This window comes from Staurois parvus, unplaced genomic scaffold (genome assembly GCF_062004578.1).
Source record: "Staurois parvus isolate SC_StPar_1 unplaced genomic scaffold, SC_StPar_1.0 ptg001255l, whole genome shotgun sequence".
Lineage (NCBI taxonomy): Eukaryota > Metazoa > Chordata > Amphibia > Anura > Ranidae > Staurois > Staurois parvus.
The window spans coordinates 334,185-406,273 of NW_028319051.1; the positions used below are offsets into that span (position 1 = coordinate 334,185).

Sequence of the window (72,089 nt, forward strand, 5' to 3'; positions counted from 1 at the left end):
TGTATAATACAATATCCTGCCTAGAAGCCCATTAGCCCTACGTTCACACCTAACATGATTTCCTATGGGACATGTTCACACCTGTGCGTTTTCACCCGGAGTGCTTTTTTTGGGAATGGGTCAGGGACTTTTTTGAATACAAAAAGTTGCGTTTTTGTTTCTATAGACTTCAATGGAAAACGCTGCAGAATAGCATTTATTGCTTTTTTGCTGCGTTTGTGATGTGTTTTGCGTTTTAAATCTGCCTAGCAACAAGCAAAAAAATGTTAAAAAACGCGGCAAAAACGCAATACAGAAACAGCTCTAACACAACCTGCATAGGTGTGAACCTAGCCTAACGCAGTAGTAAACCCAAAAGCAAACATTTATGATATTATAGCTTATCAATTCTTAGTTACATAGTTAGTCTGGCTGAAAACAGACAAAAGTACATCCAGGTCAACCGTCAAAAAACAAACAAAAAAAAAACACAAGTTATAATCCTACACCTACAGTTGATCCAGAGGAAGGCAAAAAACCCAGCAAAGCATGATGCAATTTCCTCCTGCAGGCGAAAAAAGTCCTTCTTGATTCCTCGAGAGGCAATCGGATATTCCCTGGATCACCTTTACCTATAAATAAGTGATATGATGTGAAGGCTGCATTAGTTTTCTTATTTTGGCTTTCTTTCTTCCATTTTCATTTGGTGATCCACCCAGCAAGTGTATTGTTTTTCAAAAGCACAAGCTCCCAGCAGAATGTATCAGTTTACATGGATGAGACAAACCATTTCATAATGGAAGAGGTGCTTAAAATGATCAGCTTTTATGTAAAGTGGTTGTAAACCCTCACACATACCCAGTGATACACAACAAATGAAACAAATCCTTCTACATAAGCTGTACCTGTTTATCTGCAGTCTTCTCTTCTCTACATCAATTCAAAGTCTAGAATTTATACAGCTTGTCTGAGATGTCAGAAAAAAAGGGGCGGAGAACTGAAGTTACATTCTGCAGAGCTCAGCGGGTAAAGCTGATTTGTGAAAAGACACACACGCCCCCTTCACACAGCTTACAGGAACAGAACTGAGGCTGTCAATCTCCTAGAGGTCCCTCCCCGTCACCATTTTTCTCTTGGTGTCAGGAAAACTTGTCAGAAGTGGCTCATGCTCATAGCAGAGGAATGAAGCAACAGACAGAAATAGCACTTAGTGATCTGGATGAAGACAAGTACAAAGAGGGATATGCTCAGTTTATATTTGTTTATGTCTGAGGTTTGCAACCACTTTAAATATTATATTATGTAAAACCTTTATCGCTAAAGGAAAAATCTGTTTGCAGTAACAGATTATAAAGTAACAGCTGGAGTTTGTCTGTAGTTTGTTAGTGTATTTAAATCCGTGAACACATTTAACACTCCGCTCCCACAGACTGACAATGCTGCTGTCTTGTGTTCCTCCTGTGCTCATTCCTCCAGAGTCGTGTCTCACTAATACCGGAAGTGTGTTACTGGACAGATCACCCGGTGAAAACAGAGAGAAAAAAATCTAAAGAAAAAGACGACAAATGCCGCCCCCACATCTAAGGATTGGTAAGCTGCAATATATGACATTTTTGGTTTTGGGTTTAATAAAGCTTTAAATGGTGAAGTCTAGCAGTGACATTTACTGCAAAGGTACAATGGTCCAGCTAGGCGCAATGTAACCCCCGGTTCACATATATGTGGCCGTGCGTGCTGTGTTTTGCGTGGGCACCAGAGCCCATTCATTTGAATGGACCCCCGTGCCCCGTGACACACTTCTTCTGAAAACGCAGCTCACGTGGGAACCTCGGTTCCCAGTACGGTTGTGATTTCCAGTGCAGGCGGCATGCCGTTAGAATTAATGGCACCCGCCCGCGGGTCCGAATTCCTCTGTACAGGTGGTGCGGCTGCACGGATTTTCATGCGGATCCGCAGCCGCACCACCCGCACATATGTACACCTATTATTATTATTATACAGGATTTATATGGCGCCAAAAGTTTGCTCAGCGCTTTACAATATAACGGGAGACAATACATCTACAATACAGTTCAATACAAGAGGGATAGGAGGGCCCTGATCCTGGGAGCTTACAATCTAGCCTAAGTATGCATATCTTATACTACAGGGGCCGCTGGGGAAGCTGTCTGTGCTACTACAGACGAGATCCTCCAGGTGGTCCCTAGTGCACACGGACCACAGGGGGTCACTCACTTGGCACCACCTCCATTCACAGATTGTGTGTATTTTCTTCAGTGAATACAAGGCAGAGAGGAGGGGCGTAATGTCACGATCTCCACCTCATCCAGTCAGAGTGTGCCTTGTATTTACTGTGAAAGATGCAAGGTGTTATGGGAACGGTGCAGAGGGAGCAAACCCGTGTGTTCAGGCACAGGACCTGGAAAATCGAGGATATCTATGTAGTAGCACCAACTTCTACAGTGATTGTCAGCTTCACCAGCTGTGCCTCAGGTATGAGATAAGTATGTTAACATTGTGCCAAGCTGGACCAACCTAACTGTGCACAGTGCTTGCTTTTTTAACCCCTTCCCGCTGGCGCCTCCCAGCCCTTTAAGAGTTTCAGAAGCCAGGAGGCGGGGCAGGGTTTAGGGACATGTGACCGCCATGACGCGCCGTCACGGCAGTCACATGATCGGGAAAGGTCCCGATCAAAACAGGAGATCGGGACCTTTCCGTGAGTACCGGACATGTGTGCTGGGAGAGCGTAGGGCGCGTGCTCTCGGCACATATGTCCTTTTTTATTAGAATGCCGCTCGGCGTCTAGGCCCAGATGCCGGGAGGCTGCAGATTTGCGTTCGGCCGACTTGAAGAGGTTAAAAAACAATATTACACTTGATCATTTCATTCTACAATGGGCATAGAAAAGAATCACCCCTTTAAAATAATCACATTTTGTTGCTTTGCAGTCTGAAATGAAGACAGTTTTTTTTTTATCCAGCTGTATGCAACTTATAACATCCAAGTGAAAGATATAACACCAATCTGTCAGAAAAAAAAAATTCAAAAACAAAATCACTGAGTTGGAAAAGGATCACACCCCCCCCCCCCCCCTCCTAAAATGACTTGTAAACACAATCAGGTGTAGCTAATCAGCTTCTCAATGGCACACAAAGCCTTTGACTTTCAGCTGGTATCAGCTGTGGTCATTTTGATTAGCTCAGCATGAAAAGAGCTTTCCTGGGGCATTTCAGTCCCAGGTAGTGCAACTGAAGCAAACAAATCAGCTATGGGTGCAAGGCACTGTCAAAAGATCTTGGGGATACAGTTGTGGACAGGCACAAGTCAGGAGATGGATACAAAATCATTTGAAAGGCTTTAACAATGCCTTGAAGCACTATGAAGATTATTAATATGAAGGGGAAGGTATTTGGTACAACACGGACCCTCCCTGGATCAGGATGAAAGAGCCAGGAGGAAACTGGTCAGAGAGGCTACCAAGGGGCCTACAGCAGCTCTGAAGTAGTTGCAAGAATTGATGACAAAGAGTGGTCATTGTGTGCAGGTGACAACAATATCACAAATCCTCCACAAATGTGGCTTGTACGTGAGGGTTGCAAGAAAAAATCCACTCCTCAGGAAAGGCCACATGCAGTCACCACTGAGTTTTGCCAAAACTCACCTTGAAGATTCTGAGGCTGCATGGAAGAAGGTGTTCTGGTCAGATGACACTAAAATGGAATGATTTGGCCTCAACACTAAACTATATGTTTGGTGGAAATCCAAAACAGCTCACCATCCAAATCCCACCAATCCTACAGTACAGCATGGAGGTGGTCATATCCTGTTATGGGGGGTTCTCTGCAGCAGGGACTGGAGCACTTCTCAAGATAGAAAGAAAAATGTTTGGAGCAAAATACCTACAAATTCTTGAGGAAAATCTGCTGCTCTCTGCTAGAACGTTGTCAATGGGAAGAAGGTTCACCTTCCAATGTGACAATGACCCAAAGCACACAGCAAAAATGACCATACAGTGGTTGAGGGAGAAAATGGTGAACGCCCTTGCATGGACTAGTCAGAGCCCAGACCTAAACCCCAATGAAAATCTGTGAAATGACTTGAAGACTGCAGCCCACAATTGGTCACCATTACATTTAATTGTACTTGAGCAGTTCTGCAAAGAAGAGCGAGCAAATATTGCAAAGTCTAGATGTGCAAAGTTATTAGAGACATATCCCAACAGACTAAGCCTGGGTTCACATACGTGTAGCTCTGTATATCGCATGTGATTCGTACAGAAACCGCACTGCATTCCTGTGCAAATCACATGCGATTTGTGTGCGGTGCAATCGGAGCCATACATTTTGTATGGCTCTATTCACACCGCACCCGCACCAAAAACGCGCAGGACCCTTTTTTGGGTCCACACTAGAATCGGATTGCATGGGTATTCACACCTATGCGATCCGATTCTTCACATCGCACTGCGTTATGCAGACCGCTTTCGGGGTGTTGTTAACATAACATACAAACCCGCAGCGGTTCGCATGAACGGGGTGCGGTTCTGATGCGGTGCGGAATTCGCACTGAAAATGCTGTGAATTCCGCACTGCATCAGTGAGAACCAGGGCTCTAGGCTGGTTCAACAAAATACTGACACAAGGAGTGATCCTTTTTCCAACTCGGTGATTCTGTTTTTGAATTTTTTTTAAATTTGTTTCTGACATGTTGATGTGATATCTTTCACTTGGATGTTATAAGTTGCACAGTAAATACAGCTGGATAAAACAAAAAACTGTGTCTGTCATCATTCAGGGTGCAAAGCAACAAAATGTGAGGATCTTAAAGGGGGGGGGATTCTTTTGGATACCCACTCTATGTGCACCAGCATGTTGCTATGCGCAAAAATGCTACATGTCATACTGAAGCAATAGAGGCAGATTCCTTGTCTATGTGATGAGACCAATCCAGCCCAACGAGGCAGATGTGAACGAGCTCAAGAGCAGATACGCTGGATACCTGTTATTACCTGGATTGGCCAGGACAGGCTGGTCTGTGCTCCACTCTGATTTAGTGTCCATTTACACGGGCATTCCTTTTTTTTCCTTCAGTTCAGTCACGTGTGGCCCTTTTTCCAAGAAAAAACAGATGAGTGTACATCTGTTTTTTCATCCGTTTACATCCGTTTTTTCATCCATTTACATCCCTTTATCATCTGTTTACATTGGTTTACATCCGTTTTTCATTAGTTTACATCCGTTTTTTCATCCATTTACATCCCTTTATCATCTGTTTACATTGGTTTTCATCTGTTTTTCATCCGTGTAGATCTGTTTACATTTGTTTTTCATCCATCTACATCCGTTTTTGGTCCGCTGACATCCATTTTTTGTCTGTTCTGGGTTTTTTTGTAGAAGAAAATTGGGTTTACTTCTGTTGAAAAAAAACAGATGTTAACGGATGCGGACATTAACGGATGTGAAAAGACGTTTACATCTGCAAGTCCATAGAAATACACGGGGGTCCGTTTTTCATCCGTTTAGATCTGTTTACATTAATTTTTCATCCATCTACATCCGTTTTTGGTCTGCTGACATCCATCTTTTGTCTGTTCTGGATTTTTGTGGAAGAAAAATAGGGTTTTCTACTGTTGAAAAAAACAGATGTTAACGGATGCTGACATTAACGGATGTGAAAAGATATTCATCCGTTTACATCTGCAAGTCCATAGAAATACATGGGGGTCCGTTTTTCATCTGTTTAGATCTGTTTACATTAATTTTTCATCCGTCTACATCCGTTTTTGGTCCGCTGACATCCATCTTTTGTCTGTTCCAGTTTTTTTTGTGGAAGAAAAATAGGGTTTTCTTCTGTTGAAAAAAGCTACTTGGTGCTGCACTAATTCAACTGATAAATGCGCGGTCATGCAATGCTGCACCCAAACGAAATTTACGTTCTTTTTTTCACACAAATAGAGCTTTCTTTTGGTGTAATTTGATCACCTGTGCGCTTTTTATTTTTCACGCTATAAACAAAAAAAGGCCAACAATTTTGAAGAAAAACAATATTTTTTACTTTCAGCTATAAAAAATATATAGTAAACTCAAAGTTGGTTATAAATTTAGGCCAAAATGTATTCTGCTCCATGTTTTTGGTAAAAAAAATCCCAATAAGTGTATATTGATTGCTTTGTGTGGAAGTTATAGCGTCTACAAACTATGGTATAGATACTGCAATTTACGCCATTTTTCTGCTATACAGCGCTGCGCTAGTTTAACGGACAATTGCGCGGTCATGCAATACGGTACATAAATGAAATTTACATCCTTTTTTCCCCACAAATTGAGCTTTCTTTCAGTGGTATTTGATCGCCTGTGCAGTTTTTAATTTTTGCGCTATAAAAAAAAAAGGCTGACAATTTTGAGGGAAAAAAAACAATATTTTGTGCTTTTTGCTATAAAACATGTCCAGTAAAAAAAAATGCAAAAATCAAATTAAGTAATAAATTTCTGACAAAATGCATTCTGCGACATGTCTGCTAAAAAAAAAACCCAATACGTGTAAATTAATTGGTTTACATGAAAGTTATAGCGTTTACAAATGGCGGGAAAGATACTGGGATTTTTAGTTTTTTTTTTATAATAATAATGGCGGCGATCAGGGACTTATGGCGGCGATCAGCGACTTATGGCGGGACTGCAGGACTGCGGCAGACATTCTGACATTGGGGGGTACTGACTTGGGGTCACTGACATCCCCAAAAACACTAATACAGTGATCAGTGCAAAAAAAAAAACACTGACACTGTACTAATGGCAATGGGGAGGAAGGGGTTAACTTTATTTTGCAGGGAAGGGTTATAGGAGTGAGGGGAGTGTTTTACTAGGGGGCGGGGGTGTGTACTGGGCGGGACAAGGCTGATCGAGAAAGAGAAACTCTTCTTTCTCGATCAGCTCGTCCTCGAGCTGACAGGGAAGTGACAGACAGCACAGCTACTGCAGCTGTGCTGTCTGTCACTGTTTGCCGCCGATCGCCGGGAGATAGCCGCTAAGGAGCGGCTGTGACCCGGCGACTGACATCTGAGGCGGTGATTGGTGGGACAGATAGGGTGGCGGCGCGCCTCGTGCGCGCCCCGTATTTGTTTACAAAACACGCGTTTTAAAACGTGGTTTTGCCTGCCAGTGCTGCCCTGCTGCCGTATATCTACAGTGGCTGGGCGGCAAGCAGTTAATGGATGCGGACATTAACGGATGTAAAAAGATGTTCATCCGTTTACATCTGTAAGTCCATAGAAATACATGGGGGTCTGTTTTACATCCGTAAACGAACAGATGAAAAATGGACATACGGAATGCCCGTGTGAAAGAGGCCTTAGTTTGACTTTGTAATGGAGCCCTGACCTGCTGCTGTTTTGCTGAGACTGCTATGACCAGTAAGGCAGGCCATAGACAGACGAATCTTCAGCCGATAAATGAAAAATCGGTCATCCCTGTTGCAGATGCTGCCACCCATGTCCACGAAAAACGTCCCTTTTATGCAGATTTTCCAGCATGACCGATAAAAATAAATGAGGAGATCCGCGAAAAACAGCCGACAGGCTGGCCCCACTAACGGCGTGATTATCGGCCGATTTTTCACGCGGACAAAAATTCGGCCGATAAATGACCCGACTATGGCCTGCATAAGGTTGCATTCACACCTTAACCCTGGGTTCACATATGTGCAGTGTGGTACATCGCATGTGATTCGCACATGAACCGCACCGCATTCCTCTGCAAATCGCATGCGATTTGTGTGCGGTGCGATTGGAGCCATACATTTTTTTGGGTCCGCACTAGAATCAGATCACATGGGTATTCTCACCTATGCGATCCGATTCTACACATCACACCACGTTTTGCGGACCGCTTTTGGGGTGTTGCTAACATACACACTCGCATCGGTTCACATGAACGGGGTGCGATTTTGATGCGGTGCGGAATTTGCACAGAAACCGCTGCGAATTCCGCACCACATCAGTGTGAACCAGGGCTTAGTGTTCCAGGAACGCGGGCACAGACACACGTTTCTGCCCTTGTTCCAGAAACACACAAAAAACACATCAAAACGAACATCACGCTTTCGGTGCCATTATTTCTTATTGGCACCCCAGACATGAGTAGAAGTCCTTAATTTTTTTAAAACACTGAAAAAAGCGCATCGCAAAACACGCTGGGCTCAGTGCCAAAGACATGAGCTACTTTGGCACACATAGGGAAGCCCATTCAAGGGAATGGGGTGCCCTATGCTGTCATACCAAAGCGCGGCAAAAAAACAACCAGCTGCGTCACAGCCTAAGAGCGTTCTCACTGCAAGGCAGTGGTAGCTGGTGGCCTTGAAGTCAAAGTGAAAGCCAGTGAAACTATATCAGAGGGGGGCATATAAAAAGACTTTCGTGCTAACAGTAGTAATAACAGGCATCATGGTCAATTTCTGTAGCAAGCATGCATCCAGTGTGCACAGCCTGGACTTCTGCCCCTTATTTATGTTCCACATCTGTAAAATATTGGGTTGGATTTAATAAAGGCAAATAGACTGAGAACCTTGAAGGTGCAGCTGCTCCAGAGCTTAGTAAATGAGGATAAAGTGTTACTAAACCCACAACAATAAAATCAGTCTGTAGATGCAGTAAAGCATGCTTGTTATACTCACTGTGGAACCTAAGGGGTTAATCCTCTGCATTGTGTAAAAAAGCATTTGATTGTTCATGTCTTATCTCCTGATAAGACAGACTGAACCCTAGCCATCCTGCACACGCTCAATTTAGTGTGTATTGCTAGAGAGGTTGTTTTTTTTACTTAGGAGAGTGCATGTGATCAGCACAGGGCCAGTCTGCACCGTCCTCACAGAGGTCAGGGGTTCTGCATCCTCCTAGAGCTGAAAGAAAACTCCTACAGGCTTTAATTAGTGTTCTGCTAAACACTGATAGAAGTCACAAGACTGCTCTAAGTGCTGATGAGAAAAGGTATTTGGCAGTTTATATATACTAAAATAATTGTACTTCCATGCTCTGTGTACTGTGGGAGACCAGCTATAGTGAATGCAGGGTCCTGGGAGACCGGATATAGTGAATGCAAGGTCCGGGGAGACCGGATATAGTGAATGCAGGGTCCGGGGAGACTAGATATAGTGAATGCAGGGTCCGGGGAGACCGGATATAGTGAATGCAGGGTCCGGGGAGACCAGATATAGTGAATGCAGGGTCCGGGGAGACCGGATATAGTGAATGCAGGGTCCGGGGAGAGCAGATATAGTGAATGCAGGGTCTGGGGAAATCGGATATAGTGAATGCAGGTTCCGGGGAGACCGGATATAGTGAATGCAGGCTCTGGGAAGACCGGATATAGTGAATGCAGGGTCTGGGAAGACCGGATATAGTGAATGCAGGGTCCGGGAAGACCGGATATAGTGAATGCAGGGTCCGGAGAGAGCAGATATAGTGAATGCACGGTCCAGGGAGATCGGATATAGTGAATGCAGGGTCCGGGGAGACCGGATATAGTGAATGCAGGGTCCGGGGAGACCAGATATAGTGAATGCAGGGTCCTGGGAGACCGGATATAGTGAATGCAGGGTCCTGGGAGACCAGATATAGCGAATGCAGGGTTCGGGGAGACCAGATATAGCGAATGCAGGGTCCGGGGTTTAGTAACACCCTAAGCTTTGCTGACTTCCAACATCCAAGCATGTGCAAGTAAAATTGCTGTTTTTTTTTAAATTTCCTTACACGTGATTGGGTATTCTTTGAAAAGTGAAGCTTTAACTCAGTTACTAAGCTTTGCACTTGCAAAGTGTCTATCTATCTTTAGTACATCCAGCCCATGTTGTCACCATAATGTGGCTGGTTGTGTTGTGTGGTTGAGCTCTTGTATTCCTCGGGTCATGTCATTGATAAGATTGAATTTCACTTATCACTTGACCTATCATGGCTTGTACACCCAGCATTGTCTGCAGTGGAAGTGTTGCTTGATGCCAAGTAACAGCCAGCACTTGTCCCAGGACACACAGCGCCCCCTGCTGTACATAGAAGATCTTTGTTTCTGACTTTCAGGCCCTTTTCACACCTGAGCGAATAATAGCTGGGAGCTCCAAAACACTTGAGGAGAAAAAAATCAATTATTCTCAGTGGAGATGGTTCACATCTCCACTCCAAGTCACCTGAAGCCAAATGCCTGAAGCTCAAACAAGTTCTGGAGCTTTTTATTGTTGCTCAAACTGGGCAGAGTTGCGTGTTTTTGAGCGTTTTTAATTCTATATAAATAAATGGAAATGCACAATTCACGCGTTTTGTCGCATTTTTGCGTGATTTTCTGCTCAAATGGACAAAATAAAAAATAAAATAGTAATAGTATATGAATAAATAAATGGAAAATAAATACACAAATAAAAATCATCATAAATTAATATGTAATAAATAAGTACCTGTAATCAATAATAAAATAAATACCGTATTTTTCGCTCCATAAGACGCACTTTTTTCCCCTCAAAAAATGGGGGAAAATATCAGTGCGTCTTATGGAGCGAATATGGAGCGGCCGGTCCGGTATTCCCGCAGCCACCGTGTCAGAATACCGGGCCGGCCACTCGGCTCTTCTCTGCAGCAGAGCCTTACCTGTTCCTTGGTCCAGCGTTGTACAGTGTTCTCTCCCGGCACCAACATCTTTAGTTTGGGCACCCGGCTGTCACAGCCGGGTGCCCACTGCGCATGCGCAAGAAGCACTGCGCTTTGCGAATGGTCCGGCAGTCTTCTGGGACCTGCCATGTGTCCCAGAAGACGGGGAGGGAGGACAACTCCGCGGGAGCGGGTACCTGTCAAATTCGGGTACCCGCTCCCCCTCCCTCCCCAAAGGTCCGCAGTCTCTGATCATCTCCTGTGCTATGTCCACAGTCTCTGGTCATCCCTTGTACTGTGTCCGCAGTCTCTGGTCATCTCCTGTACTGTATCCACAGTCTCTGGTCATCCCCTGTACTATGTCCGCAGTCTCTGGTCATCTCCTGTACTGTGTCCGCAGTCTCTGGTCTTCTCCTGTAGTATGTCCGCAGTCTCTGGTCATCCCCTGTACTGTGTCCGCAGTCTCTGGTCATCTTTACTGTGTCCACAGTCTCTGGTCATCTCCTGTACCGTGTCCGCAGTCTCTGGTCATGTCCTGTACCGTGTCCGCAGTCTCTGGTCATCTCCTGTACTGTGTCCGCAGTCTCTGGTCATCTCCTGTACCGTGTCCGCAGTCTCTGGTCATCTCCTGTACCGTGTACGCAGTCTCTGGTCATCTCCTGTACCGTGTTTGCAGTCTCTGGTCATCTCCTGTACCGGGTCCGCAGTCTCTGGTCATCTCCTGTACCGTTTTCGCAGTCTCTGGTCATCTCCTGTACCGTGTCCGCAGTCTCTGGTCATCTTCTGTACTGTGTCCGCAGTCTCTGGTCATCTCTTGTACTGTGTCCGCAGTCTCTGGTCATCCTCTGTACTGTGTCCGCAGTCTCTGGTCATCCCCTGTACTGTGTCCGCAGTCTCTGGTCATCCCTTGTACTATGTCCGCAGTCTCTGGTCATCTCCTGTACTGTGTCTGCAGTCTCTGGTCATCTCCTGTACTGTGTCTACAGTCTCTGGTCATCCCCTGTACTGTGTCCGCAGTCTCTGGTCATCTCCTGTACTGTGTCCGCAGTCTCTGGTCATCTCCTGTACCGTGTCCGCAGTCTCTGGTCATCTCCTGTACCGTGTCCGCAGTCTCTGGTCATCTCCTGTACCGTGTCCGCAGTCTCTGGTCATCTCCTGTACCGTGTCCGCAGTCTCTGGTCATCCCCTCTACCGTGTCCGCAGTCTCTGGTCATCCCCTGTACCGTGTCCGCAGTCTCTGGTCATCTCCTGTACCGTGTCCGCAGTCTCTGGTCATCCCCTGTACCGTGTCCGCAGTCTCTGGTCATCCCCTGTACCGTGTCCGCAGTCTCTGTTCATCCCCTGTACTGTGTCCGCAGTCTCTGTTCATCCCCTGTACTGTGTCCGCAGTCTCTGGTCATCCCCTGTACTGTGTCCGCAGTCTCTGGTCATCCCCTGTACTGTGTCCGCAGTCTCTGGTCATCCCCTGTACTGTGTCCTAATAATAATAATAATAAAAAATAGCAAACACCCAAACCTAAACAAATAGTAATAATTATTATTATTATTAATATTATTTTATTTATTTTGTGCTAGGGTTTTTTTTTACATTTTTTCTTTATTATTAATTTTTTTTAAGGGTTGGGGGGGGTTAAGGTTAGGGGTTTATTGTTTATTATTTATGATTTATTTATCATTACATATTATTCATTTATTGTATTTATTATTTATGATTATTTTTATTTATTTTTGTATTTATAGTGAGGAAAATAATTATTTGATCCCTGCAGATTTTGTAAGTTTGCCCACTTACAAAGAAATGAAGGGTCTATAATTGTTATCATAGGTGTATTTTAAATGATAGAGAAAGAATATCAACCAAAAATCCAGAAAAAAAACAAATAATACAAATGTTATAAATTGAGTTGCAGTTCAGTGAGTAAAATAAGTATTTGATCCCCTACCAACCACTGTATTTTACATTTATTTATTTATAATTAATATTATTAGCAGTAGTAGTAGTATTAATGCTCTAACCCTAACAAAAAATAAATAATAATAAAAAGACAATAAATACAATATTAACCCTTAACCTAAACCCTAACCCCTAATCCTAACCTAACTTACTAGGTGTAATCCTAGACTTCCATCTGTCCTTCCAGCCCCAGATCCAATCGCTGACAAAATCATGCAGACTTCACCTCCGCAACATCTCCAAGATACGCCCGTTCCTAACCATGGAAACCACTAAGCAACTTATTCACTCCCTTGTTATATCTCGCCTTGACTATTGTAACTCCCTCCTCATTGGCCTACCTCATCGCAGGCTATCCCCTCTTCAGTCTATCATGAATGCTGCTGCCAGACTCATCCACCTTACTAACCATTCTGTATCTGCCACCCCTCTCTGCCAATCCCTCCACTGGCCTCCATTCAGTGTCCTCCACCCCTCTCTGCCAATCCCTCCACTGGCCTCCATTCAGTGTCCTCCACCCCTCTCTGCCAATCCCTCCACTGGCTCCCAGTTGCCCAACGGATAAAATTAAACACACTAACAATGACATATAAAGCCATCCACAACTCTGCCCCAACTTACATAACCGATCTTGTCTCTAAATATCACCCAAACCGTACTCTCCGCTCCTCGCAAGACCTCCTACTCTCTAGCTCCCTTATCTCCTCCTCCCATGCTCGTCTCCAGGACTTCTCCAGGGCGTCCCCCATCCTCTGGAACTCCCTACCCCAATCTATCAGACTATCGCCTACTCTACTTACTTTTAGGCGATCACATCTCTTCAGGGAAGCCTATCCCGCCCTCTGTTAATACTGGATTCCTCTATTCTTCCAACCACTCCATCCCCCACAGTTATTACCTATTGTACCATTAACCCCTCCCTCCTAGATTGTAAGCTCCAAGGATCAGGCCCTCAAATCAGTCTTGTATTGAACTGTATTGTTGCTGTATTGTCTCCCACTTTAATGTAAAGCACTGAGCAAACCGTTGGCGCTATATAAATCCTATATAATAATAATAACTTTAACTTCTAACTCTTTACCCTAACGGAAAAAAAACAAATAAATGAATAGTAATTAAAAAAGAAATAAAAGCAAATGGAAAATCGAAAAAAAAAATGAAAAACTCAGCAACAAATGATGCAAGAGATGATATTTTTGTCTATTGGCTAATAAAATAACACCAAAGTTTAAATATGCCTGAAAAACGCTGTATGAAAATGCATATATACACAAAACAAGTGCAACAAAACGCGCAAAGAACGCTCAAGTGTGAATGCAGCCTAAAACAAAACTTCACCCATAAAGACTTTACCTTTCCTTCTTCCTCCCTCTTAAAGAATTGGGTGGGGAGGAAGGAATCTAATGGCCCCGCCTCCTCCCCCTAGACTTCAGGACAGGCCCCGAGGACCCACACACTCCATCCTAGTGAGAAAAAACACGCACAAAAGTGAAAAGTGCAAAACAGTGGGGAGAATAAATAAATAAATAAGTGGCCATGCAATTGTGCACTGGCTAGGCCCTAAGGCCCGTAGCAAAAAAATTGCCCGGGACTTAGCCAAAAGTCCTAGCGCTAAAAGGCGCAGTGCAGAAAAAGTGTTTAGAACAGTGACCATGTGCACTTTTCACACTTGGGATCCCACCCCCATTACTAAGAGCACCCCTGAGGTGACCACTCACAGGGGGCACTGCTCCACGGACTCTCTGCCTCCAAGGCCCCTGGCCAGACGAGGTAGACCCACTCAAATCAGGAGGAACTGGGCTTCTTCAGTTTTCCTGGGGGAATTACTCCCGGCCCCAACAGCCTGTGGGCACCTCGATTTCTCTTCCAGCCAGTACTAACCTTCAGAGCCCCCATGATACCAGCAGGGGTACTATACATAGTAAAATATTTGTGCAGCACTAAAATATAAATAATCCTAATATGTATAAACCATATATCTCATGCATAAAATTACAGTCCTGAATAAATATATAAAAAGCTCAAGGTGACTTCAGTATTCCCAAATTCATCAATCTGTAAAATTTGTTGAGAGGCAGGATATGGATAAAATGCACACTCACCAGATGCGCAAAGGTATTGCGCAGTGTATAAATAAATGGATGTCTGCCAGGGAATCCCTCTCAGGATGAAATTGGAGTCAGCCCAGGATGAATGGATATCATCAGGGTGGAAATTCAACTGGAGGTCCTCTTTAAGGACATGGGTGCAGCCACTTCAGTATATTGGGATAGTTACCAGGGGGAGCTCTGGGGGATTTAAGTGTTCACTTCTCTGCTGCTACTTCCACCAACGTCTCCACTCTACTTCCTCCCCCAGCGGAGGACCCCCTACTGGACACTGATAAGAATAGATACCAGAGGCGGACTGACAACTCATGGGGCCCCCGGGCAATAGGGGATCATGGGACCCCTGTGTCCTAGCCCACACTCAAACCACACCCAAAAAGGCGTATGAAAGGTACCAGGGAAATCTCATGGGGCCCGCTACTGACCCCAGGCCCTCGGGCAGTGCCAGAGTGCCCGAATAGTCAGTCCGCCCCTGATAGATACTACACGTGATCTTAGCCAAAAGGCCAAGAAGCGGTAAGTAGAAATGAGCTAAATGATGCTGGACGTTCTCCAGCCAGGAATTGAAGCGAAGCTGTATTTGAATTGCTGCAGCTTCTAATGCACATTGTGAGAAGCTCACAGTGTGCAGTGAAATCCGAGTACGCAATGTCAGTACAGGAGAGGAGCCGGTACAACTGTGCAAGACTGAAGGACAGGCTGGAGATCAGCTGTAAAGAAAAAAAAATGTTGTAGTTGGGCTTTAACATATTTGTCATTTACTTGAAGTCCATCTAACAGTACATGTCCATCTAGGACTCCCCGGTCCTCAAGGTGACGACGTTGCAGTGATTTCACTGCAGAACACACAGCGGTGTCAACCTGCTACAGGAAGTGGATGATAAACAGAACTTCTAGCAGCACCAACAGGTCATCTGCCAGTACTGCAGCTTTCGAGATTTTAATATTTCATAAATTAAACCACATTTTGGTATCTCATTATCTGTCGTCGTCGTAGATTTACATTCTGTTCCCGATGTATTTTTGTTTGCTGAAACCGTTGATATGACAGAAGCATCTGAAAATAACTGAGAGGCAGCAGATTGTCGTGCCGTGTGGGAGAATCTGTTCTGCAGGATTCCATTTCAGGGTCTGGGGTGCAGGTTTGTGTTGGCAGTTTTTTGCATCTCATTGGCATTTTGTTCCAGGAAGATGAAATCTGATGGAGAATGGGGAGACTTCACAAGAAGACAAGACGAGAAATGAGCTGCTAATTATCGCTCACCCTTTACCTACCCGCAGAAATCTGCGTTTCTACATTTTATTTCCTAGGAAAAATGCTAAAATAAAACATTATATAATTATACATTTCCATAAAGGAGGGGTGGCGGTATCCAAACAAGGGGCTAGCTTAGACTTCAGATTTTAGGGGGGCCAGATTGTGACCAGTGGCAGTAGAAATGCCCCAACATTAGTGGGGATAGACAATGCCTCAGGCTTGGTGGTCAGTGGGAGTAAAAAAAAAATGACATAGCGCCTGTGGTCAGCAGGAGGAGGAATAGCACTCCATCATTGGTGTCAGTGGGAGGAATAGTGCCCCATCATTGGTGTCAGTGAGAGGAATAGTGCCCCATCATTGGTGTCAGTGGGAGGAATAGTGCCCCACCACTGGTGTCAGTGGGAGGAATAGTGCCCCATCATTGGTATCAGTGGGAGGAATAGTGCCCCATCATTGGTGTCAGTGGGAGGAATAGTGCCCCATCATTGGTGTCAGTAGCAGGAATAGTGCCCCATCATTGGTGTCAGTGGGAGGAATAGTGCCCCATCGTGGTGTCAGTGGGAGGAATAGTGCCCCATCATTGGTATCAGTGGGAGGAATAGTGCCCATCATTAGTGTCAGTGGGAGGAATAGTCCCCAACATTGGTGTCAGTGGGAGGAATAGTGCCCCATCATTGGTGTCAGTGGGAGGAATAGTGCCCCAACATTGGTGTCAGTGGGAGGAATAGTGCCCCAACATTGGTGTCAGTGGGAGGAATAGTGCCCCATCATTGGTGTCAGTTTAAGGAAGAGTGTTTGATCATTGGCCTAAGGGGGAAGGACAGTGCTCCATTATTGTGGTCAATGGGAGGAATAGTGCCCCATCATAGGTGTCAATGAATGGGAGGAATTATGCCCCATCATTGGTTTTAGTGGGAGGAATAGTGCCCCAACCTTGGTGTCACTGTAAGGAAGAATGTCCTATTATTGGTCTGAGGAGGAAGGACAGTACTCCATTATTGGTGTCAATGGGAGGAATAGTGCCCCATCATTGGTATCAGTGGGAGGAATAGTGCCCCATCATTGGTATCAGTGGGAGGAATAGTTTCCCATCAATGGTGTCAGTGGGAGGAATAGTGCCCCAACATTGGTGTCAGTGTAAGGAAGAGTGTCCTATGTATCACTGGGGAAGGACAGTGCTCCATTATTGGTGTGAGTGGGAGGAATAGTGTCCCATCATTGATGTCAATGGAAGGAATAGTGCCCCATCATTGGTGTTAATAGAAGGAATAGTGCCCCATCATTGGTGTCAGTGGAAGGAATAGTGCCCCATCATTGGTGTCAGTGGAAGGAATAGTGCCCCATCATTGGTATCAGTGGGAGGAATAGTGCCCCATCATTGGTATCAGTGGGAGGAATAGTGCCCCATCATTGGTGTCAGTGGAAGGAATAGTGCCCCATCATTGGTATCAGTGGGAGGAATAGTGCCCCATCATTGGTATCAGTGGGAGGAATAGTGCCCCATCATTGGTGTCAGTGGAAGGAATAGTGCCCCATCATTGGTATCAGTGGGAGGAATAGTGCCCCATCATTGGTATCAGTGGGAGGAATAGTGCCCCATCATTGGTATCAGTGGGAGGAATAGTGTCCCATCATTGGTATCAGTGGGAGGAATAGTGCCCCATCATTGGTGTCAGTTGGAGGAATAGTGCCCCATCATTGGTGTCAGAGGGAGAAATAGTGTCCAATCATTGATTTCAGTGGGTGGAAGGAATTATGTTCCATCATTGGTGTCAGTGGGAGGAATAGTACTTCATCGTTGGTGTCAGTGGGAGGAATAGTACTTCATCGTTGGTGTCAGTGGGAGGAATAGTGTCGCATCAATGGTGTCAGTGGGTGGGAGGAATTATGCCCCATCATTGATGTTAGTGGGAGGAATAGTGCCCCATCATTAGTGTCAGTGAGAGGAATAGTACCCCATAGTTGGTGTCAGTGGGAGGAATAGTGCCAAAACATTTTTTTGGAAAGTGTTCTTTCCCACTTATGTAATTTTTGTTCATTGTTTGAACTGCCTCAGGTTACTATTGATCTGTAGTATGCAGATATCTAGTAGAGGTTTTGGGCCACTACAACTTGAATACCTTTGTGATTTTGTATCCTCTGACTTCCACTCCTGTTTAGTGCTAGTTAGTTCACTCATAGCTAGACCTTCCCTGCTTCTTCTATATTCCCTCAGGTTCTGATACAGCCCTTTTGTTATCATTTAGCAACTTATATAAAGAGAAGTGCAGACTCCTGTAGTGTTGGCTCTGAGGAAGAGATGTGTCCTCGATACGTGTTAGCCAGTTGGTCATCCAGGGTTCCATCTTATGGACTCAGATGTTGTTTGGATCATACATCTTGTTCAGTTTGACATGCCTGTGTTTTTATGTCTATTGTGAGTATGATACTTACTTTGTTTCTTCAATAAATATTTTAAACGATAATGCACTAGGTCGGTGCGCCCTTTTTCTGTTTCTCCATTTGCTTCCCTCAGTCAGTGTTAGTTTTTCTTGGTAAAGTCACTGTCCTCCTTTAACACTTCAAAAGACTTGAAAAACATCCTCTGTACTGCAATTAGATGAGGTAAATTTGCACTATAATTCGCGTCTGTGTCTTAATGAAGAGTTAAGTTGCCTGTGGATGGTACCAAGTCAGCAGATGACCATTTTCAATGCTTAAAGCAGCATTTGAAAAAGAACTGATTGGTTAAAACCCCTGTAAACTCTCCATTGCTACACCTGTCCTGTTTACCAGGGAATGTTTTTTTTATTGCGCTCAATGTATTAAGCTAAAAACACTCAGGTTTTACTACTTTAACTAAGCCAGCTCTGGGAGGACATCATATGATGTCCTCCCAGAACACACCCTCCCGCGCGCCCCCAGGGGCGCGCCCCCGGTCATCTCCGTGATCACGTGATGTGATCACACAGCTGATCACGTGATGTGGTAAAAGGCCAATCACAGCAGCCTTTTACCACGTGATCAGCCGTATCCAATGACACAGCAGATCACCGGGTAAATGCAGTTCCCAGTTATCGGCTGCACTTTCCGCACGTTGTCACAGCCTGAGGAAAGTACTGCCGATAACCGGCAATTGTCAGAGGACGGATCGGCACTGATGATCAGTGCCCAACAGTGCTACCCACCAGTGCTGCCCATCTATGCCCAGCAGTGCTGCCCACCTGTGCCCAGCAGTGCCATCCACCTATGCCCAGCAGTGCCACCCATCAATGCCGCCCATCAGTGCCCAGCAGTGCCGCCAGTCAGTGTCCAGCAGTGCCGCCAGTCAGTGCCACACAGCAGTGCCGCCTATCAGTTCCCATCATTGTTGCATATCAGTGCCAGCTCATCAGTGTCTCCTGTCAGTGCCCATCAGTGCCTCCTATCAGTGCCCATCATTGTTGCATATCAGTGCCACCTATCAGTACCACCTCATCAGTGCCGCCTTTCAGTGCCCATCAGTGCCTCCTATCAGTGCCCATCATTGTTGCATATCAGTACCACCTCATCAGTGCCGCCTATCAGTTCCCATCAGTGCCTCCTATCAGTGCCCATCATTGTTGCATATCAGTGCCAGCTCATCAGTGCCACCTATCAGTACCACCTCATCAGTGCCGCCTATCAGTGCCCATCAGTGCCCATCATTGTTGCATATCAGTGCCACCTATCAGTACCACCTCATCAGTGCCGCCTATCAGTGCCCATCAGTGCCCATCATTGTTGCATATCAGTACCACCTCATCAGTGCCGCCTATCAGTTCCCATCAGTGCCTCCTATCAGTGCCCATCATTGTTGCATATCAGTGCCAGCTCATCAGTGCCACCTATCAGTACCACCTCATCAGTGCCGCCTATCAGTGCCCATCAGTGCCCATCATTGTTGCATATCAGTGCCACCTATCAGTACCACCTCATCAGTGCCGCCTATCAGTGCCCATCAGTGCCCATCATTGTTGCATATCAGTACCACCTCATCAGTGCCGCCTATCAGTTCCCATCAGTGCCTCCTATCAGTGCCCATCATTGTTGCATATCAGTGCCAGCTCATCAGTGCCACCTATCAGTACCACCTCATCAGTGCCGCCTATCAGTGCCCATCAGTGCCCATCATTGTTGCATATCAGTGCCAGCTCATCAGTGCCACCTATCAGTACCACCTCATCAGTGCCACCTATCAGTACCACCTCATCAGTGCTGCCTATCAGTGCCCATAAGTGCTGCCTTTCAGTGCCCATCAGTGCAGCCTCATCAACGCACATCAGTGAAGGAGAAAACTTACCTGTTTGCAAAATTTTTTTTTTCAAAATTTTTGCTTTTTTTTGTTTATAGCGCAAACAATAAAACACCCACAGGCGATGAAATACCACCAAAAGAAATCTTTATTTGGTTAAGCAGCATGACAGCGTGAACCCAGCCTCAGGGCAATTACAGGACTAGTTCCTGGTCATCACAATCTGCTGTATGTGAGATTGGTGCTATTTGTGCTCATCATGAGATGTATGACATCTGTGCTATGTACGTGTTTTACGTCTTTCTGTTTATTGTCCTCCTATAACAGAGATCAAAAGTCTGAAGATAACCGGAGAAGATGGGATAGAGAGGTGACTATGGATGGGAACACAGCATATACGGACCCATCTACTCTCCATCAACAGGGCAAAGGTAAGCGAATAAAGTCCAGAGAGATAACATTGTAGCACAAAGATTGGCAGTGCAATATTCTGATTATCTGTACTGAGCTGTGTGCCTTGTGGAACTCGGCTTCCTTCCTAAATTCAGCAAGAGACACATATCCTTACAGATCTCCTGGCATTGGGTGGCTGTGGTGAGTAGATCTGTGAATTTGTTTGACATACATATAAATGCCTTTGCTGTATGTTTGCATTGGAGTGTGCACCGGGGTAACAAGGGTGCTTATATATATTTTTTATTAACTATTTTTAATTTTTATTACATTTTCTTTAAAACTCCCCTATGCGATGTTTATGGAGACATCAGGGGTCTATTAGGCTGGCCATACACTATATCATTTTTTTTTACAATTTTCTGTCCAATTTCCTTTAGATTTACCTTTAACTATGTAGTGCAAGGGCCTGCCTAATTGGATACAATTGAAAGTGTTGTTTAGGTTTGACCTCCTATTATATGGTTTTTGGTAAATCTAAAGCAAAATTATCAAAGAAAATTGTATAATGTATGGCCAGCCTTAGCCTGTACAATTTTCTTGTACAATTTTCCTTTAGATTTACCAGAAATCATATTATTAATATTATACAGGATTTATATTGAGGCAAAGGTTTGCTGAGTGCTTTGCAAGATAACGGGAGACAATACAGCAACAATACAGTTCAATACAAGAGGGTTAGGAGGTCCTGATCCGTGGAGCTTACAATCTAAGAGGGAGGGGCTGGTGGTGCAAAAGGTATTAACTGTGGGGGATGGACTGGTAGAAGGAAGAGAAGATTCCGTTATTAACTGAAGGCAGGATATGCTTCCCTGAAGAGATTTTCAGAGATCACCTAAATGTGGGCAGAGCAGGCGATAGTCTGATAGATTGGGGTAGAGAGTTCCAGAGGATGGGGGAGGCTCTGGAGAAGTCCTGGAGCCGAGCATGGAAGGAGGAGACAAGGGAGCTAGAAGGTCGTGGGAGGAGCGGAGAGTACGGTTTGGGTGATATTTGGAGACAAGATTGGTGATGTAATTTGGGGCAGAGTTATAAATGGCTTTATATGTCAGTGTTAATGTTTTGAATTTTATCCGTTGGGCAATGGGAAGCCAGTGGAGGGATTGGCAGAGAGGGGTGGAGGACACTGAGTGGAGGCCAGTGAAGGGATTGGCAGAGAGGGGTGGAGAGCACTGAGTGGAGGCCAGTGGAGGGATTGGCAGAGAGGGGTGGAGGACACTGAGTGGAGACCAGTGGAGGGATTGGCAGAGAGGGGTGGAGGACACTGAGTGGAGGCCAGTGGAGGGATTGGCAGAGAGGGGTGGAAGGCACTGAGTGGAGGCCAGTGAAGGGATTGGCAGAGAGGGGTGGAGAGCACTGAGTGGAGGCCAGTGGAGGGATTGGCAGAGAGGGGTGGAGGACACTGAGTGGAGACCAGTGGAGGGATTGGCAGAGAGGGGTGGAAGGCACTGAGTGGAGGCCAGTGGAGGGATTGGCAGCGAGGGGTGGCTGATACAGAACGGTTAGTAAGGTGGATGAGTCTGGCAGCAGCATTCATGATAGACTGAAGAGGGGATAGCCTGCGATGAGGTAGGCCAATGAGGAGGGAGTTACAATAGTCAAGGCGAGAGATAACAAGGGAGTGAATAAGTTGCTTAGTGGTTTCAGAGTTTTGGAGATGTTGTGGAGGTGAAGTCTAGTCTATAATCAAGTCTATAATATGAGGTCAAACCTAAACAACACTTTCAGTTGTATCCAATTAGACAGACCCTTGCATTACATAGTTAAAGGTTAACCTAAGGGCTAGTTCACACTAGATGCAGTTCAGTGCGCTTTTTTCCTGCATCAAAAATGCATGCACAGAGTTTTCCATGTATGCCAATGGCCCTAGTTCACACCAGTGCAGTCAGTTCCAGTCAGTGCAGAAAAAAAAGTAGAACATGCTGCAATTTTTTCTGCACAGAACCATACTGGAACATGGCAAACTGTATCAAAACTGCACCGGAACTGCGTGTGGTGTGAACTCTAAGCAAAAAACGTATCCAGAATGCACCCGGAGTGCATTTTTTTAGTGTGAACTGTCCCTAAAGGAAATTGGACAGAAAATTATTGGAAAATTGTATAATGTATGGCCAGCCTTAGTTCCCCAATGTCTCCCCTGTCCTCCACTGTGGTTAATCAAGCACAGATCATGCTTGATTAGCTGCGTTATTTTCTATAGTAGCCAGGGAATGACAGCTGTGAATCCGGAAGTGACTCAATACATGCTGTTTCTGGGTTCATTAGTCGCAGGAAGAACAGTATTTCCCAGTCACTTCCTGCTCTCAATGCTAAAGGCACTTACTGTGGTCCTGGGCTCCCTGGAGGAACTGCAGAGCCCTAGATCTGCTGCGCACCTTCAGAGTCCTAAAAAGTGAAGTAGATGCCAAGTTAAACATACCTTGGGAGATGAGGGGTTAAGCTCCATTATTCATTAGTTTCCCTAAATTCTAGGTAACAAGAAAACAGACATTCTCCAGTGCCTGGTGCCCAGATCTGGCAATAAGCGTATGTCAACATCTGTTACATATTAAAGTCAGCTTCTGGTCACTGTATGTAGGTAGGACAAGCTGCTTCTTTATTTTAGGGCAGTGGTATCCAAACTTCGGCCCGTGGGTCAGATGTGGCCCTTTGCTTGCTTTTATCTGGCCCTTGAGGCATTATTCCTCCCACTGCAAGCAACAGTGTGGCATAGTTTCTCCCACTGACATCGACATGGGGCACTATTCCTCCTATTTACAACAATGATGGGGCACTATTCCTTTCATTGATATGAACAATGGGACACTATTTCTTTCAGTGATACCAATGATGGGGCACTATTCCTTTCATTGACACCAATGATGGGGCACTATTCCTTTCATTGACACCAATGATGGGGCACTATTCCTTTCATTGACACCAATGATGGGGCACTATTCCTTTCAGTGATACCAATGATGGGGCACTTTTCCTCCCATTGATACTAATGATGGGGCACTATTTCTCCCTTTTGACACCAATGATGGGGCACTATTCCTTTCATTGACACCAATGATGGGGCACTATTCCTTTCATTGATACTAATGACGGGGCACTATTCCTCCCATTGACACCAATGATGGGGCACTATTCCTTTCAGTGATACCAATGATGGGGCACTTTTCCTCCCACTGATACCAATGATGGGGCACTATTCCTTTCATTGACACCAATGATGGGGCACTATTCCTTTCAGTGATACCAATGATGGGGCACTTTTCCTCCCATTGATACTAATGATGGGGCACTATTTCTCCCTTTTGACACCAATGATGGGGCACTATTCCTTTCATTGACACCAATGATGGGGCACTATTCCTTTCATTGATACCAATGAGGGGGCACTATTTCCTCCATTGATACTAATGACGGGGCACTATTCCTCCCATTGACACCAATGATGGGGTACTATTCCTTTCATTGATACCAATGATGGGGCATTATTCCTCCCATTGACACCAATGATGGGCACTTTTCCTCCCATTGATACTAACAATGGGGCACTAATACTCCCCCTAATACCAATGATGGGGCACTATTCCTCCCCCTAATACCAATCATGGGGCATTGTTTACTCCCACTGACACCAGGACATTTTCTTTTCCCACTGGTCACAGTCCGGCCCCCCTAAAGTTTGAAGGACAGTAAACCGGCCCTTTGTTTAGAAAGTTTGGAGACCCCTTTCTTAGTGCTTATCTACATCTGCAGTCCAGTCCTTCCTGACCTCTGAGTTTTGTAACAAATGTTTTTTTAACTTCTTAAAGTTGCCTCCCAAAGGCCCTTGAAGTGGGCTTTAATGCCTGGGATATGTTGCAGCTTTTGTATCATGTGACCGCTTTGATTGGCTCCCACAGTGCCATATGATTGGCGACCTGTCCTGTTGGCACCCGATAAGAAGTTTTGACCGAGAGCTGTTGGTGCAGTGAGCACCCTCTCAGCACACAAACCTTATGACCCCACCTGGACAGATATGTACGGCAGCTGGGTGTTGAAACGCAACTTTCTTGTGACTGCATACATTTACGCTGCGCGGTTGGCAAGAGGTTAAAGTGAACCATTCACAGATTTTTTTTTTTTTTGGTGACCACCCTATAGCAGTTTTACTGCTACAGGGCGGTTGCTGTATGCAGAATTACGTATATCTGCATGATTTTGCACTTCCACACAGGGGGAGCGTGTCCCCGACACACCGCTTCCGTTGTGATTTGTGACAGCAGAAGCCGATCAGCATGTGCCGGCCAATGGATGACCATCTGCACATGCTGATCGGTGATGAGAGACACAGAACACATCTCTGTCTATGTAAACAAGGCAGAGCTGTGTCCTATCAGTGGCGATGTGTTGGGTTTTGTGTCTTTGCAAAGCAGGGAATTAAAATCCAGCATATCCCCTAGTAAAAACACCACACAGTACACACACCAAGCACTGTTAGGCACACATTTAACACTTTGATCTCCCTAGATATTAACACCTTCCTAGCCAGTGTCATTAGTCCTGCTATGAGTTGCTGATCACCACCATTACTAGCAGGGGCAGACTGACAACTCATGGGGCCCCCGGGCAATAGGGGATCATGGGGCCCTTGTGTCCTTTCCCAAACTTAAAAAAGCCTGTGAAAAAGGTACTAGGCAGGGTCGGACTGACAACTCATGGGGCCCCCGGGCAATAGGGGATCATGGGGCCCTTGTGTCTTTGCCCAAACTCAAAAAAGCCTATGAAAAAGGTACCAGGGGGCATCTCACAGGGCCCCCTACTGACCCCGGGCCCTCGGGGAGTGCCCGAGTTTCCAAATGGTAATCAGTCTGCCGCTGATTACTAGTATAAAAATAAAAAATAATTCCAGTATATATATATCATAGTTTGTAGATGCTATAACGTTTGCGCAAACCAATCAATATCCGCTTATTGGGAATTTTGTTACCAAAAATATGTAGCAGAGTACATAGTGGCCTAATTTGTAAGAAGAAATTAGATTTTTAAAAAAATTTTTTTTGGATACGTTTTATAACAGAAAGTAAAAAATATTGTGTTTTTTTTTTCTGTAATTGTCTGTCTTTTTTTGTTTACAGTGCAAAAAATAAAAAACCCAGAGGTGATCAAATACCACGAAAAGAAAGCTCTATTTGTAGGAAAACATGACATGACATAAATTTAAAGCTGTATAGCAAAAAATGGCCTGGTCATGAAGGGGGGTAAATCTGCCGGAGATCAAGTGGTTAATGGAAACCAATTTAAATGATAAATATTAGAAATGATGTTATTATTAGATGTACCTAAGAATCAGCACAAATCATCCTGCCAGGAATATAAGATCTCCAAAACACAACACCACTCTGCATTATGTACCTTCTACTTCCCTGTCAATCATCCCCCTCAAGTGTCCAATGGTGTTTAATAGAGAGTGCTTCCCATACTGTACATTTACATCAGTCCCAGGGGGCTTACAATCTAATTCACATGCATGCCTGAAATTAACCCATTCAAGCACAGGAAGAACATGCCAACTCCATGCAGGATACAAACTGAGTGCCAAGGTACTGAATCTTTTCTGCTGTACTGTCCGGATTTCTGATCCATGTGTGGCCAGCTTTAGTTTTAAGCCCTGGTTCGCGCCGGTGCGACTTGTCAATTTCAAATCACATGACAAGTCGCACCCTATTGTCGGCAATGGAACCGTTCAAATCGGTGCGACTCTGACCTGCACTGTTTTTTGCGATTTCAGGTTCGACTTGCATAGACATCTGTGCATGAAGTAGAACAGATGTCTGCCAGGTTGCACCTAAAGCCGCAATGACATGCGACTTCAAAGTCAGATCCAGTGTGAACTTGGACTAAAAGAGAAGTATGGAAGTGTAAAAAAAATAAACATTTATACTCACACTGCATCTGTCCCCCACCGGCTCTGCATTGAGAACTGAGCGATCAAACACCACAATTGCTCAGTTCTCCCTTCTGAGCAGAGAGACGTGACTGTCAGTCACCGGCTCTCTGCTCTGCCCCTCCAGCGCTCACTGGAGTGCTCGGCTGTGGAGGGGGCAGGAGGAGGCTCTCGTCGGATCGTGGAGAGGCTGAACCAAATGCCAGTCCAGGCTTCTGGGTGGATCCCGACCATATGGTTGGGTTCTTTTCAGAGCCTGGATCGGCTCTGTGACATCAGCTGACAGCAAGCATTAGCTGGCTGAAAATGGGTCACAGGAATGTAGAACAAACTGCACTCCTGTGATCCGTAGGAGAACTACAGCCAAAAAAGCTTTGGCCTTACTTCTCCTTTAAGTGCATGCCATTTAAATCAAAGGATACAAGGCATTGAAAGCTGACAATATAATGAAATGTTGGTGCAGCCATGATTTTTTACATTTTTTTTCAGCTGAAAAGATGATTTTTATACTTCATATTTGTATGACATATACTGTAGATGTGATGCTTTACATTTTTATGCAGATGTGAGTATATGAAAAGTTTTTTGTTTCTGTGCCCCTGGGTCTGCACTGTTTGTGCTTTGATTCTGCTTGCAGTGAGGATTTACAGTCCGTGAGCAGAGAAGGGGGCTGAGAGCGGATATGCTGCTGGGATTGTGGCTGTACTGACAGCATGTGGAAGCCCAGATCTTGGATTGTGCCGTGTAAGCCTGCAGTGAGAGCGGTGAGAGAGCGGAGGCTCCGATTTATTATCAAGCAGGAAATTTCAGGTAGCAGCGGTGCAGAGAACACATTATTTCCGACGAGTAAGAAACACATCTGAACCTGCATAGAAAGGACTCTCTGCTGAGAGCGATCTGAGAGTAAGGTCTCTTTCAGTAAGGTGGCTTGTGGGGCGGTAAAAACAGGCAACTGAGCTGTGGTTTTACTGGCCCCAACCACCCACCTCAACTCTAAACTACAGATGGAGGGGGCTGTTCACATGCAGCAAATTTAAAGCTGCATGTTGAGTTGACAGGCAGAACTGACGGTCAAACTTGGGCACTCAAGTCAATGCAGCTTTGCTGTAAACGTGAGCCAAACGCTTGACTGGAGTTTGCGGGACATTAGTCCTGCTGTAAATTGCAGACACAACGGGACTAATGCCCCACAACCATCAGTCAAGTGTTTGGCTCATGGTTGTGGCATAGCCCCCCTCCCCAAAAAAAACAGGCATTCAGGAGGTGACAGTATCACCCCCTGAACTCCTGATAGTGGCTGCTTAGCCGCACTCTAAAAAGTGATCCACCACAGATCACTTTTCAGAGCATGGGCTAGCATGAACCTAACCTAAAATCTATATTGCTGCAGAATTTACTTAGTTACTATTACTAGATCCTTTTAATACAGCACAAGTTTGACACTCTGGTGTTTATGACACTTAAGCCAGCCATACCTGGATAGAAATTAGTCTGGTTCAACAGGGATTGGCCGCATTATGATCCATGTATAGGCAGGCTGGATGTACACAAGTCATGACTATTGCACCAGAGATAGGCTCGTCCACTTCCCCATTACCACCATTACCGTTCCGCACCAACCCCCTTCCCCTTAACCAATTATACTAACAAAAGACATAACACCAATTTTGGAGTAAATGGCCAACATGGCCTTTTATTAACAACTCAAGTTACAATACACCAACCATTCCTTATAACAGAAACCCACATAATTGTTGTTGGTCTTCGAAGGCACCCCAAAACGATCCGAAATGCACCTGCGGACAACCATATACACTAGGCCTCCAGCCGCAACCAACCAGCTCGGAGACAACCATACCGTCCGCAGTGCAGCACCACCACCTTCCAGTTAAACCTTGGTTAACTGGGAATGTCCCCGGGCATCCCATACCACGGATGGGTCCCACACCATTGTTGTTTACCTTCCAAATAAGAACCGCCTCCAAAGACCAACAACCGCCACCAACCATTCCTTATAACAGAAACCCACAGAATTGTTGTTGGTCTTCGAAGGCACCCCAAAACGATCCGAAATGCACCTGCGGACAACCATATACACTAGGCCTCCAGCCGCAACCAACCAGCTCAGAGACAACCATACCGTCCGCAGTGCAGCACCACCACCTTCCAGTTAAACCTTGGTTAACTGGGAATGTCCCCGGGCATCCCATACCACGGATGGGTCCCACACCATTGTTGTTTACCTTCCAAATAAGAACCGCCTCCAAAGACCAACAACCGCCCATGAACCAACATAATCCCCCCCTCTACCTGGAGGGACCCAAAACTCACCCAAACAGGGAGGGCGGGAGGGAAGCTCACACTCTTGCCATCCAGCTAACTGACTCCCCCTCACAGAACCTCCCATCCTAAGGTGCAGCAAAACCCCACCTACACCAACCTCTACCAATCAGCTACCCCCCACTAACAATAACAAAATCCTCCTGGAGCTACCTTAACCCTTTCTGCTCTTCCTTCCCCCACTCTGGGCCTAGTCATGTATGCCCTGCGCTATTTCTTCTTTCTTTCGCTACGGGCATTTCTTGACTATTGCACCAGAGATAGGCTCATCCACTTCCCCATTACCACCATTACCGTTCCGCACCAACCCCCTTCCCCTTAACCAATTATACTAACAAAAGACATAACACCAATTTTGGAGTAAATGGCCAACATGGCCTTTTATTAACAACTCAAGTTACAATACACCAACCATTCCTTATAACAGAAACCCACATAATTGTTGTTGGTCTTCGAAGGCACCCCAAAACGATCCGAAATGCACCTGCGGACAACCATATACACTAGGCCTCCAGCCGCAACCAACCAGCTCGGAGACAACCATACCGTCCGCAGTGCAGCACCACCACCTTCCAGTTAAACCTTGGTTAACTGGGAATGTCCCCGGGCATCCCATACCACGGATGGGTCCCACACCATTGTTGTTTACCTTCCAAATAAGAACCGCCTCCAAAGACCAACAACCGCCACAGCACGCTGGGTAAGCCCTTACCCATGCGTGCCACGCCACAAACGAACAGCCCGCTGCATGCCATCCTGCAGATCCAGGGACCATAAATCCGTCCCAACCGCATTCAAATGTACCCCATCGCACCTGAGATACCGCCAAGTATCCACCTCCAACTCCAAGCGCCAGACCACCAACCCCCCATGGTGACTAAAGAAACGCCCCACCTCTCTGTTAGCCTTAATCCGAGCCTTGTTGAGCCTCTCTACCGACCGCGCCCAACGCCAAGAGGCACGGGCGACAATGTCGGACCACACCACCACCATCCCCGGATAAGCCCGCCGCAACTGAAGAAAGTCCAGCTTGACATCTCACACCAGCTCCCGCTCAGCGTGCCTGAAAAAAAAACACCCATGCCCCACTGGACGACGGGACAAAAATTCCCGAACCGCCCGCACTGGGCACACCAGCGAAGCCGGAAGAACGAAAAAACGCACCCGACCACCACGTCCCAATTGGTCCGTCTTAGACCGACGTACTAGCACCTCCACCCATTCACCGAAGCACCTGACTTCATCCACCAATAACCCCCCAAGAACCGATTTGGACGGGCTAACGAGCTCCCCAATACGCAACGCCCCAAAAAAGGCTACCGCAAAAGCCGCCCGAAATAAGCACACCTCAAAGTCCGAAGAACACACAGACCACCAATGCACAAACAAAGACCCCAACAACTCAAAAGACACCGGACGACGAGAATCCTTACATCGATGAGCGCTCCGGTAACCCCGGAGAGCCTGCCGAACCCAAAAAATCTTCAGTGAAATCCTGACACCCTTGCAACTTAAAGAAGAATGCCAAACCCGCCAGTCGGCGATCCACCGCAGCAGGTGACACCCCCCGCTCAAAATTCCGCGCCACAAAGTACAATACCGCCCAAAACACCTCCGGCCCCCAGGGATCAATCTCAACCCACTGTAGCAGATCCAGCCACACCCACCAGACCCTAGAGTATGCAGACCAAGTCGCCTCACTCACCGAACGCCGGATCCAGCCCGCAAGGACTCCAAGGCAATCTCCCACAGCCCGTCGGGACAAGGAACCCCGTGTTGCTCCGCCGCCGGCGCCACCTCTCGGAATTTGTCCCACTGAAAGCGAGACAAAGCGTCAGCCACGGTGTTATCAACCCCAGGGAGACGCACCGCATGGAGAAAAACATTCAGACGCAGACAACGCAACACTAAATGGCGAAGCAAGGCCACCACCGGTCGTGAAGAAGCTGAGACCCGATTGATGACCTGAACCACCCCCAAATTGTCACAGTGACAACGCACGTTTAGATTTCGAAAATCCTCTCCCCAAACCTCAACCGCCAACACCGGAAAAAGTGCCAACAACACCAAGTTGCGAAGAAAACCCGCCTCCCGCCAGGAAGCTGGCCACGAGGCCGTACTCCATCAACCCTGGAAAAAGCCCCATAGCCCGCCGCCGCCGCCGCGTCCCTGAACCATTCCAAGTCAAAATTGCTAACAGGGCCAGACATCCAGAGAGCCCGCCCATTAAACGAATCCAAAAAGGTGTGCCACAAATGCAAGTCCTCCCGATGATCCCGAGTCAACCGAATAAAATGTAAAGGGGAGGTAATCCCTGCCGTCGCCGCCGCCAACCGGCGGCAGAACACCCGACCCATGGGCAGAATCCGACAAGCAAAGTGAAGTTTTGCCCAACAACGACTGTAAGGCCCGCAGCTGAATTTTTCGCTTGCCCCAGCACCCCACGTAGTTCCCCTGGTAGAGCCACCAGCTTAACCTCAGGCAAGCGGCACTCCATCGTGCCGGAATCCAAAACAATGCCCAAGAAAGTCATCTCCATAGCCGGGCCCACAGTCTTATCCACCGCCAGAGGAACCCCGAAACGTTCAGCAAAGTGTTGCAAAGTGGCCAGCAAAACTGCACATACTCCGGAATCTGGCGGACCCACGCAAAGAAAATCATCGAAATATTGGATGACCGAATTCACCCCTGAGACATCCCGCACCACCCACTCCACGAATGAACTGAACCTCTCGAACAAAGCGCAAGATATAGAACACCCCATAGGAAGGCCCTTATCAACGTAAAAATAGCCCTGCCGATGACAACCCAAAAAACGAAAACTGTCCGGATGGACTGGCAACAGCCGAAAAGCCGACTCAACGTCCGATTTCGCCATGAGCGCACCGCGCCCATACCGACGGACCCAGAAAAACAGCCACATCAAAAGACGTGTAAGACACCGAACATGACTCCGAATCAATAGCATCATTCACCGACCCCCCTTAGGGAAGGACAGGTGGTGAATTAACCTAAACGCATTCGGCTCCTTCTTGGGCACAACCCCCAAGGGAGAAACAACCAAATCCGAAAACGGAGCGCAAGCAAACGGACCCCCCCATGCGTCCCAACCCCACTTCCTTACGCAACTTAGCCGAAACCCCCTCCTCATGCCGCAAGGCCGACCGCAAATTCCGAGCTAAGGGAGGAATCAAAGTCAAAGTACACGGGATGCGAAAACCCTCCGAAAAACCCGCCGTCAGCAACACTGCAGCTGCGCGATCAGGATACCTCTTTAAGAAAAGCCCCATCCTTTCCACTCGCACCGGAGTCGTCCCTCTTACCAGCATGCTCTCCGGAAAGGCCTCGACCCCGCTGGAAACAGCGCGACAAGGGATGGGAGCCCCCGCACCCGGAACATTTGTGCCTAAAACGGCAAGACCCACCAAATCAACACGTCCCCTCTTGGAACTGCCAGAAGAACCCCTGACGCCTGGAGGCCGATTGTCCCGGGAAGAACGAACCGCCGGCCCCGCTCTGAAAAAACAAACCAGGGGCCCTCGCCGGTGTCATGAGTCGCATCCAGAGGCCAACGTCCTTATGATCCCAACGCAACGACTGGCGAACCGCCCTCCGCTGCCTAAACTGCTCATCGTACCGAAGCCACGCAGTACCCCCATAAACCCTGTGAGCCTCACCAATGGCATCAAGGTAACAGAACAGTGCCGAGCAATGTTCAGGAGCCTCCTCCCTAATCACTAGCCATGATCGCGAACGCCTGCAACCAATTTGCAAAGGTACGCGGGATAAAACGAAAACGCCGCTGCTCCGCTTCCACCTGCCTACGCTCGTCAACCCGGGACCCTCCAAAAGGAAAACGCTTCAAAGGCAAGAGTGAGAATATATCAATGTACTCCCCACTCCAAAGCTACTCCCGTACCCCCGACTGTAAATGCGCACCCAAAGGGCCCTCAAAACACACGTACACTTCGCCCCTGGCCGAGTCCGCCAAGCCGACAGGCCCGGACACCCTCGAATCTGCACCCAACACCGCGGAGGGGGCCGCAGAACCCCGATCACCTGTCGTGGCCGGAACAACCCCTAGCCCAGACCCCGGAGGAGAAGAGACCCCCGGATGCCGCACGTCCCCGCTGTCCTGTACAAGAACCCCGAAACCTTCCCCACTATCCGGCGGGAGCCACGCAGAAGCAGGCCCAGGCGCCCCACTCAAGACGCCGCAACAGGTCCCGCAAACCGGAAATCACATCACCGAGACCCCCACCCATACCCGACGGGGGAACGCCGACAGTGCACGCCGCAGAGGCCGCGCCCACCGTAGCGGCCCTACCACCCCCCAGCAGGTCCCGTAACGCAGAAGAAAAAGAGATAGACCCCAGAACAGGTAACTCACCAGGCTGCCCAGGAGATGCCCCTTCAGCCGCGTGCTCACGATCCACCGTTGTAGAGCGGCCAGCCGTCGCCCCCGCATCGGGTTCCGACAGCTCGCCCTCCGACCTCTCGTCCTCCGCACGCTGTTCAGATGGCCTCCCGGTCCCAGGAGCCACGGGTCCTGCTGGTCTGTGCCGCTCACGACTCCGCCTCCCGGCACCAGACACGCTCACCGCCGTCCCTGGGCTCCGACCTGCAGCACTGCCAGCTGCCCTCCGCCCAGCTCCAGTCTTCCGCTGATGCTGCTGTGGAGCAAGAGCACCAGACCGTCCAGGGGGCCCGCCGGCCGCAGCAGTAGACAGCCCAGCAGCCGCAGAACTCCCTGCTGCACTCCGTCCAGTGCCGATCCCACGCTGCTGCCTCACTGGAGCCGGAGCCCCAGACTTCTCAGGGGGCCCGCCGGCCGCAACAGGAGACAGCCCGGCAGCCGCAGCTGTGCGCCTCCCACGCAGGGCTCCCTCCCTGACCGGCACCTTGTCAGTGGAGGAGCCGCAGATTCTGCTTCTGCCTCCATGCCGTGTGGGCGGGGGGGGAGGGGCTTCCCCCGCACAAGGCCCCGCCCACTGAGCTCCGCCGATGGCGGGGATTCCTCTCGGCTTCCCCGCTAGCAGAGGCAAGGGAGCGCCCTGCAAGCGGAGCCGGAGGGGCCCGAGCGGGGCTCCCATGGTGGTGCTGAGCTCTGGGAGGGGGGGGGGGGGAGCCCGGGCTAAAGCGTTCCGGAGGCCTAGACCTCCGAGCACGTGGGCCCTCCCGCCCCCCTGCTGCAGGAGATGAGCCCGGATCCTGCAAGAGATCCGAGACACGGCTCTGCAGCCAGTCCATCCCCCTGTCCTCTGCTGCCTCCTGCAGCTGAGCCAAAAGGCTGTCCATGGCAGGGCTAAAGGTGGCCTGAAGCAAGGTGTGCTAAACAGACACCAAGCTCACACTCTTGCCGTCCAGCTAACTGACTCCCCCTCACAGAACCTCCCATCCTAAGGTGCAGCAAAACCCCACCTACACCAACCTCTACCAATCAGCTACCCCCCACTAACAATAACAAAATCCTCCTGGAGCTACCTTAACCCTTTCTGCTCTTCCTTCCCCCACTCTGGGCCTAGTCATGTATGCCCTGCGCTATTTCTTCTTTCTTTCGCTACGGGCATTTCTATCTGTCGATCAACTTGTGTATAACCAGCTTGTCGGGTTTTCCTGAATGACCAGTGCCACTGGTCCCCTCCATATCAAATGTGTGAATGGGCAATTGAGGCATTTTCTTTCATTAAACCTGCTGGTTGAATGAAATAAATGCATAATGTATGGGCTGCCCTACAGTATCCAAGTGACAGTTTCTGGAAGACAGTTGATACTTGGCACAAACAGTTGGATTGAAGGTGGAGAGCACGGTGTGGTTTTTGGTATATGTTTAAGTTAATGTGACTTTGGCTGCACTATATTTATTATTTATTTCAGGTACTTATATAGCGCCGTCAATTTACGCAGCGCTTCACATATATATTGTACATTCACATCAGTCTATACATTAGACACGTACGGTTCGTTTTGTTCCTAATCGAAAATCGGCCAAATTTCATGTTACTCAAAGATTTGGATGTATCCAAATTTTTTAATTACAATAGTAACGAATTTAGATAAATTCGAAATAACAAAACATAATTTTGGACGAAATTCAAATCGAATTCAAATACAAAAATAGAAAAAATAGAATGGAAAATAAAGGAATAGAAAAAAAAAAGAATAGAATAGAAAAAATAGAATAGAAAATAAAAGAATACAATAGGGAAGAATAGAGTAAAACAGAGCAAAATAGATTAGAAAATAAAAGAATAGAATAAAATAGAGTAGAATAGAAAATAAAGGACAAGAATAGAAAATAAAGGAATTGAAAAGAAAAAAATTTAATAAAACATAATAGAATAGAATAGAAAAGAAACTAATAAAGTAAAACATTACAGAATAGAATAGAAAATAAAATAAAAGAACAGAAAAAAACAATAGAACAGAATAAAATAGAATATAACCATATAATTTCATGCAGTTGTTGGTATTTTGATTATGGTGGCTCAACAAAACCTTATCTGATTAAAAAAAAGAATAGATTAGAATAGACTAGAATACAAAAGAATAGAATAAACAATAGAAGAGAATCAAATAGAATATCACCGTCTTCCTAAATTTGAATTTTGAATAGAATAAATTTGAATGCCATTTGTAATTTTCCGAATTCAGTCAAATTGAATTCAGAAAATGAGTAAATGAAACCAAATTATTTAAATAATGAATCGAAACAAAATTTTTTCTGCACATGTCTACTATACATACTTGCTCCAGGTATTTATTTATTTATTGATATTGGTATTGATAGGTATTGATATAACGCTGTCAGTTTACACAGCGCTTCATATTTTTTTATACATTCACATCAGTCCCTGCCCTCAAGGGGTGTACAATCTAAGGTCCCTAACTCACATTCATACATACACATATTAGGGCCAATTTAGACAGGAGCCAATTAACCTACCAGCATGTCTTTGCAGTGTATTAGGAAACCAGAGTTCCTGGAGGAAACCCATACAGGCACAGGGAGAGCATGCAAACTCCAGGCCGGTGAGGATTCAAATTAATGACCCTAGTGCTACCAGACAGAAGTACTAACCATTTATCCACTGCACTGCCCCTAGTGTTCAAAGCAGAACTAGAGTCTCCATACTTGCCTATCCAACGGCATCTTCTTCTGAGTGTCGGTGTTTGGGCCTTTTCATTGACCAGCAGGGGATGACGTCACTCCTGCGCATGCGCAAGATACTGAAATCCTGGCACTCATAGACCGGCCTGGCGCTGTAAGCTAAGCTAAGCTCAGTTTACAGTGCCAGAGGAGATGTCGAGCAGGCAGATTGGGGCAATTTATTGCAGTGCATGGTCGTGAAGGGGGAGTCGCTGTCAGAATACAACAGCTTAATGGGAGAGATCCGTGCATCACACATCGTGATGTAGGCATCTGAACATAGGCACCCAGCTTTACTCCATACAGATTAGTGGATTTGTGTAGATAGTTAAGTTAACCTCTTCATGCAGCACACATATGCAGTGGCATGAAAAGTGGCCCTTACCAACCAAGTGTATGTGCCCATGGTGGTCCGAGGTTGTGTGCTGAGAGTACACTCACTGCATGGTCCCAGGACTCTAACTGAGCTTTCACCGAGTAGAATTAGTTGAATTTAGGGGCGCACTGACCATTTGGAAACTCGGGCACTGCCCGAGGGCCCGGGGTCAGTAGGGGGCCCCATGAGATGCCCCTGGTACCGTTGTCAGTCCGCCCCTGGTTGAAATCTTCCATTTTCTGATCTCCACCCCACCTCCACTACCATAATCTTCAGTGCTAGTGGGGGGGGTTAATAGAGCCAAGGGACCTGATATATACACTCTTTAACCCCTTCACGCCTAAGAGTAAAACAAATCTAAATGCCTAAGCACAATTTTGCAACGTTGACATGTGTTAGTAAAACCGTACATATCACCACAACTACTTTGTACATCCAGGTGAATTATACCGTTTTTTTTCAGGACAAATTGCGCTTTCATTTGGTGGTAAAGGGTAATGGATATCTCCTAATTTTTTTTTATTATGAAATTAAAACTTGCCCAAAATAGTAAGAAAAAAAATATTTTTTCTTATTTAGCTGTGTGTTTCTTGTTACTACCATAACCTACCACCAAAAAACAACCCAAAATAAATTCTCCAGCTCTTGATGATCGCAGCGATATCTTATATGTGTATGTTATTTGTTGTTTGCACCCGTAGTACAGCCCAGAAACAATAGTGTGCATTTTTGTTTTTGTCTTTTTTAACCTAAAACACTCTGACACTAACTGACACTGATACCATTTTTTTTTTCCTGACCTTTGACCCTGACCTTTTTGACATTGACCTTTGACCCTGACCTTGACCCAAACACTTACCCTGGCACTGAACTAGATCAAACCTTGATCTAGGTTTTTTTTCTTTAGTTTTTAATATTTATTTATCTTTTTTTTTTTACCAAATTTTTTTCCCCTCTATGCCAGGAGTTAGAGAGATACAATGTATCTCTCTCCTCCATTCATAGAGAGAGAGAAAAAAAAACCAAGGGGGCCGGGTTGTACAGTGACTGATCCCTGTGATAGCCAATCACAGCGATCAGGAGTCTTGGGTCCCAATCATTAGAACGGGACTTGGGGCTCTCAGTGACACCGCAGTCTTTGTGCTGGGAGCACGCCATTCGGCTCACTCCCAGCAGAAAGACAGGTATGCAAAGATGCGGCCCTACAGAAAAAAGCCCAGTTCTGTGAGGCCGCTTATTTTGCTATGTCGGCATCAAGGGGTTAAAGCCGTCCATAAATAGATCAATATTTAGCTGGTTCAGCAGGCACTGGCCGAACTTCAATCCATCTATGGCAGTGGTTCTCAAGCTTCCTAATGCCGTGACCCTTTAATACAGTTCCTCATGTTGTGGTGACCCCCAACCATAAAATTATTTACCCAGTAATTATAATTCATGAAGTGTCATTTTACCTCCAATACTGCTGCTTTCAGCACAGTAGCTGCTTTCAGCACAGTAGCTGCTTTCAGCACAGTAGCTGCTTTTAACAGAGTAGCTGCTTTCAACACAGTAGCTGCTCTTTACACATCAGAAATATGTGTTTTCTGATGGTCTTAGGCGACCCCTGTGAAAGGGTCGTTCGACCCCCAAAGGGGTCGCGACCCACAGGTTGAGAACCACTGATCTATGGGCAGGCTGGTTCTACAGAAGTCGATCTCTTGATCAACTTTTGTACAACCAGCCTGTTGGGTATTGTCACCTGATCAGTGCTGGCGGGTATAGCCAGCAACACTGATCGTTGTATTCTGCCGGCAGGGACGGCTCCCTGCTGGCAAAACACAATAGCGCTCCAGGAGGATTCCCCCATCCACAGCAAATGTGTGGATGGGGGAATCCACATTTTTCTTTCTGTTCAACTGCTGGTACCGTACTATAGCTTCTATGAATGAAAAGTTATTTAAAAATGGAGGAGGTGCATCTTTCTTTTATCTGCCCAATCCTCCCCTCCTGCAGGCTCCTCCTCACTGCCGGAGGAGCCTCTTCTCCCTTGTAATCTGGTAGTTGGATGCCTCTAACGTCACCAAGCCTGATGGAGAAACCATAGCTATGAATTGGAAGTGAGGACACCAAGGGACAGCCCACTGCTGGAGCATAGTGGGCGCAATTTTCTGGGGGAGCAGAGGGTCAAGTAATTAAAAGTGCTCTTACTGTCCCTTAGGCCAAATAAGCATTTAACCCTTGCAGTGTAGGCACAGCCCCACTGCAAGGGAGGACTGTTGGTTTCCCCGGAGTTGGGCTTTAACCTTTCCACTTCTTCTATTAATAATTAACTGAAGGCAGAGTTAATAATAACTTTTATAGTACTGCAGGAGAATATAACTGTATCAGTGAAAACATTTGACTTTGAACTCTAAGAATTAAATGAAAGGCAGTTTGGGTGTCTCTTCACCAAAATGGTAAGTTACAGAACCGAGCTGCTCAAAGGTTAATGAAGCCATAAAAAGACTGAGGTTTACCACACTTTTTAGCTCAGTGAATAAAGACAGAATGACGCAGGTATTTGAATCTCATCCTTTTTGACTGTCTAGGGATCTTCTCCCTCTTCAGTTAGTGCTGGTGCATTTATCTGACTCCTGCAGTTCAGCCTTGTCTGTTTCTGCATTCTGCAATAATCTGTCCAAATTTTCAGATATGATCCTATTATCTGAGCTGTATTGGCTTTGCTTTTGAACCTGTCTATTGGTGGGATCAATTTCTGTTTGTCCGCCATGTGTGTTTGTCTCTGTCGGCGGTTGTCCATCTGGCAATCCCATAAGTTGCATACTGGGGGCTGTCCTACAAGTCCATCTGTACCTTTTTTAAAAGCTCTGGTCTATGCTTCCTATGAGAACCATTAGCCATGAACCACATTCCATAACCTGTCTATACCCATTCTTGCTCTGGTTTGGATTTATATTATACTCCTGTTGTCAAAAAATTTCCACTACCCCCATATATATCCAGTAGTACCCCCTGCTACCCAAAACACTTTTAGAAACTATATGCTGCTTTAACACTTTCATATCTGCAATATGTAAGTTAATATTCCTTTGTACATAGTCCTGTGTAGAGAGAATGGCAATATACAGTATGTTCCCTTTTGAAATTAGCAGCACACAATCATGCATGTTGCTAGTGTAGCGCCCCTCTAGTTAGCCAAGGGAAGCTAGATAGGTTTTCAGCTAGAGGATGGATAGCAGCCTGGTATGAGTCAGCCAGGCTTACTTTAGGTCAGGGCTGAGGTCTCTGCAGGTAAATTCCCTGATACCTCCTCCTGCTCTAGAAGCTTGAGAAGTTTCTAGAAGGCAGTGGGTGGGGATGATGAGGGGATGAGGAGGGGCTGGGTCCCCTTGCTGAGGGATTTCCTCAAGCAGCTGAGTGAAGAGGAAGATTTATCTGTGGTCTGAGGAGGTACACCAGGATGGCTGGAGAGCTCTTTAAGGAGAGACTGTTTGTCTATGGACTTGTACATAGCTGCTATGGAGATTTGTCCTCATGTTCACAGTTCCTTGGACATCCCATACACCCCTCAACCCCTTCCTAGTTCAATACCCCTTAAAAAAAAAAAAAAACAAGCTTAAGGACTGTTTACTGTCTGCAGACTGCAAATGTTGAAAAAAATGCGTGTTGCCTGGCTGTGCAGGACTATAGGGGGACCCAAAACTCAGCGACTCCTAAGGGGGTAGTGCTACACTAGCAGTCAGTAACCAATCAGCATGGCTCCTGATCATGTGATCACTATAGGCTCTATTCACAAAACAAACATACCAGGAGAGTCCTTATTTTTAACAAATTGATTGTTTTTTAGCTGAGTCCAGTAAGATTTGCAAATTGCAGAACACATGGCTAAAATAAAGGTCCTTTTTCTGTTTTAAATGTTTATGAACTGTGCCTTATGTCAACTATGGCATGGTGATCACGTGGCTGTGTTTGTGAACAGCCATGACTGATTGACTGCCATACTGTATTTGGTCTGGACATCTTAGCATTAATGATCTATGTTCACAAGGTCCAAGGTTTAAAGGAAATCTATTCTTAAATAAATATGGTGGGTGCCATTGCTGGCCTACAATGCTAGTTTCTTGGCTGTGTCTGGCTTCAATATTTTAAGACACAAACTGAAACATGCTTGCAGATCAGGAAAGTCAGAAGTAATTTGCATACTTTTTCTGAATCAGTGACTTTGAAAGCTCCAAAGTCTTTGAAACAGCATGGCAACCTGGGAATTATTATTTTTAAAAGCAGAGGTCAGCAGTGACAGCCTCCATACTTACAGGTATCTTTAAGTTGGCATGGTTGGATAGGTGCACCGCGGTGTGGCAGGCAGTAAGCACAAAATCCTGATTTGAAAAGGGCAATGCATTGTAGAAGTAATCAATAGTACAATTGGACCCAGTGGGGAGGCTCACCTGATCAGGAACACTCACAGAACTGCAGTGTAGCGAAAGCGGTATATAGATAGCAGTGATGGCGACAGCGTCTGCTATGAGGTGTGGCCAGTCCAACCCAAAGGGGAAGCTGCCTGAGATGGTAGACGTAGTCCCTGCTCTTTCCCTACTCCTCCAGAACCTTTCCCTATCGCCAGTGCTGTCCCTATTAGACAGGGAACCTATCCCTACTCTAGCCACTCACATAAAGCACACCAATATCCAGGGTCAGAGTTTTAAATAGACTCTGCTTGATCCAAGATGGCCACCAGGGTTGCACAGAAGCAGAGTATCAAACCGGATTACCTGAGAAGATAGATGTAGTCCCTGCTCTTTCACTACTCCTCTGTAACCTTTTCCTATCACTAGCACCGTCCCTGCCAGATGCACAACTTGTTCTTACTCTAGCCACTCGCATAAAGCACGCTAAACCCTGGGTTAGAGTCTTTAATAGACTCTGTTTGACCCAAGATGGCTGCCAGGGTCACATGGGACCAGAGCATCCAACTGATTCACTGTCCTGTGTGACCAAGGAAGTCATAGAGAAACCCATTTTCCATTCACTTCCTCTCCCATCTGCATTGACCACAGTGGCAGTGCAGATGGGAGAGGAAGTGGATGGAAAATGGGTATTCTCCACCTGTATACTACACCTGCCTACAGGCATAGTTACACCGTTTTGTAAACCAGCAACAAAATTTTAACATGTCATAATATAACAAATGTGTTTTTATTTTACTATTCTACTTATTTCTAGGTCCTCTGGAGTCTCCTATTTTCATGGACTCAGAATGTCAAGGCAACCACTCCCCCCGAGTGGTTATAGTTGGTGCTGGATTTGCAGGACTCGGTGCTGCCAGCACCTTGGTGAAGCATGGCATAAACAACCTAGTTGTTCTGGAAGCTGTAGACCGTGCAGGTGGGAGAGTTTTGACACATAAACCTTTCGGGACAGCAGCACTGGAACTGGGGGCCACATGGATCCATGGTCAGAAGGACAATCCACTTTACCACATGGCCAAGGAGAATCAGTTGCTGGCAGATGATGGCTTCAACATGGTGACGTGCCAGCCAACATCGGTTACCCCTCAGGATTACTTTTTCACAGAAGAAGGAAAGCTGCTGCCATCACCCCAGGTTGAGAAAGTCACTTGCTTTTTTGGTGATCTGATGTCCAAGATTATCCAGCAGGACTTTAAACTTGAATGTGAGTCGTGGTCAGTTGGGGAGTATCTAGATCATGAATATGCCTTATCCAGTGTTTCCAAAGCCGAGACCTCAGATGGAGTTTATGAATGGTGCAAGAGAGCGGAATGTATTGATGAGGCTTGTAACTCCATGTATGAATTCTCTTTGAGCCAGCTTGGGTTCTACACTGCATTAGAAGGACCTTTTTTCAACTCTTTGGGCAGCAAAGGCTACCAAGCTTTGCTTGATATTTTGATAGACCAATTACCACCTAATAGCCTACGCTGCCATAAGCCAGTTCGATGCATCCAATGGGAAGGATCTCCTTCTCCAGCCAGCAGAACAGCTAAGTATCCTGTCAAAGTCTTTTGTGAAGATGGTGAGGAGTTTCCAGCAGATCATGTCATTGTCACAGTGTCCCTTGGCTGCTTGAAGGAGAAGGCATCCACTTTTTTTGACCCACCATTGCCAAAAGGCAAACTAGAAGCCATTGAGCGTTTGGGATTTGGCACAGTAGCCAAGATTTTCCTAGAGTTCTCTGAACCTTTTTGGCCAGAGGACTGTGCAGGAATACAGTTTGTTTGGAGGCAGGGTCCTGAAAGTTCAGAGGGATATTCCAAATCACTTCAAAGACATTCCTGGCGTTCACAGTGGTACAAAAAGATTGTGGGGTTTGACTGTGTCCCTTTGCACAGGAGTACACTGTGTGCCTGGATCACTGGACTGGCTGCGGAGCACATGGAGACCTTACCTGAAAGGGAAGTGGGGGATGTATGTACCAAGTGAGTAGACATGCTATACGCTTTCAGTCCTCAGTCTCAACCTTTAGCCCGGGTTCACACTGATGCAGTGCGGATTTTGCAGCATTTTCTGTGCGAATTACGCACCGCATCACAATCGCAAACCCGTTCATGCGAACCGCTGCGGGTGTGTATGTTAAGTTAACAACACCCCGAAATCGGTTTGCAAACCGCGGTGCGAAGTGCAGAATCGGATCGCATGGGTGTGAATACCCATGCAATTCGATTCTAGTGCGGACCAAAAAAAGGGTCCTGCACCTTTTTAGTGCGAATGCAGTGTGATTTAAGCCATACAAAATGTATGGCTCAAATTGCACCACACAGAACATGCATGTGATTTGCACAGGAATACGGTGCACAAGTGCCACACCGCACAAGTGTGAACCCAGGCTTAACCTTCACGTTATAAAATCCAATACAGTCATATTCAGAAGGCTTTACACAGTACTTCTGGTGGGATTGCTATCTAATTACAGGAAATTAACAAGTTGCATCCAGGATTGTTGTACTTTATAGTGGATCTCTAACCCCCTTGGTTTTCGTAACCCCTGCTTACCTGGTTGCGGGTCCTGCACATTGAAGGTACTCACCTGCCCAGTGTATCCAGCACTGTCCTGCTGAAATCCTCTTCTTTTCTGCCCCCTGCCACCGCAATTTACTTCAGTGATGTCATCAGGAAGCATATCCCAGGAGGCACAGCAGGCAAAGTGCACATCATTTGACAAAGTGAATTTTATTTATTTTTCACTGTTTGCATGTACCAGCGGTTGCGTGTGCTCAGGGGTGATACCCAAACCTGGAATCATCTTCCTGCACCCAGGGTCTCTCACCTATCCCTAATCGCATGTGGCTGCTAAGTGTGCAGCTACAAGCGAACAGCGGCGACTCCCCTCAGCCTGCCATTACTTTGTACAGACCGAACGGCCGCCGCTGTTAGCATACACCTGTTATCGCAGCCACAAGAATCCACTGATAGCCCAGGCACAGATGCACTGTAAGTTCAGACACATGCAGCCAATCAATAGCTCTACCTGAAAACTGATTCCCCTTTGACAGCGTTCCCCCTGCCCCCCAGATCGGCCTTGCTTGGGTGCTGGAGACTGAAGGCACCCCAGAGCTCTGTTGGGTAAGAATTTGGCAGCTCTATGCATTAGATGTCATAGGACAGCGGGAGGCTGGAAATTAGCTTACATAGTGCAGACTTTAGTTCCGCTTTAATGCTTTCTTGGGCAGCTCTGGCAGAGAACTGCCTGTCCTCTAGTATTGCGTAGGATGTATCGGAAATGCATCCTAGATCCATTGCGTTCTATCTCTCCTGTCTCCGCGCCACTTAGCTAGAGAGCTATTATAAGCCACAAGTTATGTCACACCTCCGTTGTTTCCTCCTGTTTGCGGCTATATTGTTTTTTTTTTCAGCTGTTATCTAGGGAATGCTGAGCTTGGGAATCACCAGCGATTGGGCTATTAATATCCCCCATTATAGTATCTTCTTCCCCACCCTCTCATTTAGCTGCAGTAAGTGATTCACAAGAGTTTCCATCTTTGCAGTAACTGAATCATTAATGCTCCCTTTGTATTCATGGAAATTGTTTCCCAGAAGTATTTAATGTCTGTGATCTGCTCTCTCCTCTGCGCTTTTCTCACTTTAGGTTACTAAAGCAATTTACAGGCTGGCCAGTGCCAGAGCTGCGGGCCGTGCTGAGGTCCACTTGGCACAGTAACCCTTATGTCCGGGGTTCCTATACCAATGTGCCTGTAGGAGTGGACGCGGTGAAGGAGATGACAGCACTGGCAGAGCCGCTTCCATCGACCCATCACAAAAAGGGGCTCCGGGTAGGTATTGCCCAGAGTTAAATTCACCACTCTCCTTTTTCCTTTTATGTTTTTATAAAGTTTTGCGTTTTAAGAATAGTTGACTGCAGGACCAGACTTATGTCAACGAATGCAATAGGGTCTGTGTCCAGGTTTTCCTTTGGCCAAAGTTCTCATTGATTCAGATTATGGTATAGCTTGTAGTAGCTGATCACATTCAACTGGAATTGTCCTGTTATAGATCAGCCTTTTTCAACCTTCTTAACCCAGAGGAATCCTTGAAATAACTTTCCAGTCTCAGGGAACCCGTGCTAAAAATTACTATATGTACAACTCATGATGCATTAGTGTGATAGTCAGTGGGAAGAATGGTCCTTGCACTTGAGGACATTGGGAACAATTACCCCCTTACGTTTAGTTAAAAAGATCAGTGGTGTCAGTGGGAACGTATCTGACAGGCAGAATTTGCTCATTGCTCAAGGAGCCCATAGCAATCCCTGGAGGAACCCTGGTTGAGAAACCCTGTTGTAGATGTTTCATAGAATATTCAAGACACTTCTTCAGTTCTAATCAGTGTCAGGAAAATACCCTGGCATACCCCAATAAACATATGGCCCAACATAGGAGGACCAATTTCTGCTTCCAGAATTCTAGTTTTACTACTCATTATGGGAAAGAAACATTCTTTTGAGGGCAGAGAGGTGTACATTTCGAGCAGAGGACAATTGGTTAAAAAGGGCAGTTTAAGTGGGCATCAGACTGCAACAAGTATCATTCAACGGGTGGGGGCCTTTGACACCATTTGTCTTCCACATATAATGTCATTTTAACACCCTGGCGTTTTGACAGTTCACACCTTCAGCCATGTAAATTGAAGGGTGAAAACCAATGAGGCATTCCTGACACAAAGGATGGGATTATAAAACTAGAACAGGGTGGTTCCACAACTTTCACACCTTCCATTCTGGTCTTGGAGAATAACATCTTCCTTTCCACGATTATTGGTTAAGGCAGTGGTTGTCAACGTATGAGCTAAAGGGTGTCTCAAATGCTGCCCCTGACATCACCAAAGGCCCGCACATAATGTTGAATATATGTAGGGATTGAGAAGCCAGAAGTCAGAATCTGCAGGCCTAATAGAGGAAATGAGGGTGCAAGAGGTTCTCTCCACTTTCTGTCTATAAATACAGCTGGAAGTGGGAAGAAATCTCTCCAAAGTCCCTTCTTAAAGAGTTGTAATAGGAACAAGTGTCCACATTGGAAGATTTCTACTCTTTTCCAGTTCTAGTGCCAACTCCAAATTTTGGATTTCACCTTAGGTCCTGGTGACAGCAGTCAACAGGACAAATATAGAGGATAAGGATGAATCTCCCTAATGGGGACACAGAAAGCATTGAAAACCTGACAAGGGTTCTAATTTTTCCCTACTCCATCCAAAACAAAAAAGGAAAAATAAAATGACTTTAGATATACTTTAAGGTGATTCTAAAGGTTGTAATTACAAAACAAAAGAAAATATTATACTTACCTGCTCTCTGCAATGGTTTTGACACCCCCTGCCGAGTACCCCCAATAGCAAGCACTCTGCCCTGCCTTCCGCTCTCTCCTCTTTGGCTCACTGGCTTTGATTGACAGCAGCAGGAAACAATGGCTTCCGCTCAGGGCCGATTCTTCCACTAGGCAAATTAAACGGCCGCCTAGAGTGCACTGCCACCTAGGGGTACCTGGGCACAGCACAAGCAGGCCACTCTCTATGTGGGATGCCACCACGTCATGAATGATCCTTCAGCTGAGAGGAGGGGTGGCAGAGGGGAGGAAGATGCAGGGTGTCTGGGGCCAGTGTAGCAGCTGAGTTGCTGCTTCTTCCAATGTTCCTCTCAGACTCTTCCCATTCATCAGCAGAGGCGGAGCTACGCTTGCAGAGGAAAGTAATGTCTGACTCTGATGTCTCGTGTCTGTGTGTGACCCGGGCAGCCGGACATCCATCACATGCGCAATGTGTAAGTGAGTAATGACATCATTACGGTCCCACAGCCTGCTCTTCTAGTGCCTGCTGTGCCAGCTGATCTGTGTCAGTGTTGGTGGTGGTGTGTTGTGTTGGATCTGTCACTGTGTGGGATTGGTAAGTTCAGTTGCCTGCTGTCACAGCATTTTATCTCCTCCCATTGCCTGGAGAATTCCAACCTTGGATCTGAAGATCCATCATCCTCCAGTCACTGCAACTGTCACCCTGGCAGTGCCAGCCACAGATATAGTCCATCCGTGACACTGATTTTGTCTTTAATATTGGTGCTGGTGGCATCTTATGCCACTTGTTTTTGCACGCTAAAAGAAATTTAGTAGTTTCATGTTTTGTTGATTTAATAATTTCAACTGTTTTTAAAACGTTTTATTTATCTGGGGGGGAGCAAGTAGCTAGTCTTGCACCGGCCCTGCTTCCGCTGTTGTGTGAGCCAATGAAGAGAGAAATGCTACTCTCATGCACATCGCTGGATCGAGATGGGACTCCGCTAAGTAAAAGGGGTGGCTGAGGTGGGGGAAGCTGCACTAAGAAAGTTTTTACCTTCATGCATAGAATGCAAGGTAAAAAACCTTCTGCCTTTAGAGCCACTTTAATGTACTGATGCCCAACAAGAGACCCAAAGGCCAAATGCAGCCCTTTGGTGTTTGCAGTGTGGCCAATGGACCTGAGCAATCAGTAGTGGGAACGTTGATGTGTTAATGAGCTTTAATAACAGTAATCTCTATTTAGTAGTCTCATGTAACATGTCCCCTGTCTTTTTCCACCCAAGCTTGTAGCACGTCCAGAGTCTCTGACAATTTCCCCAAGTAGGTTCAGTGTCTACAACAGTCTTCTGTGGCAATACATATAATTAATATTATGTACAGCCCCTAGGTGACACCTGGGGCCAAAGTTGGGGTCCATTATGCTTCATAAGTTGACAATCACTGTTTTAAAGGATTAACTAATAACCCAAGAACAAAAATGTATCACATTACAGCTTATCAGCCCTTAGATGTAGTGGTAGGTGATGTTAATTTTCCTTTTTTAGGCTAAGAAAATTTTCAGCAAGTACAGAAAATACCTATTGATTCTACCAGAAATGAAATGTCCTCTAAGCCTCTATAATATCAGTGCAAATTGTGTGTAAAAAAGAATCTTTGGGTCAGACAGTTCCATCTTCTGTTTTTAGTCTGGGCCAATGTTAGGCTTTCACAAAGCTTGCTCCTGACTCCTCTTTTTGTATCCCTTCCTGCAGCTGCTACAGGTACTCTTTGCTGGAGAGGCCACCCACCCAAACTTCTACACAACTACCCATGGTGCCTACATGACCGGGGTGCGGGAAGCCGATCGGATCTTACAGCTGTACGAGTTCAACGCCAACCCCCGTCTGTAATTCACCGTGCAGCCAAGGTATCTTTAAGAAGACCATACGCGTTACTCCAGATGGGCTTCAAAGGGAACCTGTGACTTCAACATATTATTTCATTGATTTGTATTAAAGAGGTAGTTTTCATAATTTATTTATTCATTTCCTTTGCAGGCTGTCACCTAGACTGGATATTTCTGATTTTGGTAGGTGCTGGAGAGTTAAGTGACCTGACCGTTTCTTAGATCTTTCAGGGACTCTGTATTTAGTTACTAGGCTAATTTAAACAATGAAACTATTTATGGTATTTAGTATATGAAAAGTGGAGTTGAAGGACTGTAAAACTGGTACAAATAGATATGAATTAAGCCGTCAGCACACAAGCTTCAAGCTAAACTCCCGGAACTCAGCCACTTTGTGCAATGTGCTAAATTACTAGGTGGTAAGTCAAATGAGGTGCATGCCACGTTGTTCAGTTATGGACCTATCTACCGTATATTTTACCATTTTTATTTTACTGGGAGTGCCGGGAGGATACCTATTTCGCTATACTTCAGGCGCTCCGTTGCTGGACCTTCTGATCTCAGCTACTGTAGCTACAGAGTCGCATGCAGCCGCTGTTCTCCTCCCGCCCAGTCACAGAGTACTTTGTATTATGTGAACTCATTGAGTGTAGTGATAGCTGTGCTCCCAGAGCTCCGTAAAGATGTAAATTGAAGAGATGGGTCCATGAGGTGACATGCACCTCATGGGACTTACCTCAGCATGTCAGCATATTTTACAAAGTGACTGGATTCTTGGAGTTCAGCTTTAACACATACCATAATCATAACCCATAACTAGGTTGCTCCCTTAAATTAAAAATGAAAGTTGAAAGTTATTCCGCTTGTAACAGCATCCCTAGGTCCTCCGTCCTGATCAACATGCTAATGATGTTTATTAAAATTAAATCTTTCCAGGCTCCCTGCTGGCAGAATACAATAGCTTAGCGGGAGTGATTCTCCCATCCACCTAGAATGTGTGGATTGGGAAATCGGTTCTTTTTTTTTTTTTGCTCAGCTCGCTGGTTGAAGGAAAAAAAAAAATAATGTACGGTCAGCCCTACAGTATCAGGAAGTGATTTTCATATGTTACAGTGCAATGGGATTTATGGCGCACCAGACACTGGAGAGGGTTTTTAAAGGCAGGCTGCATGCTTCTACTGTAGAGCCATACCCTACCCCTTAAGTTAACCTTCCTTATAATACATTTAAAGAGACCCTGTCACCAACTTTAAAAGGCACAGAAAAAACAAGCATTTTAAATGTTTAAAGAATGTTTTCAGTCCCATTGATATTTCTTTATTCTCTTACATGTACCTTTAAAATTGCTAGAAAAATTGACTCTGTGACAAGTCAGGCCCCAGTACAGCCCCTCTCCTTCCTTGCACATCAAGGGACCATTCCAGTACTGCCAGGGATAAGCAGGTACACTAATCATTCAAATAATAGTGCCAGGTGCATTCTGGTACATAGACCATTCCAACAGTTGTGCCAAATATATGCTGAGTACATGGAACATTCCAAAAATTGTGCCAGGGACATGCTGGTACATAGACCATTCTAGCAATAAAACAAGGGATATGCTGAGCACATGAACCATTCCAAAAATAGTGCCAGGGACATGCTGGTACATAGACCATGTCAACAATAAAGCCACATACATGCTCAGCATATGAACCATTCCAACAATACTGTCAGGGACCAGCTGGTGCATGGAGCATGGCAGGGACATGTTAAGCACAGAGACCATTCGAACAGTAGTGCCAGGGATATGTTGGTACATAGGCCACTCCAACAAAAGTGCCAGGGATATGCTTGTTCGTTGACCACTCCAATACTAATGCCAGAGATATGCTAATTGTATGGACCATTTTAACAATAGTGCCAGGGACATACTGACTACATGGACCATTCCAACAGTAGTGCCAACCAGGGACAGAGTACACAGAGCACTATACCGAAAGACGATACAATCTGGTAGATTGAAGAGTGCTCACTTTGTGGCAGATGACATCTGTGTTCTGATATTCAGATGTCAGTGACCGTGCTGTCTACTAATAAGCAACCATACTTTGACCCTGTCATATTCAAGGCTCACTTTTTTGAAGTCTTTGCATTTTGAGGAATTTACAAAGACAATTGCTTTCTTCTAAAGGGTTCATGTTTGTGCCTTGGTACATTCACAAGTCAGGTTTGAGGTCTGTATTCTGTCATTCTTCCTTTAGCCCCAGGTCCACATTTTATTGAGCAGGCCCTGCCACAACTTCTTCACACTTCTTAAGAAATGTATTCCCACTTGAGACCAGTTCATGATGCTAGAAAAAGGACCTGCTAGGCATTCTAGCCTTTGTCCTTCAACCCCCGCCCCCAAAGCTTCTTGTCACCACCTGGTAATAAAGGGTTGATTAAAAAGTGCAGAATATATAAATTTAGCATGTCTCCTATATCTTGGAAGACAGTAAGGATTCTTGCCTCCATAATGTCACTATAATCTGCTAATTTGCCATGAGCGTGTTCTTGTATACAATGCATTCCAGTATCAGCAAATTTAATCGGGAATACTCTGAAACACACAATGGAAGCGGCAGCAGTAAATGGAGGAGACAGATGGGGATGTTTACAGCGACAGCAAAGTTAATTTGTTTTCTGAATCGAGGTGGTAGCTGTGCTTTGGATCCAGGGGAATACGCCTGTGGGTCAGAACGATGATTGTAACGGAGTATGGAGTATAGGAACAAATGAAGAAAAAGTCAGTGTATCGCATATGCAGAAGAACATCCTACAGCATTCATGAAGATGAATAGTTTAAGAAAGATAGGACACGGAGGGAAGAGAAGTATTAACAAAATTAAATATTATTGCCAAGAAATAAAGAATATATTGATTGACATTAAAGAGAAACTACACCATATGATCAAAGTTTGGCCTTATCTGTTTGGCCTTGTACATCGCATTCCAAATCCATCAGCATTATTATGGAGTTGGCCCCCTTTACAGTCTCCACTCTTCCCAAAAGGCTTTCCACAAGATTGTGGGGTGTCTCTGTGGGAATTCTCAACTGTTCAGACAAAAGAACATTTGTGATGTCATGTATTGATGTTGGATGAGCAGACCTGGCTCATAATCAGCACTCCTAGTCCTTCTGAAGGTGATCAGTAGGGTTGAGGTCAAGGTTCTGTGCAGGATACTCATGTTCCACCACATCAAATAGGTAAAACCATTTCCTAATAGAGCTGGCTTTATGCACAGGGGCACAGTCATGCTGTAACAGAAGAGAACCTTCTCCAAACTGTTCCTACAAGAATGGAAACTGACAATTGTCTAAAATGTCATTGTATCAAGGTTCAGTGGGTTTGGATTTTTGGCAGGCAGCCAGAATGAGAATCCTATTTAGTCCATATAGCCTGCTACTTTTGTTTTTTTTTATTATGTATGCGTTTCCAAATACGGTCCTGATGTTGCTATCAGTGGTCTTCGACCTCCCATACTTTATCTGTTTGATCATACTCGCTGATGTGTCTGAGATGTCCTAGGCCTATCCCTGCTTTTGTACTTGTATACTAAGATTGTAAACCCACATCTTTTGCTAAATAAAGAATTTCAAATGTCCTTGTAGCTTTATGCTATGTAGCCTTCACTGGAAATGTCTGAATTCGATAATTTTATGGGATTCCCAAAATAATTTTTGCCCTATAGTGTAGTTCCCTGGCTGCTATAGATGGGTCAAACGGTGGCCCTGGTGGGTGGAAAATTTTGGGCCAAACTGTGACTGCATCTGATCAGCTGCAGTTGGGTATTCTGAAAATTGTGGGTAACAGCTGTCAGAATACTGTAGCTGTCAGGGAAGATTCTTCCATCCATGCTGTTTAATATGGATGGAGGAATCTATTAGATTTCTTTCATTCAGCCTATGGGGTGAAAAAATGCAATCTATATGAGTACAGTCAACTTTAGATTTTAATGCTTCCTGAGTTCTTTTTTCAGAACAAGTATGAAGATCAGGAGCTATGCCTTCACATGCCACATATATTTTCTGAGTCAGTGAGTTGGAAAGTATTGAAATCACGGGATCTGTATGACAGCCAGACAACTAACATTTCCATATGCAGACCACAAAATGGTGGTGCCATTAAAATAAACCCATGCTTTGCCCATTCAACAAAAAGCAGCAGGTTGCTCACCTATCCTTCACTCCCTCCATTCATGTATGTATTGGGCCAATCAACACTGTCACATGAGGAGTCCATAGCCTTGTGTAAACTATGACTCTATCGACTTGTAACTTACTCGAAAATCTCCAGCAGAATGAATGGCGGGGGAGCAAAAAACCTTTTGTTTTGCTCTGTGCAGACACATATTAGTGAGAATAATGGCAAGCTTATAGGGTTCAGAGTCCCCGAGTCACAATTTATTGGTGAAGTTCAATGCACAGTTTTACATGTAAGAATGTAGTAGAGAATGTTCGTGTGTGCCATGCATACAGTGGGGATCGAAAGTTTGGGCACCCCAGCTAAAAATTGGTATTAATGTGCATAAAGAAGCCAAGGAAAGATTGAAAAATCTCCAAAAGGCATCAAATTACAGATTAGACATTCTTATAATATGTCAACAAAAGTTAGATTTTATTTCCATCATTTACACTTTCAAAATAACAGAAAACAAAAAAATGGCGTCTGCAAACGTTTGGGCACCCTGCAGAACTTATAGCATGCACTGCCCCCTTTGCCAAGCTGAGACCTGCCAGTGTCATGGATTGTTCTCAATCATCGTCTGGGAAGACCAGGTGATGTCAATCTCAAAGGTTTTAAATGCCCAGACTCATCTGACCTTGCCCCAACAATCAGCACCATGGGTTCTTCTAAGCAGTTGTCTAGAAAACTGAAACTGAAAATAGTTGACGCTCACAAAGCTGGAGAAGGCTATAAGAAGATAGCAAAGCGTTTTCAGATGTCAATATCCTCTGTTCGGAATGTAATTAAGAAATGGCAGTCATCAGGAACAGTGGAAGTTAAAGCAAGATCTGGAAGACCAAGAAAAATATCAGACAGAACAGCTCGCAGGATTGTGAGAAAAACAATTCAAAACCCACGTTTGACTGCACGATCCCTCCAGAAAGATCTGGCAGACACTGGAGCTGTGGTACACTATTCCACTATAAAGAGATAGTTGTACAAATATGGTCTTCATGGAAGAGTCATCAGAAGAAAACCTTCTCTACGTCCTCACCACAAAAATCATCGTTTGAACTTTGCAAATGAACATATAGACAAGCCTGATGCATTTTGGAAACAAGTTCTGTGGACCGATGAGGTTAAAATTGAACTTTTTGGACGGAATGAGCAAAGGTACGTTTGGAGAAGAAGGGGCACAGAATTTAATGAAAAGAACCTCTGTCCAACTGTTAAGCATGGGGTTGGATCAATCATGCTTTGGGGTTGTGTTGCAGCCAGTGGCACAGGGAACATCTCACGAGTAGAAGGAAAAATGGATTCAATAAAATTTCAGCAAATTTTGGATGGTAACTTGATGCCATCTGTGAAAAAGCTGAAGTTAAAGAGAGGATAGCTTCTACAAATGGATAATGATCCTAAACACACCTCAAAATCCACGGGGGATTACATCAAGAGGCGTAAACTGAAGGTTTTGCCATGGCCTTCACAATTTCCTGACCTCAACATAAATGAAAATCTATGGATAGACCTTAAAAGAGCAGTGCGTGACAGACAGCCCAGAAATCTCAAAGAACTGGAAGACTTTTGTAAGGAAGAATGGGCAAAGATACCTTAAACAAGAATTGAAAGACTCTTGGCTGGCTACAAAAAGCGTTCGCAAGCTGTGATACTTGCCAAAGGGGGCAGTACAAGATATTAACTCTGCAGGGTGCCCAAACTTTTGCAGACGCCATTTTTTTGTTTTCTGTTATTTTGAAAGTGTAAATGATGGAAATAAAATCTAACTTTTGTTGACATATTATAAGAATGTCTAATCTGTAATTTGATGCCTTTTGGAGATTTTTCCATCTTTCCTTGGCTTCTTTATGCACATTAATACAAATTTTTAGCTGGGGTGCCCAAACTTTTGATCCCCACTGTAGATATTTGCAGAAAGTTTGGAGTTTAAGTGATATCCTTTTTTTACTAACCTAATGTATTAAAGATGCAAGCTTACTGGGTAAGGGATCAAGTAATCCAGAAATCTTGCATCAGTAATAACTTAACCTCCTGCAAATAGTTTTTTCTCTTTTACAAGCCCCATGGTTCCTAGTAAATACTACATTTAGAGCACATTTCATGGATATTCTGATTGTTATTCTGAGTTCCTCTGAGAGCTACTACTAAGAGAAGGGGAGCTTAGAGACCCACCATGTGAGAGCTTACAGTTGGGAATCTACATGTCACTTGATCATCTCAGCAATATTTGACCATCAATTATGGGGGCCAACACCTTCTGGTGAGTGGGAAATTCAATTATTACTCACAAGTGGTGGAGAAGATTCTGCTGGATCAATGTGAACACTCTCCTATAGGACTCTCATCCATTCACATTTTCTGGACTTTTATGATACCCTATATAAAATTCACTATTACATGTGGTGTTGGGAGAGCATTTTATATATACTTATATTTCAGATTTCATTTTTTATGACACGCAGATATGTTGAAATCATATTCAGCAAGCGCCTAAGTATGGTTTTGGTATTTAGAGATACTATACTGCCAGACATCTCAGCCAAAAGGCCAGATTGACTGTGGAGTGCCCCTACTGGACACTGATAAGAACAGATACTACATGTCACCTTAGCCAAAAGGCATATGTGCGTCAGCAGTGTGGGTGGGCATTAACCTCCTCGGCGGTATGATTCTTTCCGATTTGTTGTGCTGAAAGCGGTACCATTTTTTTGCATGGAAATATGTAGTTTTTTACTGTAGGCTGTAATTTTTAGGAATAACTCACTGAAATCTGTCTGAACAAGAGTCTAGTAAACATCCCGGATATGATAAAACTTGAAACACGAAATCATAAATTATAATTTAATAAATAATCATAAAAAATAATAATATAATAATAATAAATTTAATTCAATAATATAATCAAACCAAAAACACTGAAATTTGAAATACAGAGGCAAATTCGCACATCGCTGAGCAAAGTTGCAAAATCGTTTTCAGTGTCTGATGACGAATTTCCCCACGAATCATTATCACTCAATTCTGCAAATGGTTCTGATTTACTATCGCTGTTCTAAAACCGCTTTTGATGTAAAGGGACGCTTTTTGGACGCCATAGACTTTTCTAAGATTCCAGGCAGAAAGAACAGTCAAAATGCAGGCAGGGCACAGGACAAAGGAGTAGGGACAAAATATATGTGAAATGCATTGAAACAGCAATGACAGCAAAAATGACATTTTTTAAAAATTTCAAATTTCCGCCCGTACGTCCCGACGTCACAGGGACCGGAACACGGAAGCCGGCATCGGCCAGAGGAGATGGCCAGGGATGCTGCAGGGGACACATCACGGGAGCGAAGGACAAGGCAAGTGCTGCAGGGACCCCCTGAGCAACGCCGCATGGTAAGCCCGAGTGTAGCTCGGGGTTACCGCTTTTGGTACTCAAATTTTACCCCGAGCTACACTCGGGAATACCGCTAAGGAGATTAATGCCCATGTGCTGCATCCATGATACACCATATTTCTGCACTGAGATTGCACTCCCAGGACACTGAACAAACTTTCAGTCACCATTTATGATTATGTATGCGCAGGGGCGTACCTAGGGTTGGTGTCACCCGGTGCAGTAACATGTGGTGTCACCACTCCGATGATTCCCCGCAGGATGGATCGGATCTGCGGATTGAGCATAATGGATTGGAGTCCAATCCATTATGCTCCCCAATCCACAGATCTGATCCATCTTGCGGGGATCGTCAGCTTGCTTTAAAACTTTCCTTTTCATGGAGCTCGTGGAGAGAGTCCGGTGGCACCCCCCGCACCTGCCTAGGGATGCCACTGTGTATGGGGGATCATGTGACCTTTGTGAAAGCCAGTAACAGTAGGCATTTAATCGGGAACTCTGCCCTCCCGTCATTCAGAACCCCTTAAAGGGCCAGCAGGAGGCCATAGAATAGGGTTAGGCTAGCCAATAGACGGTGTCACCTAAACTTCAAACCTCCTGCACATGCTAGAATGAAATGTATCTGTCTGAAGCTCATATCTGATTATTGCTTTTAAATAAAAGAATAACTTAAACTGAGTATGCTTTCTGCAAATAGGCTTTATTGTTTTGTGTTTAAATGAAAATGTATAACATAGTAAATTAAAATCTAATTAAATTGAATGTAATACTGTTATAATGACATTTCCATTTGAGCATACAGCCGGTTCTGATTTCCAACAATTGACGAAAAATTTTAATTTTCTTTGCTGTGCAACTATAGCAACAGCATTCTGTTTGTGGAAACCTTTTTTTCACGGATCGTCACCCCCCTGCTCTTGTATTTAGACAATTGCCTACCCCAGATGTTTTCATGGAGATTAAAGTGAACGCGCACTGGTTTTGTACATATTTTCTTTCTTTGTTTAATATGGCTAGGACTAAAAAAAAATTTAATGTATTTTTTGTGGTCCAATAAATATGAAATATTGCACAATTATAGTTTTAGTTTTCTTTTTGAGCCACCAAATGGAACCATAGGCTATTTTCCACATTTTCCTGTATCTCTTTTTTTTACAGAGTTCATTAGTGCAAGTTAAATTGTACACACACAAATGAATGTGTCAGAGCAGTGACTCCGTCGTAGGACTGTGTCCGAGGTGCCATTAGGAGCCTTTGTTCCTAAGAGAACATAATGCTCCGCTATGCTTTGGGAAACCTGTAGTGCTCTAGGAATCCTTTGTAATGGGTAATGGTTTATATGTAAAATATAAAGTATATGTATGTAGTGCTACCCCCATAGTTGCTACAGGATAGGATGGTTCCTCTGTTCTTTGCTTGACCTTTTTAAGAACCTCAGCCCCTCTGACACACCAGGTTGAGTGTACAAAAATACAATATCACAGGAGATCCCTGAAAGTAATACTTAGCAAATATACAGACAGTTTGTAAATATCAGCTGATTTACAAGCCGCCCATAAATGTCTGCTTGTAAAAAAAAAAAAAGGCATTCGGCCAGCTTTGGTACTGCACATGTGCAGTTCCGAAGTCATCCAGGCGCGGGGCATGGGTGCACGATGAAGTCATGGCACCTCTTGGTGCCTTCTATGAATCACACAGAAGGAATGGAGGGGGAGCTGGGACTCAGGAGCTGGAGGCAAGAGAGCCACCTGGAGTTGGGACTGTGTCACTGGAGTGGAAAACTCTGGAGTAGAAGAGGACAGTGGAGTATAGAGTGCCATATGGGTGCAGTATGAATTGGGTACACTTAGTGTTCTGCTCTTAGTGGCTCAATCCTTTCTGTCAGTATCAGCAATGGGTGAATAACCCTCCCACCAGTCCCCTGGATGCTGCAGTGACCCCTGGCTATCAAAGGGGGGCCCATCGGTCTCTCCCCGAAAGCCTCCAGTGGTTAGCGGTGGGAAGAAGAGGGTGAGTGGACCTTCCTGCCTCCTTGTGGAGCAATGCTGTGATGTGGATGGTGCTGCACTGCCCCCCAGTGTCCTCACTCCCAGTCTCAGGGTTGGATCTCTGCAGCTGGTGTGGTCTCCCGCTTGCAGGTAGATATCCAGACAAAGGTGCTCTCTCTCTCTAGCTCCCTCAGTACCAAGAGGAAGAACTTTCCCAGGCAGTTTAATAAAAATCATCTCTCCACTCCTCCTACTACACAGTGCTTTGGGATCTGTAGTGTAAAGAGTCTAGTTGTCTCATTATATGAATGCTGTCTCAAATTACAACTCCCAGGATTCTCACCACTCTGCATAGAAGTCTATGGGCCTGCTTGGCATTAGCTTTCCCCCTGCTGGCTGGAGAAGAATGCTGCAGCATACCATCAGTATCTCAGTAGAGCAGCGGTTCTCAACCTGTGGGTCACGACCCCTTTGGGGGTCGAACGACCATTTCACAGGGGTCGCCTAAGACCATCGGAAAACACATATTTCTGATGGTCTTAGGAACCAAGACACCGCTCCCCTATCTGTCTCCAGACGATGTGTGGGCGGGATGACATGACGCCCCTGTCATTTGGCCACACCCTTGGGATCACTCAACAGCTCCACCTCCTCGCCTGTGATTCACCACTGGAACTGCAGCTCAGGAGAGGCATACAGGCGGCCAATCACCGGCGAGGAGGTGGAGCTTGGAGAGGAGGAACCGAGCAGTAGTGCAAAGATCAAAGAATATCGAGTGAGGGAGCTGCCGGAGCGAGTAAAGGGGAGAGCGGCCGAAGAAGGAAGACAGCTGACCGGTAAGTGTCTGTAGTGTGCAGATGGTGCTGCTGCAGCCAAGTGTGCTGGCTGTAGATGGGAGAGGGAGGGAGCGAGCACAGGCTGGAGCAGGGGTTAGCAAGGTAAGTATCATTTGTGTTAGTGGGAGGAATAGTGCCCCATCTTGGTGTCACTAACACCACTGATGGGCACTATTCCTTCCACTGACACCAACGATGGGGCGCTATTTCCCCCCCCCCCGACTCCAATGATGGGGCACTATTCCTCCCCCCACTGACACCAACGATAGGTCAATATTCCCCCCCTCACTGACACCAACGATGGGGCACTATTCTGCCCCCCCCACTGACACCAACGATGGGGCACTATTCCGCCCCCCTCACTGACAGCAACGATGGGGCACTATTCCCCCCCACTGACACCAATGATGGGGCACTATTCCCCCCCTACTGACACCAACGATGGGGCACTATTCCCCCCCCCCACTGACACCAACGATGGGGCACTATCCCCCCCCACTGACACCAACGATGGGGCACTATTCTGCCCCCCCCACTGACACCAACGATGGGGCACTATTCCGCCCCCCCCCACTGACAGCAACGATGGGGCACTATTCCCCCCCACTGACACCAACGATGGCGCACTATTCCCCCCTCCACTGACACCAACAATGGGGCACTATTCCCCCCCCCCACTGACACCAACGATGGGGTACTATCCCCCCCCACTGACACCAATGATGGGGCACTATTCCCCCCCCCACTGACACCAATGATGGGGCACTATTCCCCCTCCCCCCACTGACACCAACAATGGGGCACTATTCCCCCCACTAACACCAATGATGGGGCACTATTCCCCCCCCCCACTGACACCAACAATGGGGCACTATTCCCCCCCTGACACCAACGATGGGGCACTATCCCCCCCCACTGACACCAATGATGGGGCACTATTCCCCCCCCACCCATTGACACCAACGATAGGGCACTATTCCCCCCCCCACTGACACCAACGATGGAGCACTATTCCCCCCCCACTAACACCAATGATGGGGCACTATCCCCCCCCCACACTGACAGCCGTGATGGGGCACTATTCCCCCCCCCCACACTGACATCAATGATGGGGCACTATTCCTCCCACTGCAAAATCACAGTTATGAAGTAGCAACGAAAATAATTTTATGGTTGGGGGTCACCACAACATGAGGAACTGTATTAAGGGGTCACGGCATTAGGAAGGTTGAGAACCACTATAGTAGAGGGAGAGAAGAATAAAAGGCAATGGGGTTGATTTACTAAAACTGGAGAGTGAAAAATCTGGTGCAGCTGTGCATGGTAGCCAATCACCTTCTAACTTCAGCTTGTTCACTTGTTTTTTTTTTCTTACAGATATTGATATTGCTGTCAATTTACCTAGTGCTTTACATATATATATATATATATATTGTACATTCACATCAGTCGCTAACAGGGGGCATACAATCTAAGGCCCCTAACGCACATTCATACATACACATACTAGGGACAATTTAGATAGGAGCCAATTAACCTCCCAGCATGTCTTTGGAGAGTGGAAGGAAATTGGAGTACCCGGAGGAAACCCACGCAGTCACAGGGAGAACATGCAAACTCCAGGCAGGTGGTGCTGTGGCTGGGATTAAAGAGGAGTTACGAAATTGGCCTTGGGCTTAGTTCACAACTGTTTCTTATACAAACACAGGTACCAGGATAGAGCTCACATACAGTTATATATTTGGACACAGGCACAATTTTAGTTTTTTTCAGGTATTTACCAAAACATATTCAAACTATAGTTATATAATGGATATGGGCTGAAAGTGCACACTCTCTGGTTTTATTTGAGGATATGTATATCCAAAATTGGAGGAAGGGTTTAGAAATTACAACTCTTAAGAGTAGCCATCCCCCTTTTTCAAGGGATCAAAAGTAATTGGACAATTGAATCAAAAGCTGTTTCATGGCCAGGTGTGGGCTACTCCTTTGTTATTTCTTCATCAATTAAGCAGATAAAAGGTCTGGAGTTGATTCTATGTGTCGTATTTGCATTTGGAATCTATTGCTGTGAACCTACATCATGCGTTCAAAGGAGCTGTCTATGCAAGTGAAACAGACCATTGTAATCCATCAGAGAGATTGCAGCAATATTAGGAGTGGCCAAATCAACAGTTTGGTACATTTTAAGGAACGAAGAACGCACTGGTGAGCTCAGCAACATAAAAAGGCATGGCCGTCCACAGAAGACAACAGTGGTGGATGATCGCAGGATCCTCTTTATGGTAAAGAAAAACCCATTCACAACATCCAAACAAGTGAAGGACACTCTCCAGGAGGTGGGTGTATCATTGTGAAAGTCTACAATCAAGAGAAGACTTCACGAGAGCAAATACAGAGGGTTCACCACAAGGTGCAAACCATTCATAAGCCTGAAGAATAGAAAAGCCAGATTAGACTTTGCCAAAAAACATCTAAAAAATCCAGACCAGTTCTGGAAAAGCATTCTTTGGATGGATGAAACAAAGATTAATCTGTACAAGAATGAAGGGAAGAAAAAAGCATGGAGTAGGCTTGGAACAGCTCATGATCCAAAGCACACAATGTCATCTGTAAAGCATGCTGGAGGCTGTGTGATGGCATGGGCATGCATGGCTTCCAGTGGCACTGGGTCATTGGTGTTTATTGATGATGTGACAGAAGACAGAAGCAGCCGGATGAATTCTGCAGTGTTTAGAGATATACTGTCAGTCCAGATTCAGTCAAATGCAGCAAAGGTGAAGGAAAAGAAGTGGAATATTCTGCAATGGCCGAGTCAATCACCTGATCTCAACCCAATTGAGCAAGCATTTCACTTGCTGAAGGCAAAAGTAAAGGCATAAAAATCCACCAACAAAGAACAACTGAAGACAGCTGCAGTTAAAGCCTGGCAAAGCATCAGAAAGGAGGAAACCCAGTCTTTGGTAATGTCCATGGGTTCCAGACTTCAGGCAGTCATTGCCAGTAAAGGATTCTCAACAAAATATTAAAAATGCACATGTTATTTATGATTACTTTGCCCAATTACTTTTCGTCCCTTGAAAAAGGGGGATGGCTACTTTTCAGAGCTGTAGTTCCTAAACCCTTCCTCCAATTTGGATGTACATACCCTCAAATTTAACCTGAGAGTGTGCACTTTCAGCCCATGTCCATTATATAACTATAGCTGGAATATGTTTTGGTAAATGCCTGAAAAAAATTAAAATTGTGCCTGTGTCCAAATATATATGGACCTAACTGTACCTGGGACACACTTAGCCAGTTTTTGTCAGTCCTCCTGTACACACACACAAACATAGTGGTACTTCTGCTTATGGGGGTTTCCAAGGACCAGCAAAATTTTGGCTATTGAACCTTACCGGGGATCTTGCTGGATGGAGGATGACGACACCCTTGCCTCAGTGCTATGGGTGCCTAAACCAGGTGGAAGGCCAACACCCCCTAGTGGCTGGGATTATCATGCCACTTCTGTGGCCACAGAGATGTGCCCAGAAGTAGACAGCCTAGGACTCAGTCCACAGCTGTTTCTGGCACACAACACAGCTACTGGCTCTGAAATTGAGCTCAGTTTCCCTGGGACAACCTCTACAGCAAAAAACCCCAGAAAATGGTTTTCAGGTCCCTTGCCTGGTACATCATGAAAGTGAGCTAGCCTTAAAGACCAAACACCCTCTTACAGGCTAACATGGCCCAAACAAACTATTTAAAGTGAAAGTAAACTTGGGGTTCAATTCTAATTTGTTAGGATGTGGTCCATTGTTCAATTCCCACTAAGGACAGTAGCTGCATGGTCTCTGTTTGTTTTTTTGGCACCTGCATCATTTTCTTACCAGATGTATACAGCACAGTGGCATAACTAGGACTGATGTCACTTGGTACGGTACAGTAAAGCGCGATTTCCCACTCCCCCCCCCGTACCATTCTGGTACGGGGGAGGTAGACTAATGGAATATACCATGTCAGTATGGGAGTTTTATGGATGGAATGTACCATGTCAGTAAGTGTGTGTGTGGTGGGGTGTTGATGACATACAGTATACTATGCCAGTATGTGGGGGGGATGATGAATAGATTATACCATGTCAGTATGTGTGAAGGGAGGGGGTGCGGTTGATGGAATGTATCATGTCAGTATGTATGGGGCTATGAATGGATTGGACCATGTCACTATGTAGGGGGGGTGATGGATGGAATGTACCATGTCAGTATGTAGGGGTGCAGTGTAGGAGGTCTAGAATGCGCCATGTCTTAGTGATTTCAGAGGGGTTTGGGGCAGGTGATGGATGTCTCCCCCTGGTGGTAGAGGAGGAAGTACACAGCACACATACTGACCTGCTGTCTCTCTTTCTGGTCTTCTGTGATCTCCAGCACACAAGCAGCAAAAAACGTCATGCCGTCCTCTACACACACTCTGACCCAAGTCTCCTGTCCCCGCTTCATGTGCATCGCCATCTTTCTGGCTCCCCCTATAGGAATAAAAACATGGCAGCTCATCCCTGCCAGGGATCCTGGCCTTCCCCCTTCCCATAGCAATACCATGATACAGCACAGTGTCTAAGTAGTTAACATTTTGCCTAGCAGCACTAAGGTCATTGGTTCGAATTCCAGCCAAGGCACTACCTGCATGGAGTTTGCATGTTCCCTCTGTGCCTGTGTCGGTTTCCTCCCACACTCCAAAGACATGCTGGTAGGTTAATTGACTCCTGTCTAAATTGGCCTTAGTATGTATGAATTAGAGTTAGGGACCTTAGATTTTAAGCAGCTGGAGGGCAGGGACAGATGTGAATGTACAATATACAGTGGGAAGAATAATTATTTGATCTCCTGCAGATTTTGTAAGTTTTCTCACTTACAAAAAAATGAAGTGTCTATAATTTTTATCATAGGTGTATTTTAAATGATAGAGACAGAATATCAACCAAAAATCTAGAAAAAAACACATGATACAAATGTTATAAATTGAGTTGCAGTTGAGTGAGTAAAATAAGTACTTGATCCCCAAGCAAAACATGACTTAGTACTTCGTGGAAAAATCCTTGTTGGCAAGCAGGGATTTTGGTCCACTCTTCTTTACAGATCTTCTCTAAATCCTTAAGGTTTCTTGGCTGTCACTTAGCAACTCGAAGTTTCATCTCCCTCCATACATTTTCCATAGAATTAAGGTCTGAAGACTGGCTAGGCCACACTATGACCTTAATGTGCTTCTTCTTGAGCCACTCCTTTGTTGCCTTGGCCATATGTTTTGGGTCATTGTTATGCTGGAAGACCCATCCACGACCCATCTTCAGTGTTCTGGCTGAGGGAAGAAGGTTCTCATCCTAGATTTTACAAAACAAGGCCCCATCTATTGGCCCCTCAATGCGGCAAAGCCATCCTCTACCTTTAGCAGAGAAACAGCCCCAAAGCATGTCTCCACCTCCATGCTTGACTGTACAGATGGTGTTCTTAGGGTCACAGTCAGCATTTTTCTTTCTCCAAACACAGCAAGTTGAGTTAATGTCAAAGAGCTCAATTTTGGTCTCATCTGACCACAGCACTTTCTTCCAATCCTTCTCTGAATCATTTAGAAATTCATTGGCAAACTTCAGATGCGCCTGTACACATGCTTTCTTGAGGAGGACCTTGGGGGCGCTGCAGGATTTCGGTCCATCACTGTGTATTGTGTTACCAATGGTTTGTTTGGTCACTGTGGTCCCAACTGCTTTGAGATCATTCACAAGCTCCTCCTGTGTAATTCTGGGCTGATCCCTCACTTTTTTCATGATCATCCTTACCCCATGAAGTGAAATCTTGCATGGAGTTCCAGATCGAGGGCAATTTATGGTTATTTTGTATTTTTTCCATTTGCGAATAATGACTCCATCAGTTGTCTCCTTCTCACCAAGTTTCTTGCGATGGTCCTGTAGCCCATTCCAGCCTTGTGCAGGTCTACAATCTTGTCCTTGACATCCTTTGACAGCTCTTTGGTCTTGCCCATGATGGTGCCCAAGAAAGAGATTCTGTAGACAGGTGTCTTTTATACACATAAGGAGTTGTCATTAGGCGCACCTTCTTGAATTTATAGGACTAATCTGTGTACCGCATGAGCACATAGCCAGTCTATGGGAACCAGAATTATTGTTGGTTGTTAGGGGATCAAATACTTACTTTACTCACTGAACTGCAATTCAATTTATAACATTTTTATCATGTATTTTTTCTGGATTTTTGGTTGATATTCCGTCTGTCATTTAAAATCACCTATGATAAAAAATTATAGACCCTCCATTTCTTTGTAAGTGAGCAAACTTACAAAATCTTCAGGGGATCAAATCATTATTTTCCCCACTGTACATGTAAAGTGCTGCATAAATTGATGGCGCTATATAAGTATCTGAAATAAATACAGGAATACAGGCAGCAGTCTTTCGCTTAGAATCTGCCCTGTTGGGGACATAGGGTCATTTAATGGTAAGCTGCTTTAGGTAATAATGTGATTGGCTCAGGGTTCTCTGTATTGCTGAAAACTACCAGATTTATATCAATGCGCTGCCATTAAAAATGATAGAAACCTTAGACCAGAGGAGTTCTTCAAATTATTTTTCGATGTTAGTGTGTTGTATGGAGTAGCAGATCACAGCCTACTGAAGCAAGACCTTCTCCCCCTTTCTAGGGCTGTCACACATGGATGCACTTACAAACAGAAAGCAAAGCAAGTGTCAGCCTGGTCTGTAATGTCGGACATTTGAGCCGCCAATGATGTGTTATATAGTAGCACTCCTGGGTTTTCATCTTGTGTTAGGAATATGTTGCCATAGACTCTAGCATCAACTGCAAATGTGAGATTTTCGTTCCAGATATAGAACATATAGCCTGGAGGGAAATCATTTTATAGTAAGGGGTGAGCACACACAGCTCTATAAATGTAACCAATGGAACGGATTCCAGCAGCCATGTGTCCGATCGCTGGAGGTTTACGCCTGAATTGAGTGCCAAGGTTCTGAGTGGTGCACAATTCAAAAAAGGAATAAGGATGTTAAACGTAAAAGTCAAACTAAAACTCTTCTTTTTTCTTCACTTCCTGTCTGGTAGAACCACTGTCACCGGGATAGGAAGTATGAACCTGCAGTAGCTCAGCACCTCATTGCAGTTAAAAAGGATGTTCAAACATTCTCCACTTGTAGGCAGGGGGAAAATAATTTTACTATGAGAGGCTATTTGAGAGGAAATGCAAGTAGCTGCTAGAATTTGGAACTTAAAGGGTTACTAAACCCACAACAATAAAATCAGTCTGTATATTATTATTATTATACAGTATTTATACAACGAATAAAGTTTGCTCAGCGCTGTACAGAGTAGTGGGGGACAGTACATGAGACAATACAGTAACAATACAATACACGAGGGGTTCGAGGGCCCTGGTCTTTTGAGCTTACAATCTAGGAGGGAGGGGATAGTGGCACAGGAGGAAGTGGCTGTGGGGGATGGAGTGGTAGGAGGAGTGGAGGAGATCAGCTGTTAGGTGAGGGTGGGGTAGGCTTCCTGAAGAGATGGGTTTTCACGGTGCGCCTGAAGGTGAGAAGGGTAGGTGACAGTCTATGCAGTAAAGCATGCTTGTTATACTCACTGTGGAAACTAAGGGTTTAATCCTCCACATTGTGTAAAAAGGCTGTTGAACCTGCCTTCTCTTACCCTCCCCTTCTTTCATTGTTCCCAAGCCACCTGCTGATTGAACAGATTTCTAAGAGGCACTCTGCACATGCTCAGTTTAGTGTGTATGGCTAGAGAGTTTTTTTTTTTTTTTTGGGAGGGTGCATGTGATCAGCACAGGGCCAATCAGCACTGTCCAGACAGAGATCAGGGGTTCTGCATCTTCCTAGAGCAGAAAGAAAACTCCTCCTACAAGATTAATGCACGCTTAGCCAGACACTGAACTAGAACTCACAAGACTGCTATATACTGCTGATGAGAAAAGGTATTTAGCAGTTTATATTTAATAAAATAAATGCATTTCCATGTTGTGTGTACTGTGGGAGACCAGATATAGTGAATGCAGGGTCCGGGGAGACCGGATATAGTGAATGCAGGGTCCAGGGAGACCAGATATAGTGAATGCAGGGTCCGGGGAGACCGGATATAGTGAATGCGGGGTCCGTGGAGACTGGATATAGTGAATGCAGGGTTTTGGGAGACCAGATATAGTGAATGCAGGGTCCGGGGAGACCAGATATAGTGAATGCAGGGTCCAGGGAGACCAGATATAGTGAATGCAGGGTCTGGGGAGACCAGATATAGTGAATGCAGGGTCCGGGGAGACCAGATATAGTGAATGCGGGGTCCGGGGAGACCAGATATAGTGAATGCAGGGTCTGGGGTTTAGGAACACTTTAAAGTAGAACTATAGGCAAAACTTTTTTTCCATTTTGGATAGAGCAAGGGAGGGTTATAAGTCAGATTTATTTTTCCATCTGTGTCCTTTTGTGGAAATTTCCCTTCACTTCCTGTCCCATAGCCAAACAAGAAGTGAGAGGAAATCCCTGTAAGTTAAGGGAATCCCTTGGGGACCCACTAGGTCAGCAGAACTAGTGTCCCCATTGGAATATTTCTCCTCTATTACTTTTCTGGAGAAGTTTTACCTTTTTTATACTTTAAGGAAGGTATCCTCTGGACATTCCCATTGTTCTGTAAACATTGTGCACTTGAAGGTTGAACCTGTGGTTCCTGTATTTTTGTTCTGTCTTGGAAATTTTATAGATAGGCAACTAATATCCTAAGATTGATCATTGGTTCCAAATGAATAACTACTGCAGTAAGGAACAGAGACAAAATGATACACCCAACATCTTTCCAAGTAACTGTTCTGTTGATTCTGCACATTTGAGGCTTTATTTTATATGGTTATGGAAGTAAGACACTAATACAAGGAACATAGTCAATTCGGGACTTGAGTTTATATAATAACAAAAAACAAATGTCAAGGAGTGTAAACTGCATTTATTTTTCAACATACTCCCCTGCTACATTTAAACATCCCAGTGTTTAACTAATGCCTGGAAAGCTTTGGCATAGAAAGATTTGTCAGTATGCCTGAATCCTAGGACAGCCAGCTTCACTTCGTCATCAGTGCTGAAATTTGTCTCTTGTGCAATTTCACGACAGGTTATGCTTTACACGTCGATTATCCAGATCAGGCGTTCCATGTGTTGAACGTTCACAGGAGTGACTGCTGTGGGCTGGGAACCACCACGTCCGGGATCATCACTGACGGACGTACGGCCGTCTTTGAAACGTTTACACCATTCAAATGTCTTACTGTGGCTCATCACCGTAGTTTGCTTGAAGCTTTCTATAGATATTCATGTGTTTACACAAGAAACTTCATCACCACACATTGTTCAATGTGCACACTAACACTGATGTCTGCCATCTTGATTAATGGTCTCTGGACTGGTCTGCGACATGTGCGCCACCTATCTGTAATAGGACAGACTTGCCACTTAGTACTGTGTGTAGTACCGCCAAGCTAGCATCCCTTTTTACACCTGTAAAATTAAAAGTCCCGGTTTGATTTGAATGCCCCTGATATTATAATTGTAAGCAGTACATAAACAGACTAGTTTCTTTTCAATGTTTTAGGAATGTGAGAATGTGGAGTGTTAGTATGATTCCAAGGATGTTGGCTGCAGTAGTCAAGATATACAAAATGAAGTACAGGGGTTAGCTCTTACTCAGCTGAGAACAGAGGACATGTGATTACTTATAAAACAGGGGGAAAAGGCATGAGAAAGATTCCCAAGAAAAAGGGGGAGACTACCCGATGCATTTTGATCACTCCATTATTGATCTTCTTCAGGGGTATTGAACACAGAAAGAATTTCTAATGGACATACAAAGAGTCCCCACTTGCAGAAATTGGTTTAGAGGGACCACAGGCGGTGACACAGTGTTAAGGCCTTTTGGAGTACCTACCCTGGATGAGATTGGATGGTGCATTACTCTGACCCTGTTCTGGCAGTAGATGACCACTACCTGATGAGAGAGGATATCTTATATGCGCATTTTTGACGCACTTCTGGTGAGTGCGCATTCTTTATACCCATTATCCACTGTGTGATACACCGGATTTCCGTCTTCACGCACTTCAATTGGATTTAGTGGTTCCCCATGTGGGCGTTTGAATCATTTTGGGACATTCACTCATTTTAAATTCACCCAGTGTAATTCACTATTTTGCACTTGATTTTATTGCTATTTTATGTCCATTCAGCATGTTGTTTTAATATGTTTAGTTATATTTACATCAGGGCTGAAAGTGATGACATGTTTTGTGTTGAAAGTAGAAGTGATGTGGGAAGCCTCACTTTCATCATTCACTGCGTGCATTGCTAGCAATACGGAGTCATGTCAGAGCTTACTGAGCTTCAAAGAGGGCAAATTGTTGGTGCCGCTTAGCTGGTGCCTCTGTGACTGAAGTTGCCAATTTATTTGCTGTGCCAGGAAATCGTTGTTTCTACGCGAAACATGTCATCCCTTTCAGCCCTGAAAAAAAACAAACAACTGTGTGCTTCTAATAACCACATACAACCCGGCACTAGAAGGAATAAGAAAAATAATCAAAGATTTACAACCCATCATGACAACAGATGAAACTCTGAAAGAAATATTCCAGCAACCCCCAATACTGGCTTTCAGACAACCCCCCAACCTCAGAAATAAACTAGACAGTAGGAAATTTCCTTCTGATTATGAGGTCACAAATAAGGGAAGCAAACCCTGCAATAAGAAACGCTGCAAACTGTGCAACCAAATCAATCCATCAAAAAGTGTCACACACTCAAAAGGGATCTTCAATATCTCCGGATCATACAGCTGCACCTCCCGTAATGTTGTGTACCTTATCCAGTGCAGAAAGTGTAGCAAAGGATCTTATGTTGGAGAAACAGGACAGAAGTTGCAAACAAGGATGAATTTGCACAGACATACCATCAAGGAACATAAAGAAGAGGACTTTTGCACACCTGTGGGACACCATTTCGCACAACCAGACCACATTATGGGAGACCTCAATGTTTTAGTTCTTAAAGGAAATTTCAAATCCATTCAGGAAAGAAAAACTTTTGAACTAAGAATGATAATTCTATTTGACACAAGAGATAACGGTCTGAATTTGAACATGGGATTCCTCAATCATTATCTGACATTTTTATGACTCTCTCTGTGAGTGTTGTTCTCCCTCCCTCCCCTCCCCTCCCCAGTCTTTGCTTTTGCTTTGCTGTGTCTTATCTCTAGGCTAACCCTAGGCTTGTGTTTCTTTTTTTTTTTCTCATCCCCCACATCTCTAACATTCTGCTAAAACTTTGTAATAATAGTACTGCTTGGACCTTGAAGAAGGGGACATACCCCGAAAGCTTGTCCTCAAAATTGTATGTTAGTGCAAATAAAAAAAGTATCACGTCAGTACTCAACTGTTTCTTTCAGACCTGCAAATCATGCAGTGTTTCCGTTTTTTTTGTCTAACCCCTATATATACAAAGTTTAAAATGGAAGGCTGAACTGGAAAGTTTCTAGACTTGAAGTTTTATATACTCCAGTTTTCTGGATGAAAAGCAGAACTATCACTGTGTTCTTTTTTTGCTTCCCCATGTGAAATTACTATGCCTGTTACCCACACTATCCAATATTAAAAAAACATTTTGGTTGAACCATACTGTATACTTTAAGGTGAACCACATCTACAGCCTAAGCATGTAAACATAGTGGTGTCATCATAACCCGCACCATTAGCTGTTTCAAATGAACTATTCCGTTCTCCAAGATACTGTGTAGCACTACCCCCTTAAGATTTGCTGAGTTTTGGGCCCCCCTAAAGCTCTGCACAACCAGGCAACACACATCTTCTTCCACACAACCCAGAGTCAGTAAACAGTCCTTGAGCTTGGTTTTGTGATTTTATTAAGGGGTTTAGAACTTTGATGGGGTTGAGGGGTGTATGGGATGCCCAAGGAAACTGAAACCTTGAGGACAAACTCCTTAGCAACAATGTACAAAAATGTGGACAAAAAAGTAGTCTCTCCTTTAAGACCTTTCCTGCTCTCTGGTGTACCTCCTCAGAACCCAGATGAATCCCCCTCTTCACCCGGCTGCACTGAGGGTATTCTGTGGGCAAGGGGGCCCAGAAGCTGCCAATTTAGCACAGCAGCCCCAAATGAGAAGCTAGTTGGGTTTTCCATCTGACTGCCCTCTCCCCTTATCTGGCCCAGAGGTTGTAGGAGTTCTTACACTGTCCTCTCCTGATAGCTTAATGGGATGGTGGCTGCCTTCAGGCCTTTCGCTGGGCTGGCTCCTTCCTTGCTGCTCAGAGTGTCCTCCCTTGGAGACGGCGGTACAATGGAGATCCTCTTCTCCAGCACCTGTTTGTAGGTAGGCCCCTTCCCTGGGCTCCTTCCCAGGCAACCACTGCACAGAGCAGGTAGATTTAACGTGTTTTTTTTTCTATATTTTAAATCTCTGGGTCCCATGCCAAGCGGCTTCCCTTCTGCATAGTGAACACATGGGTTGCTTGTTCGGCACAACTGCCATTCACACAACGCCTTGTATTTTTTTAGTTAGTGAATACAAGGCTTTCTCTAACTGGATTAGGTGGAGAGGCGGGAAGGTGATGTCACGATCTCCACCTCGTCCAATCAGAAAACAATAAATATATGGCGTTTTGTGAATGGTGGCAGTTTGAACAACACCCCGTTTACTTTGCAGAAGGATAGCCATTTGATACAGGACCTGGAAGACCACAGTGGTCACTTTACTAGTGATGACTACTACAGTGACTCTTCACTCCCACAGTGGTCCCTGTTATGCCTCCAGCAGGGGAATATACTGTATTATGCCTGTCCTGCCTGCAATATCAAATTTGGGTGGCAGTGGACGTGGTATACTTGGACAGAGGGGTGGCGGTGGACGTGGTATACGTGGACAGAGGGGTGACGGTGGACGTGATATACGTGGACAGAGGGGTTGCGGTGGACGTGATATACTTGGACAGAAGGGTGGCGGTGGACGTGGTATACTTGGACAGAAGGGGTGGCGGTGGACGTGGTATACTTGGACAGAGGGGTGGCGGTGGACGTGGTATACTTGGACAGAGGGGTGGCGGTGGACGTGGTATGCTTGGATCTTGCAAAAGCATTTGACACAGTTCCTCACACACGGCTAATGTGTAAGGTAAAGTCTACAGGCTTGGAAAAATCTGTATGTAAATGGATAGAAAACTGGCTAAAAGATCGTATTCAGAGAGTAGTGGTTGATGATTCATACTCTGAATGGTCTAGGGGTGTCAGTGGTGTACCCCAAGGTTCAGTGTTGGGACCCTTACTTTTTATTATATTTATAAACAATATAGGGTCTGGGATTACAAATCCCATTTCAGTCTTTGCAGATGACACCAAGCTATGCCATGGAATAACGTCCTTACAGGATGTCTCCAACTTACAAGCCGACCTCAATGCTCTGTGTAATTGGGCAACTATGTGGCAAATGAGGTTTAATGTTGATAAATGTAAGGTTCTGCACTTGGGGGCTAAGAATATGCAGCATCATACATACTAG

At 45.3% G+C, this 72,089-nt stretch overlaps 1 protein-coding gene across 1 annotated transcript; it reads left to right on the forward strand.

The window, feature by feature from the left end:
- The first annotated feature begins 1,452 nt into the window (after window positions 1-1,452).
- Window positions 1,453-51,683, forward strand: LOC149437772 (peroxisomal N(1)-acetyl-spermine/spermidine oxidase-like). Its single transcript, XM_089660626.1, has 5 exons — window positions 1,453-1,569; window positions 20,509-20,612; window positions 41,620-42,832; window positions 44,500-44,683; window positions 47,923-51,683. The coding sequence occupies exons 2-5, from the start codon at window positions 20,558-20,560 to the stop codon at window positions 48,058-48,060; spliced, it is 1,590 nt and encodes a 529-aa protein (XP_089516752.1). The 5' UTR covers window positions 1,453-1,569; window positions 20,509-20,557; the 3' UTR covers window positions 48,061-51,683.
- The last annotated feature ends 20,406 nt before the right edge of the window (window positions 51,684-72,089 follow it).

What these genes read in the sequence shown, in the direction of transcription:
- LOC149437772 (XM_089660626.1), top strand. Translation starts at nt 20,558, where the DNA reads ATGGATGGGAACACAGCATATACGGACCCATCTACTCTCCATCAACAG. An exon ending in GTGGGGGATGTATGTACCAA is followed by an intron (nt 42,833 to 44,499) that starts GTGAGTAGACAT and finishes TTCTCACTTTAG; the next exon opens with GTTACTAAAGCAATTTACAG. An exon ending in ATCACAAAAAGGGGCTCCGG is followed by an intron (nt 44,684 to 47,922) that starts GTAGGTATTGCC and finishes CCCTTCCTGCAG; the next exon opens with CTGCTACAGGTACTCTTTGC.